Genomic DNA, 72,089 nt, shown 5'->3' on the forward strand with positions numbered 1-72,089 from the left:
TCGGATCATACATGCCAGGAACAGTCATATTACAATATTGGGAATTATTGCCAGACTGAGTGAACTGATAAAATCTTTGAAAGTTTGGAGAAGCAGTTTGAACGTGTCTTTATCTTAAGTTGTGGGGGTAAGTCTCACTTGCTGTTTTATGTTTTCACATGACATGATAGGGGGTTGCTTTTCCTGTGGTTGAAAAAGAATGTGTATTAAAATGCTGAAAATTAAAATATAGAAAATGAAGAACACTATCAAGCAGTCTGAAAGACTCGAGTTTAATATAGGCAGAAGTTTTTCAGATGCCATGGCAGTGCTGCTTGTTTTGGGATTCTCCATGACGAAGGAGCGCACCCTGAACCTGATCACCACGAAGAGCAGCTCTGAGTTTTCATTATGCTGGAGGAGCACTATTAACCCTTTAAAAACGAACTATTTTAGTTAGCACTGTAACCACGTAAACTAGCGCAATTATTGTTTTTGCATACGAAACCGGAGGAGTTGTACTTACATCTTATGCCATCAGCTTGTCCTCGGTCACGGTTTCCTTCCACATATAGCTTTGCAAAAACTGCATAAAAAGCACTTGCAGCAACAAAAAAAATAATATTCCAGAAACACGCTTTGCCGATCCGATCAGCTGTTCGTAACACTTCCTATGTTGGAATAGACATCAGCGCGAACTATCGCATGTCCGCCATGACCTGCCCGAAACCGGAAGTGACATAATTTTCGCGGAAATGTAGTTTTTTTTTTTTTTTGTTTTTTTTTTTACCATCAAGGCCTTATAAGCCTATACTGATGTTTTTAAAAATTATGTTTTACTTTATGACTTTCTGTGTCATTTCTGGGATGCTTAGAAGTCATATTGCACTGCTGGAAATAGTTTATTTTGATGCAAATGCTGTTTTCTTTGCAGATTTGCATTATACGATTGTTTTTCATTTTTTCTGCAGTATATAAAAATTACTGTATTTCAAAAATAAAACTATGAAGACACTCAAAATAAATTTCCTGTGGTGGGAAACTATTTTGTGCAACTTTTTGTACTTACAGTTTTGAGGGATAAGCCTTTTAAATTTCTCTAACTAGAAATATATGTTAAAAAAACAAAAACGATTTTCTATTTTTTTGTAGGTTATTGCACTTTTTTGCAATTTATGTAATTACTATGCACTTAATGCATACATATTATTAAAATTTGGGCTATAATGGTTGTATTGATGTATAGCAACTTGAAATGCTCCCAAAAATGGCACTACAGCATGTAAAAATATAATATAAGCTCTGACGGACTTGGTTCTAGGTCTTAAAGGGTTAAAAAGCTTTGCAAGTCATTCATTTAATACTTGAGCACTTTTAAACACAGCAGAGAAAAGTTGAACTTAAAGAATGAACTAAAGACATGCAAATGCCTTTTATGGTGTTAACAACTGTTTGTGAATCCCTGTGAAATAATAGCTATTGTTTTGTGATAATCTTATTGATGTTATTTTAATTGATTTCGATATTTCAGCGAAATATCAGAATATTAAAATTGCGTTATCACTGAGTCTCTTTCTCTCATCAATGCCTCGAGACTCGAGACTCTGGTCCTACTTACATTCCTGTATTCTGTAAACCTCACATAGGTTGTGTTTGCGTCTTGCAATAAATATTTGTATGTTTGTGTCACGTTGTTCTTTGTGTGTTTCCCTTTTCTGCTGTAAGGATAGAGGAGACTTTAATTTTTGAGTCTTGAGGTGCTTCCAGTTTCAATTATAATTGCTTCATACGCCACAACTTGGCCACATTTTAGATGTGGTCACAATAATTAACAACAAGTCCTGAGTTCCCTCCTGGTACTCCAGCTTCCTCCCACAGTCCAAAGACATGCAGTTAGTGGGGTTAGTTTAACTGGTGATTCTAAATCACCCATAGATGTGGATGTGATTGTGAGTTTTCTGCCATCCCATGCCCTGCAACCCTGAACTGGATTCTCAGAAAAAAATGGATGGATGGAGCAAGTATTTATAAAACCAACAGTAATCACTACAAAAATACACAACTGATAATTAGTGCATACCTAATGTGCATAAGTCATTATACTACATATAAATGTGCATCTATATATTTTAGAGAGAATTTACCTAGTTGAACCATTAGCAGCTCCTAAATAATGATGTAATACTTTATTCAGAAATGGTTAAAGTCTCATTTATTAAGTATGAAAACTTATTAATTGAGAACAAAGCATTTACAACTCTGTTTATAAGTCAAATACTAATGTATACTAATGTAGGCGCAGTGCTTTATAAATGATGTATGACGTATTCCCTAATACCTCAGTAATGCCTGAAAGCATATAGTTATTATAAAATATAACCAAAATGAATATCTAAAATATTACTGGGTAAAATAAAATGACATAAAATGTAACTTAGAGATTCGATTTTACAAATTCTCGACATTAACATTACTTACACATGCCTCTTCATACTACTCTCTTTATTACGTGCAGCACATATTGTTAGCCAATATTATATGGTGACTGATACTTGTTTTAATCTGAAACCACTTGAATTCAGTTGTGTGCCATTCCCACTTTTCACAACTAAAGAGGGAACGGGAGATAAAAATTTTTTTTAAAAAGTGATTGTGCCAGAGTAGCAGAGAGTGGAAAAGAGAGAAAAACAGAGTGAATGTCTTCATTTAATTCCTTTGAGTTAAATGAAGTGAAAGAATGATAAAGGCAAAGTGAGAGAGGGGGAGTCAGAATCGGACGGAGGGAGCAGAAGATGGATGATAAGCAGCGTGCGGCGCATGTGAAAGATAATGAATAGAAAGAAAATTTCCAGAAATAGAAGAAGAGGAAGAAGTAGAGAAAATGGAACGAAGAGTGAGAAAGAGAGAGAGGGGTGCTGCAGAGAGGCAGCCACAGGCCTGCTGTGTGGTGCATGGCGGAGACTCATCATTCAGCTAATTATGATCAGGCTTTTCCCTGCAGGCACAGCAGTGCTGGAAATGGAAAGTCTTTGTTCTCGCACACCCCAATGGAAGCGATGGGGCATGGCGCCATGCAGATGAGATGTGTGTACACACACGTATACACGTATACAGACACACACATACAAACACAAGTAAGCATGCAGCCTCATTAACACTACATGCACGCACTGTGCTTACTCCCACACACACATTCTTGTGTACATACACACACACACACACAATCACTATTCACACCACGCTTCTCTCTTAATGCATGTTGCCAGCCATTTATACATTCCCCCCTCACACAAACACACACCTCATGATCATGCAGTGCCCCACAAAAAAGCACACACACAAACACACACAGCGTACACGTAAACAAACAGTATCCGAATCACAGAGAACGCATTGGAACATTATGATGATACCATCAATTAAGTTTGCACCTACTGAGCCAAGTTATCCATCTCTATTATAGAATACGAGCCTCCTTTAGAAAGACCAGTGGGGTATTCAATTAGAAAAGTGAAGAAAACAATGGAGTTACATCCAACAAGGATTAAAGAGACTCTAAAAAAGTAAATTTGAGCTTTTCATTAATTACTGGGGCTTTTGTGCCAAGTAAGAGCAATTAGGACAAACGCAAGCACACAATATTGCCGAGCAGATTTGTGGGGTCAGATATCAAACCAAATTATCCATAATGACAACAACTACCTGTCAGAACCACGCTGTGACGTTCATGGCTACTGAGCAGCACTTTTTAATTAAAATTCATGGGTATTTCAAACACTTCATTACAAGAAGGGAAATGATTGCTTTATTAATAAAGAAAGCAAAATTGAAACCCTGCCAAGAAATTGGCATTGGACCTAATGCATAAGCACCCTGCTTAATCTAAATATTTTATGAGGATTTCAAAGGCCTAATCAAATCTGCAGCAACTTCCATTCATAGAATTTTCTTCAGAGCATGGATATTATTTTAAATATGATGCAAATCTAAACACAGGTATGAAATGTGATCAAATATTTGTCATTTGAGGAAGGCATATATTTCACATTGGCAGTTAAACGCATGCTCAGGTGTTCATAGTGAACACGACTGCACACCCTCGTAGAACAAGCAGATGAAAACCGTGCTGACTGTTGCACAAAACAATTATCTGACTTGACACATGTAGAAAATATAAAGACTGTGCACAGAAGATTTAAGTTTCAGTCTAGACAGAGAAACAGGTGTGTGTGTGTGTGTGTGTGTGTGTGTGTGTGTGTGTGTGTGTGTGTGTGTGTGTGTGTGTGTATAAATACACACATATACATATACACATACATATACAGTATATTCTAAAAAGGTTTTGGCACTCCTGTATTTCAAAATAAATCCCTGGGTTATGTCATGACAACAAGCAGATAATTTACAATAGATAGACTTGAGCTTCTTTGATTGTTTTAGCTTCATGATTGGTATTTAAAAGTACTATTTGAGGTTCACTTTTAATCTGACAATTACAGTAAAACTACAACATCTGATTCCTTCCTTCCTACTTTGCTAAATTGACTTCCAAACTTAAGTTCACTTGGAAATTCTTTGGTTCTGGTATATTTTGTCTAAGAATGAGCCAGAAGATCTCATGAAGCACAGCTGCTTTCTTGCTCCTGAATAATTGGTCCATTGAGTCCTCTCCTTATCTGAAATATTTCGGAGACTGACTTTTCTCTCTATGAGTGTGTGAAACAAAGAGCAGGCAATAATTATGGTTCATGTTCCTTGTGGAGTTACTCTCAGGTGATTCGCCCACTTTGTAAGCAGCACTTTGTCTCCTCTTTGCAGCCATCAGGTGCTTCAGCGCTGTCCAGCAAAAACACTACAGAGCCTACGCTTATACTGAAATCCTTTCAAGTAGCAACTACAGAAGTAACTGCGGGAATATTCTGCATTAAAGAAAATTATTGGGTAGTGTAGCTGATACTCATTTCTAAAGAAAAAGATGTCAGGGGGAAAAAAAGGATAGACTCACTCACCAGATGCATGCTGAAGAAGCAAAGTGCTTAACAAATTATCCAAAAGGAAAATGATGGATCTGGAAATACTTGGAATAATATAGGCCAAGCCAGAGGGAAATAGCTACAGAAGCGTAGTGATTAACTACATTTTGAAGTGTGGAAAGCAATAACTAGGTCTACACTATTTAGAGAGTCTGATAAACAGCATATCACCAAAATAACCATACAATGAGGAAGAGGACAAAGGTCATGTGTCAGACAGAAATATCTCTGCAGTGATCTCACAGGAACATGGATCCTTTAAAATGATTTATGATTGAAATGATTTGTTTTGTGCGCAATGGTGTGAATACTTTGCGTGGATGTTGAGTTCCTTCAGAAAACTGAATGACATTTATCCAACATTAAATAAATAAAAAATAAATAAAAACATCTGTTTGCCTCTTTCAAATCATTTGCGACTAGACAAAGTGTGGAACATACTCAGATAATGATTTCATGCTTTTTCCAAGAGGAAACGTGCCGATATCTTACAGTTTCAGTGTCTCTAAACCCCCCCAAAATGGATGTATTGTTGTGATTTCATGCCGGGTATTGTTACTGGACATATTTTTTCATGAAGTCTAGCATTACAGCCCCCTGGCAGCCAGGGAAGATCTCTTGGCATGGCTCTTCAGCACTCTCCGACTCCCCTCTCTTGTTTACTGCACAAACACATCTGCCTTTCACGCATAAGTGGCTCCTCAGAGCTGTGCAGCGGTAAATGATATCCCCCTGCTCCCAGATAGAGGTGTGTATCTCAGAATAATGTCCCCAAAGCTGAGAAGACTTGGGAAAAAAAAAACAATAAAACGAAATAAAAAACCCAGGTTGTTTTAATGAGCTGCTTATTATTGTTTGGGTGCCTTGTGTGTGCGTGTTTGTGCCTAGTTAATACAGGCACATGCATGTACAGTATATAGCTCTTTTTTTAAGTATATTTGAGGAATTAGTACTTTTCATTAATTGGTTGTTTTTGGTGTTTTTGTTGTGTTGGTGAGTGTCCGCAGTGAATAGAAAAGGATAAATGGATTGAGTTTATTCCAAACAAGCCCTGTACTTTCTTTTTGTGTAGATTTTAGATTGGGAAAAATGGTGTCACCTTCTGTTGTATGGAATGTAAATAAAAAAAAATAACTCCAAACTAACAAATCAAAACAAAACAACACAAAGCAAAACAAACAAGAACTAAAATAATGTCAAGATGAATATTATCGAGAATGGTTAATAGGACTGTAAGCAACCAGGTTTATCTTCTCTTTGACAAACTAGGAGAGCTTCACATTTTCACTTTAGTAATTGTGCTAATGTGTTTTATTTTCTGTGAATGAGATTTCATGAGCGCTTTTTGATGTTTGATGTGGGCTGATGTTGTAGGGTTTATGTTTTTGTTTTACTGCTATTATTTCTTGCCTAAGTGTAGATGTCTCTGCATCTTTGGTTTTCCATTATTGTCTATAAATGCCATCAACCTGCGAGGGACCACAGATGAAAAGTGCTCATGTTGATTAATGTGCTTTGGCCCTTTTAAAGGAAATAAACATTCAGTTTGGTCTCCATCTAGCTTTTGCTGTACACATCAGCCGGACTCTGTAAATCTGTCACTGGATAAGGTTGCCTTTACAAAATCATTATTAAATCAAAATATGGAAATATGCCAATTCTTATGTCTTCACACTCAAAGCCTTATTTTTAAAATACGTTTTTGCAAAATACAGTAAATGGAGCAGTATGTACTTAGCCAAAATGGCCATTAAAATAGAGTCAGAGACAAGAACTTGAATTAAATTATGTAATTTCTTCTTCTTCTTTTTTATTTTTATTTTTAAATCTTATGGAAAATAATTGATCCGTCTGGCAGCTATCCATTTCCTTTGACTGAGTATCTCATTTAGCTCTCCTTTCATATTTGTAATCACCATATATGCCCATGGTAAAGTCTTAGTGCCAAGCTTTTGCACACTTTGCACTTCCTATTTGACAGACTTGCTTCCACTCAGATGAGTCTCCTTGATTGTTGACTTACTTGCTTACAGTATGCATTAACATATCTTCCATGTCTAAATGTCAAATACAGTTTCATACCTACTTCTTTAGCTCATTGTTTCTTTAACAATGTCTTACACTCATCAACAAACAAGAACAACTGCTTAAGGACTAATCACAAGAGTAAACTTGTGTATACTGAATAAACTATTCAAACAAATGCTGCAAACATGTTGTGCAGCAACCTTATAAGTCTGAAAAGAACAAAAACAACTAGAAATGAGCCTCGCTCTGAGATTATCAGTCACTTCAGTATGTCAGAGAACTGGCATGCTGGGAAAAGCTGTCACTGCGGTGAACTAGTGGGTTTGAGGTTACGATGGCCTGATCAGACCGCACTCTTATTCCTGGTGGAGACAGCCAGAAACAAGCAGAGAGTTGTGGCGTGCCAAAATGTAAGTCAACAACCTTACTAACCAGATAGTCAGTTAAGTAACCGACCTCAGCCAGTCAGCCAGCCAGTGCAGCCGAGCGTTTCCTTCATGCTGCCAGCTGTCTGTTTTTTTCCCAGTAGCTACAATGTGGGATTGTTTACAGCTCTTTTTATAGTCCAGTGAATAAGCCCTTATTTTCTCCCAATCTACCCCTGCTGGGAGAGCCAGCCCAGACAGTGGGAAGTAGCCCTGGGAAGTCATAATTATATTTGGCAATGTGTGCAGAACCACACGCACTCACACGCGCTCACAAATACACACACACTAAGAAGACAGAAAAGTGTTTAAACGTCATCGCTCACGCTTATATAAAAATCCCTGTAAAAAAAACAAAAAAAAACAAGGCGGTGTGTGCTTGTCTACAGATACACATCAACACATATGGGACACAGCAAACGCAGCGCCATTCCTGCCCTCACAGAAAAGCCAGCATGCGCATCCATAAAAGACCTGAGACACCTCCGCAGAGTTAGAGCGGCGCTTGAACTCACCTCCCTCTCTGCCTGAAACATATGTTTAACAAGTACTCTGGCTCATTTGGCTGACTCTCTCAGACATGAGGGGACAGTGAACGATCATTTAGTGTATGATGACTGCATATGTATTGCCTGATTTGGCTTGTTTCCTTTGTATAAACCAATATGCTTCACATAGCACAAGAAAAGCAATTACAGAGAGTTAGTTTGTCAATGTTAAATTTAAGTGAAATACATATTTGATTACATTTGTTGTATGTGAAACAGTGATTATGAATTACATACCAAAGTACAATGAATTTGGCTTTCATTCAGTTAAAGTCATCTTACCCGCAGAACAACCCTAAGTTTTTTGTCCCAGCTGCTATTGAAACCCACACTCACCAGCCACTTTTAGTCATTTGCTGAAGTTCAACCTGAGCATCAGAATGGATGAAGATTGGTGATTTAAGTGATTCTGAACATGCAGTATAGGTTTCTGAGTATTTCAGAAAATGCTGACCCAATCATCCCTGGAGTTGACAGAGAATGGTCCAAAAACGGAGAAAATATCCAGCGAGAGACAGTTTGCTGGGTGAAAATGCCTTGCTGATGCCAAGGGTCAAAGGTGGCCCTACCACAAGCTGATAGGATGGCAACAGAAACCATTTATTGCAATCAAGGTATGCAGAAGGGCATTTCTGTGCATGCAACATATCAATCTTTAAAGCAAATGGACTACAGCAGCAGAAGACCACACGCACTGTCACTTCTATCAGCTACGAATAAGAAACTGTGGCTACAGTTCTCATTAGTCTTAATTTCTGCTGAGACATTTGGATGTCAGGGTCAGAATTTGGTGCAAACAACATGAAAGAATGGACTCATCCTGCCTTGTATCAATGGTTCAAGCTCCTGGTGGTCTAATGATGTGAGGGATATTTTCTTCAGACACTTTGGGTCACTTAGTACCAGCAAGGCATTGTTTTAACATCAGTCTGTCAGAATATTGTTGCTCACCACGTCCATCCCTTTTTGACCACAGTGTAACAATTTCTAATGGCTCCTTCAAGCAGGATAGCAAGCCATGCCACAAAGTTAAAATCACAAACTGGTTTCTTGAACTTAACAATGAGTTCTCTGCACACTATAAACTTCACAGTCACCAGATAGATCTTCTTTGGGCAGTGGAACATGATTGGAGGAATATGTCCGTGACCTTGTTGAATCTGTGGCACGAAGAATTAAAAAAGCTCTGAAAGTAAAATGGGTCCAACCCACCATCAGCAAGGTGTACCTAATAAAGCTGCTGATTGCATTTTAAAATAGGCAATATTTAGTGTCTGCATGAAAAACTATAGATTGGATTTGTTCCTTTTTCATGGAAGGGAAATTGGTAACTGGCATCCAGGAAAACAGAGCGTCATGTTTTAATTTATAAAAAATGATTATTCCAGCCCACACTATGATTTTGCCTTAGTTAACCCAAACAAGTGCAACTCTAAATAAATAGCATGTTAAGACTTGCACCCGTGCCTCCCGGTCCACAGTCAGCTGTAAATTCCTGTCCACTTCTATCGTATCTCTAGCCCACATGTTGCAGCTGTTGTGCAGTGTAACACTACTTCAGCACAGGGAAGAAAGTTTTACTCGGAGTAATTTCAAGATGCTCTTTCCATACTACGCCTAAAAGTTGATCATTTTTGGGTGGTAACAATGTATAAGTAAGTACAGTTATTACAACCAATAATGTGGCTATTGACGGCTGGGCCTGTGTGTTCCCACTGAATCCATGTTACTGCGGCTGCAGATTAAACTGATTTGTAAGAAGAAGTACTTTGGGTGTCAGATTCTTAAATGAGGGTCACGGCAAAATGGGAACAGTGGGTGAAATCATTTTGACTGTTCCTCCAGCAGCAGTTCCAGGGGTCCTTTTAAGTGCTTTTTGTGTCTGTGCAACATGTGTGAATACGCCATAATCCATTACTCTCACAACTGCAATTCAGCCTTTCAGAGTAGCAACGTTAAATGAGATGAATAGGCCATCACTTGCGCCTCAGAACATTTGTAACAGAGTGCCGTACACAGCCCCTGCTGAAAATTGTACTCAACTGCACATGGGAAGAACTACTTTATATTCTCTCTTTATATCTTTCTTTCCTTCATTTGCACTTGTATTTTTTAACAAAGGCGCTATGGTTAATGTTAAACCATGGTAGGTAAAATAGTAGAGGCAACAAATGCAGAGAATCCTTTCATATTCAGCTGATGTTTTCACGACACAATACCTATGGGTGGAGGATGAATTGGATCATAGCTCTGCCAAGAAACTATTGGAGCACCGCAGGAAACCCTTTTATCTGTGAGTGATTCTCAGATTTTGTTATCATAGCAACATCTTCCTCTAAAGTCTGAGTTAACATGAACAAGCCAGCTTAATTTATTTGTTTCTTGCACTTTCTACATTTCTGTAGCAGGTCATGGCAAAGGGAAAAAAAGCAAGTATAAGTGGCCATCATTACCACAGTGTGCTTTATGGATTAAAATGGAAACTGTTATGAATTGTATAACCAGCACTGTCTTATATAGAGAGTATTAGACTGAGATATAAATAACAATGAAAATGTTCAGATTTCAGTAATGATTGGTTGAATTCCCTGAGCCAGCCAGCCAACTATTTGCCTGATTCTCCTTCATCACTTGCCATGTTTGTCAGTTTGCATTATTCAGCCAAAAAAGGGTAAAGCTAATTGATATCCAGTGTTGATCAGATTTGTATTGCCTGGGTACATGAAAAAGTATTTTCCTGATTTATTTATTTTTGCACATTTGTCTCATTTTCATGTTTGAGATCATCAAATGAATTTTAATATTAGAGAATACAGAATGCATTTTTTCAATTGATTATTTCATATTAAAATCAATCTGACTCAGTGGAAAAAGTAATTTTCCTCCTTAATATCATGAAACTCAGAATTTTTGGAAAGTTGGCTTTAGTTTCACGAGCCACACCCAGGCCTGATTACTATCGGATCTGTTGAATCAAGAAATCACCTAAATAGAACCCCTCTGACAAAGTAAAGTGAAGACACCAACAGCTGTGAAACAAAGTCACTGACATTTGTCAGTCTGGAAAGGGTTACAAAGCCATTTCTAAGACTTTTAGACTCCAGTGAACCACATTATGAGCCATTATCCACAAATGGAGAATACTTGGAGCAGTGGTGAATCTTCCCATGAGTGTCCAGCCTACCAAAATTACTAGAAGAGTGACGACTGATCCAGGGCCAAGATTCCTTCACAGCCATGTGAAAGACTAATTACCAGTCATCACATACACTAGATTGCAGTTCTTGCTACCAAGGGTGGCACAACCAGTTATTAGGTTCAGGGATATACTTTTTCACTCAGTACGTTTAGATAACTTTTTCCTTTAATAAATGTGTTTAGTCGGGTTATCTTTTTCTAATACTAGAATTTGTTTGATGATCTGAAAAATGATCTGAAATATGCAAAGACATAAGAAATTGTTTTAACAGCATTGTGTCTGTAAGGGAAAAACAAAAATTGCTTTTTTATGTGCAGCTTGTCTTTTTTTTTTAAATTATTTTAAATGCACTAGTGCCTTTAATTATTTAAAAATCACAGTTCAGAATAACTGTAAATATCTTACATTGTGTTTAAGTAAGCCTGCAAAACCTGCAAATCAGCAGTGCATGCTCAGTACACAATTCCTCAGTTTTTTCAGGTATTTGTAGGTGTTTGGAGCTTCCTGTGTCATTATCATGACACTGCAACAACAAAATATCTTTAATAGAGATTTTATTGCCACTAAAACAAATAAAAGTTGTATCAAATCTGCTTATTAAAACTGTTAAACAAAGAGATTGTAGTTATAAACTGACAAACTGACAAAAAGAGTCAAAATGAAAGCCAAATAAAATATGAGGTGTATGAGTGAGTGAGGAGGGACATGGTGCGTGGGAGATGGGAGAGCTGTATGCACTCACCCCAGGCTTGTGGGTGAGTCAGGGGGCAAGTATGCCGAGGATGCTCCCTGATTCACCCTGGTACTGTCTTGTGTCGAGGTCTGGGATCCGTCTGGCTCACCCCCCATGTTACACTATCTGCTGTTGAAGGAGGAGAGGTTGGGTCAGGGTTAGCTGTGTGTGGTTGGAGGTATGGCATATCTTTGTGTATGTTAGGGCAGTTTTAGTATCAGACATAAAAAGGGTGGGGGTAGGTTAAAGTGAATTTTTTTTTAAAGGCAGTAAACTCTAGTTTATGCTTTCTGTGCACATTAAGGTTAAAGGGACAGGAAAGGGATAGCAACAGACATCCAGAAAGAAAAGCACCACGAGTGTCTTGATTATTAAGTCACATTAGGCAGAAACATATAAGTGCACACACAGAGGAGTAGCTACATGTACTACAACTATTTGAAAACTGTAAATGATTTGCAGCGACCTCTTCCCTCATTTTTCTTCTTGGGTCAAGGTGGTAAAATGATGAAGTGAAGGTAAGAAAGATGAGTCACAGAATATAGCGAGTACAAGTTTAGTTTGGGCTGCATTTCACATTAAAGATTAAGAAAACACTGATCGGTGTTACCTTGAGCACAGTTATTTATCAAAGTCCAAGCAGCTTGGTTTATTTTTAAAAGGAAAGTGGAAAGTTGAAAATGAAACTAACCTTTGGGTGGTTGAAGGGAAACATGAATTCTCAGCTCCAGCCTGCAAACCCACAATGAAAACTTTTATCACATTAATTTGAAAAAGAATGCCAATCCACGGTTATTTCGCTGCAGTCTGTGGATAAGTAATTTACTTTGTACTTTTAAGTGAAAACAAGAGATTAGTGGAGAAAATGCATATATATTCATGACTGCAAAATGTTCTTTGATTTAAAGAAGCATGTCATGAGAGGGTTAAGCACTATCAGGTTCTCTTTTGAAATAAACGGCCTGCACACAAGAGACAAGAAACTGTGTACATCTTTTCATTTCTTTAAAATTTGAAGAGTTATTCCCTTTTGTGATTGCCCTTCTTCTTGATCTTATTCAGTATCACCTAATGCAATAATAAGAATAACCAACAATTATAGTCAAACAGAAATCTCTTTTTCTATTAGGGAGCTGTCAAAACCACATTTTTCTCTTATTGAAATTCGGTGTTTATCGTTTGCCATCTGGAATTGATTTTCTTGTTTAGGGATTTAGCATGAACAAAAAAAAAGACTTTTTATATTTATTATTTTGTTCAAGGTAGTTTAGTGTCTTCTCCCAGAGGATTTTCATATATACGAGAAATCACTGGCTGTCACAAAACTATGGGTTATGTCTGCCAAATATAATTTGCAGTGAACTGTATAGACTTTCCCTGAGGCTTTAAGGAACAAGTAATTATTGGAAAGAACTAATATTTACAGCACATTATGTTTTTTGGCTTCTTACTGCACAGCAAAATCTCCAGTGTTAAATTAACACTAGAGAGTGTCTATATGGGTCCACACCTCTGAGTGTTAAATACAACACTGGTGAGTGTTAAATTAACACTTTTGACAGTGTTATATGTTTAAAAGTAACCTAGTCAGTTTTGAAGATTAACAATGGCTAACACTGAGCAGTGCTGATTTTCTAACACTGGAAAATAACTCAAAATGTTAGAAATATTCCAGTGTTAGAAAATCAGCACTGCTCAGTGTTAGCCATTGTTAATCTTCTAAATTGACTAGGTTACTTTTAAACATATAACACTGTCAAAAGTGTTAATTTAACACTCAACAGTGTTGTATTTAACACTCAGAGGAGTGGACCCATATAGACACTCTCTAGTGTTAATTTAACACTGGAGATTTTGCTGTGTGGCAACATTCTTCTTTTGTCAGCTTGTTACGGAATCCAGTTGCCTTATTCTTGATACAAATATGACACAAAGTTTCGGGGAGCAGATTGAACTGAGTAAGAAGGTAGTTTGTGAAATTGTACTTGATGAAAGGGAAACACCTAAACATAGAGAAAAACTGAAGCGATACACTACTGTGCAAAAGACTCAACTCACCCTTCACTCAGTCCAGTCCTTCTACCTGACCATTTTCAGATTCATTATTTGGTTCATTAAATAATTTAAACAAAAAGGGGCCTAATTAAAGGGATGAACCTGCGTTGTGTCGACACATAACAGAGGACTTATAGAAGAACCAGTTTTGAATTGGATCTTGAGGTGCCTTATTAATAACAACCTGCTACAAAACATATAATTTTCCCCTTTTATTTAGTTTAATGTGCTAAAAATGCTGAAGATAACACAGTTTGACAGGAACAAGATTGGTGATTCCCAAGCAACTATTAGCTGAAATTCTGGCATATCTCAGCATGATGCACAGTGTTTCCCTAAAAACTCAGAGGAAACTGGAAAAGTGGTGGACAAGTGTGAGGCCTGAAATACCAAATCAACAGCAGATGAACCTAATCTGAAAGGTGCGTCCTTAAGGGGTCGGGGAAAAATCCAGCAAGGACCTGAGAGATCCTGTAGGATCAACTAAAGGGCCAGAGATGCACTGCAGCCAGTGGTGTTGGGGATCTTGTCAAAATTCATGAAATTATTAACACAGAAAAGTGTCATCAGATTTCACACAATGCAATACCTTCTAGAAAGCATTAGAATGGCAACAGTGTCACTTTTCATCATGGCATACACACTGCCGATGCAATGAGAGGATACAAGGATAGAAAAACAAACAAAGTTACACTCTCAGTCCTGGATTGGCTTCCTCAGAGCCAGTGAAGCAATGACGGATGATCTTGAGAGAGATGGGCAGCCAACAACATCCGAAAAACAATCCTTGAATTTCCTTCAACAAGTCTCGTGAACTATTGCTGAAGACTACTGAAAGAAATGATAATAAAGGTGGCCTAAGAGAGTTCAGCCATTGTTGAAGAATAAACGTGGTGAATTTCAAGCTCATTTGTATTTTTGCATCATGTACTCTACTTTCATGTTTGCACATATTGCAATAAAATGCTGTACCTATTTCCCATTTTGCCAGTAAAATATGAAGAAATGAGGGGTTGCTCAAGGCTTTGGCCAGTACTCTACAGGGTGCAATCTTGAAACAAGAAGACTGACAGAGTGGAGACAAACACACAATCAACTCAACAGCCTGCCATAGTGTTGTGTTAAAAATGAGAGGGCCACAGGTGTGCACTCTCTAATCTCATCATTAAAAACAGGTCTGGTACAGATAGGTGTCATCCACATAGACCCTCACAGGTCCCTCTGATGTGTATTAAACTTATGACAGAATGCCTCTGTCGTGTAAAAATTGTCCTTCAGCAAAGTATTGATATTAGTAGTGTCTGTGTAAATGCCACTTTAGCCCCAAGGCCTGTTAGTTCGCAGCCTCTCATTCCCTCTCATTCACCCACAGTGTGTGTGTTTTACAAGAGGATATTTAGAAGTCAAATGCAAATATCAGATAAAGTTTTTCCCACTTTGTAGCATAGACTCCTGTGTACACTGCCATGTCACTCAACCTGCCACTAAGTGTGCAGACAGCCCAGACAGCTACCTGTCAGGTGATGCTGATTCTGTGATAACTTTAAGCTTTTTATACACACGGACTTCAAGACAAATCTTCATGATAAAAGCAGTTTTGTATGATGTAACCAAACTATGGGCCTGAGTTTATCATCAATAGGCCTTTCCTCTGCAGGGCATGCCATTTTTAAAAAAAGTCAATTTAAAACGTGTCCATGGAACCTTTTTTGTTTTCATTGTAGATTGAATCCTTTTGCATGTTTTGTCTGATCCCATGTAAGTTTTGGGAATCTTTAAAGAGGGTGAAGATGATCAGCAAACACTCGCTGGTTAGCAAGCTGTATCTTGGGGAACATATTTTGCAATCTGAACATCATACTTTATTGTAACATCCACTGTCATTTCTATCATGTCTATACCTGCTTAGTGTGATGGTGTGCTAACATGATCTAATCAGCATTACACATGAAATACATGACGATAAAGCACAAAGTTTTACCTGATGACGGCTTAAAGAGGTAAAGTAAAGAAAATCATTTCTAATGTTTCTATTAAATTGCCAGGGAAGCCATTAATTTTAGTAGGTGTTGAGTCATTTTAGTTAAATCCACAAATGTTCAGGTCAGTGGGAGAAGGTGAAGACCACTAAAGTCATTAGAAGATATTCCAAAAGGAAAGGAAAATTCTTTGGAAATCTTGTGATCCTCCAGTTGTGCACATGTTTTAATTAGGATTAACTAACTGCTTTAATCCCCAAAGCCACGATCTACTATGATAAAAACATGATGTAACTCCAACATCTACAGTATATAATCAGTCTAACTTATTTAAAAGAAAATAGAAGTGAATAAATATTCAGCTCATGGAGAGAACAAAGACCCCAGTTCTTTTTTATACACTGTTTTATACACAGCATTTGGTTTTCATGACATATTTAACCCTGGCCTTTGCGCAGCTACTCTTAGTGAAAGAATTTTCTAGTATAAAACATCTAGCTGAGCTGAGATGCAGCGATAAAAAAAAAAAAATGAAACAACATAAAAGTTTTTGCTGAATGGTGGTCTTTGTTCCTCTAAGTTTTCTATGACTGAATGATATCTCCCCTAACCTCCTATGACCCCCTGGCTCAAGGGGACAAGAAATAGAGAGACTGGTCACTGGTGGGCAAATAGAGAAAGCAGTGTATGTATTTGTGGGACAAAGTGAGAAAAGAGGGGAAAAGCGGGAAAGAAGGAATACGAGTGTGAGTGCCGTCTTGCCTTTTGCCCCAGGGTTAGGAGACCTGTGACTCTGTGTCTTCTAAATCAAAGACAAGGCACAGCCATAACCTTCTTAAGAGAATGAGGATCCTTTCACTACCTTGCAATCGCTCTATCTTCTCAGTGCTCAATGCTTACAAGTGTAAATATTCCCTAAGTAACTCACAAAACTACAGATGTAACATGAAAAGGATGTATTGAGCAGGTGGACTTTCCAAAGCACTGAGAAAACAGAAAAGACCATTACATAAAGGCAGCAAGACAATTGGTACACACAGCTAATGGGCATATGGTCCCTGATCCTGTGATTTGACCTTTTACCCTTGTGTAATATGATATCTGTTTAGATTTGCTTGGGAGGCTAACAGAAAGATTGATAGCCACTTTTTTATTGGCGCATCGATCATGTTCACTTGTTTCACCTGCCAAAACATAGTGATGATGCTTCTGCCTATTAAAATACTAATCGTGCTGGTTATGCTGCTAAAGTGTGGTCGTCTTAGTTCTGTGAATTTTTCTAGTGCATTTAGGTGATCTAGACTTCATCTTTGTCTATCAGTCTATCAGTAAAACAAATAAATTGCTGAATGTTTTGTAAACTAGGAAGTGACTGGAGAGCCTTGTAGTGCAGAAACAATCACGTTAGCCACTTTACTCCTTAAACGCGCCCATCGCTGCTGTCTACTTTCTGGAACAGTGATTCGCAGAGAGCGGAGGAGGGAGCTGAGATCGCCTTACTTATTCCAGTAAACAACACAGCGATCTAAAAGACAACATGTAGATATTATTCCCTCGGGTAATTCAACGCTCACTAGTGCATAGCCAACAGCACAAATGTGAGAAACATAGTAACTTTGCTCTGGCTAAAAGATAAAAAAAAAAATAAAAATGAAAACAACAGATTTTAAGAAACAGGTTGCTCATGTTCTTTGCTCATTTAAAATATATATATGCATGTGGTCTGAACAGACAAATCACAGCAAAAAGTGGCACTTGGCTGTGAATTTTTATTCACTGAAAGCTCAGGCAGCTGTGATGCATACTGCAGCTTTTGTTGGAAAGATAAACGACACTTGAAATGCAAAACAAATAGATGCCCAAAGCAATCAGCTGTAGAGAATTCAGTAGAAGTACCCACTAGTTATTAGCTTAATGTGCTAACAGAGTCCTCAGTGTGCTCCTTTCCCATTTTAACTGGTGTGTACAAGAGGCCTGATTCTCCGGTAAATCAGTCTCAAGTGGGTCCGAGTTGGATGGTTTACTCAGGGTGTTGAGTCTCTTAGGAACTGAAGGATAGGATGTCAGCTGCTGCTTCCTGCTTAAGCCAGTAACAGGAACTGGCTGTGTTCCAGTGTGTGTGTGTGTGTGTGTGTGTGTGCTGTCAGACAGAGGACTGGGCAACAAGCCCAGGTGCAGCAGAGCCCAGGTGTTCCTCTACGAACAACACAATGAGTGCGTGCAAACATGGAGGGACCGACAAGCAAATGGAGAGGGATTGGTATCAGAGAGCACACCTGTTGAGCACCTGTCCTATCCGCTTATGACACACTGATTATAGATGGAGCAGTTGTAAACACATGCGCGTCAAAAGCCAAAACTTGTACACACACATATCAGTCAGTAAGAATCAACCACAGCGCTCTGTGCACAGCCTCACTCAGACATCAAACTACTTTTGAGTCTTTGCAACTTTTCACTTTCTCCCTGCCCTCCCTGCCTTTCTCTGATCTCCCGCTGAGTTCTTCAGTCTCTGTGTCATTAGGCAGCGAATCAGGGATTAAGAAAAGATGGGAGGATGTGATTTGCAGCAGAATCCACTAAGTCTGGCATTACCACACACCTCACAAAGCGCGGGGGAGGTTCTAATCCACCGCACAGCACAATCCTGCTAATGCATTCATATCAGACACGCAGACAATTGAGGTCGACTGAGAATTAAACACCAAAAGTATTACTGTCAAGTTCAGCATGGGCATGTTTGTTTTTACATTAAAGTCTGAACTGAGGAAGACACCTACATTTTAGCTGGGTGTTAGCGATGTAGGATGATGATTTATGGGACAAATACTTGCATGAAGAACAATATATATCTCTGAATAACAAACTTACATATAATATGTATTGCATCATACCATTTCTCAAGGACTAATGCAGAAAAGCTACTAAATGAGTCAAAAATGAAAAAATACACTGCATACACTTTTATATATTCTGTCACACTGACCTTGGATGCACACAGTAAAGTTTCTGTCATTGCATGACCTACAAATATTTGTCTTTTTAGCAGAAGTGCAGAAGCAGAGGGACATGTGAAGTATTAAAGCAAAACAATGACAGGGGGAGGGAAGGGGGAAAAGTGGGAAGAGAGAAAGAAGGGAAAGATTAGCAGTAGTACTTTGTGACATGCATCATCAGTCCTGTCTTCTCACTACATCTCCCTAATGGGAGCGCAGCAGTGTGTGTGTGTGTTTGCACGCAAACGCATGTGTGAGAGAGAGAGTGAGAGTGATGAGCCTCTCTGGCAGAGTGACTTGTAGAGACCGTGTGTCTGTGTGTGAAAGAGATAGGGACTAAATGAGCTTCTGGTGGGACTGACCCTTCTCACTTCTCACTGGTCCGTCAGAGAAACTGAGCGCTCCACTGGAGCATGGCCACAGGCAGGGTGCTGAATACTGAAAATGTTACACACACATACACAAACTCTGGGGAAAGGCAGCTGCAGAAGCTCTCTGTATGACCATATTCACATACACACAAAACGCATTAAAACAGAGGTATTTTAGAGACTAAACAGAAAATACATGGAGGTCAAGGTGCATTTATGTTCACACGACGTCAGAAAATGTGACAAAATGCACGTGTTTGTTTATGTCAAAAGCAAATACCGTGCACGCCAAATCTAGCGTGTTGCGAATGCGGGGTGTCTGGTTCACCAGTAGTCATAATTATGATTCATGTCTCAGTAAACAGCCATGCATGTATGATAAGGTTTGTATTGCCTCAAGTGTGGGAAAGCACAGCAAATTACATGTGCAAGTACGCATGTGTGTGTTGGTGCAAATGTGAGTTTCAGGCTAAGTATAATTACTCTTGGTGACATACCGTACATGACTAATGAGCAGAGTTTGGGCACGAAGCGTCGAGCTCATTTGTCACAGGATGGTAGGTAAAAATTTCAGTGCTTTCAACTCCCGTGGAAAGCTGGAAAGGTCATGTTAAATGCTCATAAAGCCCTAATGCCTGATTAATTTCCTGTGCAAGCACAACTCAGTGAACACCCTCGATTAGGAGTGACACGTCACATGACACGGATGTCACAGTCATGTCCTTTTGCCGCTGTTCTCTCGCCATTATACTGTAGCATCTCTGACTGCCTCCGCGGTTCAATCCAGTGGCATGCAAATAGCCTTGACATGACCAGAAGAGCACTCCACACATAGTCAATACAATTTAATAACCCATTACGGAGAGAACACTGTTGTTTATAGCTGGGAATTAAACCAATCTAAAAAGAAATAATGGCAGCTTTTACTCTATAAAAGTAAATCGACGCTAGGATTTTTTTATTCATTAACTTTTAAGACTCAAAGTAATGACTACACATACATTTAACAGCTGAATATAAACCTCTGGAGATAAGAAATATAAAACATCACTGGTTCTAATGCATATGATTCATCTAAAGTACACACTGTCTGATCAGCTGTTATTTTGATTGTGTTTAAATGGAAACATTTCTCTTATTTAAATTAATAAATGCAATTACAATCACCTTCTTACAGCAATAAAAGCCTCTGGGGTGGTCTGTACTTAACCTTATATGCCACCGCTTTTTGTTGTGTAAGTAGGAGGTGACATTGATGGTAGGTAGAAATGTGAAATTTTATTTATCAAATAGTCTGTAACCGTAAATGTAAAAATGCATACAATAAGATAACAAAGGATAGTGATCATTCATGCTATGGTAATATCTCTTGTATTTCCACATGATATTTGTTTTTTAAAGATTGTGGTTAATATATCACGGATATCGTCGATAAACATATATTACACCCTAAAATTACATACGAAAAACTCCAACAAAAGCAGAAAGATAATTCATGTCACAAAGAATCACACGATTGATTCATTTAAAAAAAGCACACTTTAAGATGTTTATTTAACAGATGTACTCGACAACAGAACAAACCACCGTACTGTTATGAAAAAAGATCTTTCCAAACACAGGTCTGAATACACGGGTTGGGCAGCGAGATCCTTTCTATTGTGCTGATGTCAAGGCTCTTGTAGTTGGTAATGGTGACCTTTCAGATAACAGGTGTCATGTATGAAGGTCTATTAGACCCGGCTATCTATTGTTACACATGTGGGAGGCTCATGGTGTTGGGGGAGGGAACTCGGACGTATCAAGGCGAGATAAAAGCCTCCGAGTGAGGGCGCGGGTGCATGCTCATCATAATGGTTTCTTTGACATGTGGTCTTTTACTAGAGGTCAGAAGGTCATGGGAGAAAAGGGGAGAAAAGGCAAAAACTGAAAGCTCAAAATCTATCTCACATTTCAGGAATCATATCAGCAGCAGACATGACTCGTCCCTCCCCAGAGCGTTTCTGAAATACAAACATGCTGGAATAAACTTAAAGCACTGATATGTATTTGGTATTGGTCTTGTATGCACTATGCAAAACTTCATTTTCTATAAAAACCTTATAGATGACAGTATTGCCCTTTCTGCGCAAAAAAATCTGAAAAATACAATTTTAAACCAAAAGAATTCCATTAAATTTATATGAAGATAATAAAAAGCTACTGACTCTGTGCTTCTGCTAACAAATGATCTCTCAAACAGTGGAAGCACTTGAACTGAAATGATTGCAGCGTGCAGGCCTCAGGCACAGAGGGAAGCAGTAGAAAAAAGAAGCACTGACAGTCCTTCATATCCCTTTCTATACAGACATATCACATTTTACAGAATACAATGCACACAAGATGGAATGAAAATAGTGTTGTTGTTTTTTATAAGGAAAAAAGACGCAGGCTTGTGTCACGTCAGCCATCAATTATCTCCACAATTTACATTCAATCTGATGAACCCAATCATATTTGTGTGCTTACCCTGAGGATGTCTGCCTCCACAACGTAAGTCGGGCAACGTGTTATTCTGTATTCTGCACACATGTTCAATCAGGACAAGGGCTTTGTGGATTCTAATCTCACACTTTGTGATCTCCAGATATCCAGGAGGAGAGGTTTGTGCACTGGAATGTGAGGCGAGTGTTTGTCTCGATGTGACGAGAGCTTCGGCGGGAGATTTACATTTTTCTATTAGCGGTGAAAACAGTGGGACGTGACTCTGCTGAATATGACTAACGAAGCTTAGTCTCCACTGTGGCTCGGATCAGTTGTGTAAAAGGATGCTAACTTTCTTTACAGAAGGTAGATGTCAAGCAGGAGGTCACCGTCGTTTAAATGCTTTACTCTAGTTGGCTTAAATTCACATTAAAAAAAAGAAAGAAAGAAGGTTTTACATTGGAGAGTCATTAGATTGAAAAAATTCATTGCAGAAAGAAATATCAAAATATTTCTGTTTGATCAATTCCAAAACCTTTGTCTTTAAAAAAACCCTGAAACTTGACTGTGTGATATGCAGTAATGTGTCTTTTCATAGTGTGTTCACAGTCTGCACGTCACCAACGAAATGTGGGGAAAAAACCCGAACAAAAGCCCCAAAAAACTACGAAACTAAACGGCAGTTTGCGTTAACCAATTCGCCCATGTGCATAAAACAGAGAAGCCAAGTATTTGGTCCACTGTCCACCTCCTATTAATCCACGTCCACGTCCAGGTTAATCTCGGTGCTCAGGTTAAGGTAGAAGAAGGCGTACACGCAGAGCACGAAGAACAGGATTGCCGCGATGACCAGGAACGCATCCTGAGGAGAAAGCAAAGGTTTAAAAATATATTCAAAATGTTCTTGTGAGCATTTTTTTATTTTTCTGCCCAAATCCCGAGTCTGTCTTTACACTCATGAATGTCTGCTTTGTTTGAATGTCATTGCAGTGTTTCATAATTGTTGTGCTTATTTATTTGTGTTACGTCTGTATTTGCCAAGTCTCTAATGCCTTTCTTTTCATCTGAATTCACCATATGTGAATAAAGATTTGTTGTTTTCTTTGCTTGTTTTGAAAACCACAAATATTTAAACTCTCGCTCACAGTTCTACTGATGTGCATAAAAGGGCAAATCTAACTACAGCAATTACATTTTAGTTTCAGATATTAAACTGGGAGGGAAAAAAATTACTACAGAGGAGCAAACAAAGCTATTATCATCATCATCTGTGGATGTCATAATAATATGTGAATTTGTATCTGTTTTCATATTTAAACCAGAAACGTAAACTGGAAGCAGTTGAAAATCCTCCACAGCTTCACATTGACAGTGTCAAACAGCTTCTTCTTTTATTTTTTAATTTGAATTTTGTGTTGTTATATACACGACGCGTACACGCTAGCCCTGCAGAAAATATGCTAACAAAATATTTCTATAAAAACATTTGAAATCGTAAAAGAACTGTACCAATAGAAATCACTTCTCATAATTAGGTAATACCACTAATGTGAAACACTACTTACTTTATAAAAAAAAAAAAAAATCCAATCCACTATGTATTTTTATTACAATGTACATTTTACTCCAGTATTTAAGCAATCGAGCTAGAAAAACTTAAGAATACATAATAACTCGAAAATAATAAGTAACTATTTTATATATGATCACAACTTAAAACAAAATTTGGTTTAGGGGACTGATGATTAGGGCTGGACAATATGGAAAAAAAACAAATTTTTTTAGGACAAACTCTGGCTGCCGTTCATCTGTAGTGAGCGCAGACTGTCAGGCCACCGTTTACCTCAACTAATCAAACTATTAGCTTGAAATCAGTTGTTGTCGTCGTTGACAGCTCGTCAGCTGTCCTGTGACGGGAGGGTCTCATGTCTAATCTGCTGACAGTAACTGTCACTGTCAATATCAGGACTAAATACGCATGTTTATTCACTTTTGCATGGGTTAAAGACCTGACTTCAATTCAGGAGAGGAGTTAGAAATGAGGGAGGAGAGAAAGGACTGATGGAGGAGGAGAAAGAGATAATGAGAAAGAGTTGAATGGTCATATACAGTTTAAAAAAAAAAAAAAAAAAGCTTATATGTGATTTTAAAGTACCATATAAAGTGTACTATGCTTGTGGCCAGTTTCTAGCCACATACATAAAACACGATTAGGCAGAACTGCGGTGTCCATCCATCTCAGCCACTGTATTCAAGATAACTGGGCAACACTGTGCCACTCACTCCTATGAATTTTCAATGGATTAACTGTAAGTTTATGAGACTGCATCAATTGATGAAAGACCCAATAACATACCAATGGGATATATACTCATAAGTACAACATTTTTTTCTGTTAAACAAACTCAAACTAAATTACTTATCGCCCTACTGGGGCGACCGTGGTTCAAGAGTTGGCAGTTCGTTTTGTAATCAGAAGGTTGCCGGTTCGAGCCCCGGCTCCGACAGTCTCGGTCGTTGTGTCCTTGGGCAAGACATTTCACCCGTTGCCTACTGGTGGTGGTCAGAGGGCCCGGTGGCGCCAGTGTCCGGCAGCCTCGCCTCTGTCAGTGCGCCCCAGGGCAGCTGTGGCTACAATGTAGCTTGCCATCACCTGTGTGTGAATGGGTGGATGACTGAATGCGTAAAGCTCTCTCTCTCTCTCTCTCTCTCTCTCTCTCTCACATGGAGGTGCAAAGAGTACCAGGCACAATATGTAATAATTAGGTGCTGGTAGGTAAAATTGAAGCAACATCTATGAAAAAAAAAAAAAAAAAAAAAAACCACATTGCAGCATCACATTTCAGAAGCCGGGTACCAAGTGGCTGCAGCATTTAAAAAAAATAAAATAAAAATCTATTTGCAGTCAGGCTCCACTTTCACTTTTTTCGTCTCTCCATTTTTACTGAAAAGTTAAACTTTCTTCTACAAAATGGCCTATTTTTTTATTTTTTTAGATTTTCTATTGGTTAATTGTCAAACAAATTGAGGCTTTCCAAAGGAGTGGTATTCAACTTGAAAATGGGAATTAGGAGCGCTTGTTCATTATGTGGTGCTCACACGATTACAATCTTCATCAGCTGGAGTTTCATTAGGGGCACTCAGAGTATTGAACAATGCCAGTTATTCTTTATCAAGAGAACTCATTAGCAGCAAACTTTCTAATCAACACTGGAGAGCTTGGAGAGCTTTAAAAGAGCACAGAGTACAGTCTGATTGGAGGTTATTCAAAAAGAAATATTTGAGTGTGGAAATGAGTTTTAAATTGCAAACTGGGCCAAAACAACAAAAGGTGACGTGGCAAGTGTTACAAAAAAAATCTCAAATCTTTGCAAATGTTAATAAATTCAGTTTTCCATTTATAGATTTATAAAAAGACTTCAGGGAAAAACTAAATTTAACAAAATCCACCTGTTTATGAAAGAGGCTGATGCAAGGTTAAAGACGGGCATAAAGCACTAAAAAAGAAAATAAGATAAGCTTAGTCATCCTAAAAGACACTTTTAAAAAATTGAAACAACAAAACTATAGGACAATCTGATAAAACATCAGTTCAACGATTCCCTTATACTGCACATACACACATGGCAGACTACAAAAACAATCAGTCAATGAGCCAAACTGCAGAGAGAAAATGATAGAAAAATAAATAAATAATAAAAAAAGGGAGTGAGAATGAAATAGAAAACAAGTGAGAGATAAAGCTCGGCACAAATGAGGGGTGGTGGGGGGCTAATAATAATTCCTCTCTGACGAAGGCGATGGGGGTGACAATTAAAAGGCGTCACAGCATCCACAGCTATCTGTGTACATGTTGTAGTGCCTAGTCATCAGCAGCATTGGTCTTCATTAGCCTCAGCCCACATTTATCTGAATCCCAGCAGCCTCCAAACAGCTTAAAGTCCTAGCTTAATTGGAAAACTTTTAAATTTCATGCACTTTAGTTTCATATATTAACCGCCAGGCTTCCACCGCTTGATTTACTTTTTTATTTTGCTTAGGCCTCGGAGAAAAGAGAACTGTTATCAAATCACCGAGGCTTGATTGTTTTCTGCTTTTTCGTGTGTTCTGTGGCAGCTTTGAAAAAAAAAAAAAGAAAAGAAAAAGAAGCACAACAAAGAGAAGCGTTTGTAATTCTGTCGAGAATATCACAAAGAAAACATTGTGTTTCTGACATAGGTAAGCATTTTATTGAATTGCTGGAGACACACAAAAAACAATTACAATTCAGGTTTCTCCCCCTTCTTTGCATCAGGTCTCAGAGATAAAGAGAACAGCTGGTTACAGTGACTTGTCTATAAAAACAAGCTGGAGGGGTTTCAGTGAAAACACTCGAATTGGAGAAAGCACCTGCATTTGATTGAGATCATTGTTTTCGAGAAGAGTAGCCCACTGCGTTGACTCTTGCCTTGTCTCACAAATACATTTATGTGCTTCCACACACACACACACACACACACACACACACACACACACACACACACACACACCCTCTCTGCCCACATTTTGATGGAGACCTCTGGATGGGGCCCAAACACATCATCATCTTCATCGTGTGGTTCTCTCAGCACTGGCGGCAGCTGCAGCACACTCGGCATGCTGGGAGCCTAGTCCCCATCACCCTGGCGACAAGCCATAGCTCAGCAGACATCCCCTCATCTGGTCCGACTTTTATTCTCCTCCTGGGTTTGTTTGTGCACGCACACGTGTGTGTACGTCTGTGTGTATGTTCCCATGTGCTAAGCAGGTTAGAGTCGGTGTGTCTGGGGCTGTATGTGGGTGGCAGCTTGTGAGAGCCACACAACCGTCGGTGCATTTGGAGCACAGTTAATAAGCAGGTCTCATCCATACCAGCCACAGCAACAAACAATCAACCATTAAAGTGTTACGTTTTCTGACCGATTACATTGAAATTTCTAGTTAATTTTTGTAGATATATTAGTTTCCTTTGTTGAGCAATCGATTCTCCATCACCACCAGAATAGATTCTCCTGCCTTCAGACCACATTCACTCTGTTGCAAAGCTGCAAATCTATTGATAATTTTGCTGAATTTAATCACGTCATCTATTAGAGTAAAAACAAAACAAAACAAACAAAAAAAAAACCCAAAAATGCTTACCACAGCGTCCAAGGGTCCAGAGGGGTGGAAAGCTACAGAGTTAAGGTTAGTGAAGGATGCTGAGCCTAAAGCCAGTTTTAAAGGTCACAAAGGTAGCTCTCTCTTCCAGATTGCCATGGTAACTCATGGTGTTGCACACATAAGCTGCTCTGGATGTAGTTCAGAGCTGTGGTTTAAAAAAAGGGCTGCAAGCGTCACACTTTCACCCATCCTTTTTCTGACAATGTGCTCTGAGTGTGATGCAGATGTTCAGCAGAGGGAATATGTTTTATTTATGTAAAATGGTGAGCCACAAGTTGCTAACATGACTGAACGAAGCCGTGCAGTGACGTTGCAGCAGACTACATCACATGCATTCAATTCAGCGATGCAGGAAAATAATGACGTTTTATACTTGGTGCTTATTTGCTTTAAAAAAAAAAAAAAAAAAAAAAAAAAAAAAAAAAAGGCAGATATGGTAACTATGAATAAATTTCACTTTAATTTGGCCAAAGAGTAAATTGATTACAACATCTCTGCTGTTACATCCCCATGCTGAAATGGAAACAAGTTTAAAGTTTAAAAGCTCGAATGTGCCACTGTCATGTTAGAAATAAACAGCAGCACCATTAAATAGAACAAAAGGCCACAAAGCTCCCAACACAACCTTGAGCTTTTCTCTAACAGCACTGATTCGGGCATTTCACCAATTACTGCTTCAGTTACTCGAATCTGCCCCGTTAAAACAAAAGTTGGAGCTTCTTGACGTGAGTTATAGTTGTACAAACATAAGAAATGCCAAATACTGTATAGAAAAATAGGATGTAATTTCAAAAACACTAAAACAACTCAAGATATGAAGCTGTATCCATGGTTCAAATCCTCACCTGCGTCCTGACCCACCTGCTCCTGTCACAAAGAGGCAAAAATGTCCAAAAAACTAATACTTGTGGATCTATAGGATCTCGCTCGCCACACAGCACACATTCACAAATGACAGATGGAAGATACCCATCATTATCTGTTGTCTCCATCCTCTGCCAATTCCATAAGAAACCCCACCCCACCCACTCTACCACAACTTCCTAGGCTCAGCGGCTAAATAAGACTGAGGGAAAACAGTGCAGAACTGAACAGAAGGCTAGTGTGCCAATTAGACAAGGCAGCAGGCTCGTTTCCTCTGCTGCAAGATAATGTGCTGGAGCTACTTTGAAGGCGCTGCTTCTTCTCTAGGCAACCTGAGGAGAGGCTGCAGACTGCACTTCCTGCCAGTTTCTCCCTCTCTGCTGTCATTACCACATACCATTCACTCTTTGGAAGAGGCAAAGACTTGTGTTCTGGCAACAAGTTGTTACTTCCGTAAACACACTGTGACTCAACCTGTGTATAAGGACCTGCATGGATACAGCAGGTGGCTGGTTTTTGGGTTGTTTTTCCTTTCTTTCTTTCTTTCTTTTTTTTTTAAAGCAACCCAGACAACTCAGCACTATGGTGGGAACAGAAGTTCTCCTTCTCTCACTTTCTCCACCACAGTGTCTCCATCCTTTCTCTCTGCCAACTCATCCAGACTGCCCCGTTACCAGGACAGCCCCGAGACAGCCTGCCCTGGCAGCTGTCAGATTCTCTGTGCCCGCATGTCTGTTGGCCCTTCTGAGGTGCCAGCTGCATCTGAGAGCAGCATCTCAACCAGGAATATGGAGAAGAGAAGCAGACAACATGCCCCAACATCCAAACCAGCCCTAAAAATTCCAGCCAAATCTTTGCTGTCAACCAAAGGTTCAGAGAGAGAGAGAGAGAGAGAGAGAGAGAGAGAGAGAGAGAGAGAGAGAGAGAGAGAGAGAGAGAGAGAGAGAGAGAGAGAGAGAGAGAGAGAGAGAGAGAGAGAGAGAGAGAGAATCACTTCTTCAACTTCATATCACGCTAAAAGGACTTGATGGGAAAGCAAGCTGAATTTCAATCGAACTCGGGGCCAAGAGGTCTAAGACAGTTTAATATCCTCGTCCCAGAGGTATTTTTAATCCAACCTCTGAAAATTCCACTCATCTTGGGCATGAAAAACATGAATTATTCATGACCAATATCAATATTTCAAGATATGGACTAATCTAATTGGATTAAAGACGTGTTTAATGAGGCCCTGCATGTCTAAGAGATGCATATTTTAAAACCTGACCATTTCACCCAGTGTTTAATCCTCATTGTGATTTGTTCATCTCTGCCCACTTCGTAGCAACTGAGGCTTAATCAGGAAGTGAAACATTTTGGCTTTTAATGTCCTGTAAGCAGAACTTGTCAGTGTAACAAAGGACAATAAGTGTTCAAGGACTAATACTGAATGTTACTGTAATGACGTCTTTCAATTGAGTTTCACTAAAAAAATAAAGTTATAAAAGTTCCTCTCATGGAATCTGTGATTTCAATCGTCTTCTTCTCTTGGCTGCTCCCTTTAGGAGGCGCCACAGCAGATCATCTGCCTCCATCTCGCCCTGATGCTAGCATCCTCTTCTGTCACACCAACCCTCTGCAGGGCCACTCATATCCCAAAATGTTCTTTTTGGTCTTCCTCTTTTCTTCTTGTTCCATCTTCAGCATCCTTTGGCCAATAGATCCATGTTCCCTCCTCTCTACACGTCTCAGCCTTGCCCGTCATTGGCTCCAAATCTCTTGACCTCCTTTTACTTTAGCATTACCTGCTCTATCCATTTCATCTTCTTTCATCTGCATACTGTATTTTCCTCTTTTCACCCACCTTCCTGTTGCCCCTCCTTTGCCATTGAAAGGATAAGACCACCTTTGTGTTTTATATTTTACACACAATCTATGAAGGACACTAGCATACCTTCTTTAGCAAAGCAGCAGGGATCTTAAAAGAATAGAACAGCACATAATTATGTGAAGATCTACTATGGATTATTATATTCCCTGAAGACCTAGAGTAACTTCTTTCAATAAGACAGTGTGAAGAGTCTGGAATAAATAATATAAATATAAAAACTTAATACAAAAAGGAGCATGGGAAAAGTTGGCTAGCAAATCTTACATAGATAAGCAGAACCACAATTGTACCAGGACAGACATTTAAGTGTGGATATACATATATACAAACTGTAGAATACATATAGATAAAGGCTTCAGTAGTCCTAAACAGAAACCAAGTCTCACCCTGAATCCAGAGGAATTCTTCTTCGCTTCAGCTTTCAGCCGTGTTGCTTTCAAAACCGACTTTGTCTTTTTGTAGTCTTGCTTACCTAAAACACATGAAATAGATAAAAAGAAATTAAATGAAGTACACAAATAAATGACCAAGATTGACTGATATTGAGTGACAGGTTTCATTTACTGTTGCCAAACAACCAAAGAGACCAGAAAGTTTTTGTGTAGAAGTGTAGCACTCTGGGAACAAATGGTTTTTATATAATTCATAAATGCTGGTTGTACTCTGGTCTTTATTCTACAGAATAGGGAGGTTGCTGAATGGAAATATAACAGTTAAATGTGAGTTTCTCTCTATATATTCATGTGCTCAAAAATGGGTGGTGAGAAAGTGAGAAATAAATTGTGCACTACTGAAATTTCTCAAATAAACATATACACGCCTCACGCAGTCTACAAAACACACGGTTCACCTGTGCTTACTTGACTTCCCGTAGGCTAAATTCTCAAGGGTGAGTCCTGTGGGCAAACTGGCCACCCGGCAAAAAGTGTGTGTGTGTGTGTGTGTGTGTGTGTGTGTGTGTGTGTGTGTGTGTGTGTGTGTGTGTGTGTGTGTGTGTGTGTGTGTGTGTGTGTGTGTGTGTGTGTGTGTGTGAGACAGCTGGTTGTCTTGGTCTAATTAGAAACAACACACAGCAGGAAAAGGAACTTTGCTAACAATAGGGTGGAAAGGCAACAGCTTGCTGAACAGTGTGTGTGTGTGTGTGTGTGTGTGTGTGTGTGTGTGTGTGTGTTCAAGTTGTGCAATTTCCTATTTTTTTTTTAAACTATTCTTTCTTCAAACTTATGGTTAAATCTAGATTTGATTAAAGGTAAGATGAGTGTGGTGCTTGAAGTTAACTATGAAGTTTTCATGATTTAAACTTGATTGTACTTCATTAGAAAAACAGGGATGTTACATAGTACAGACTGAGACCTGGTGGTTTTTCCTCTTCCAATTAATCCTTGTTTACAATGGCGAATAGGAAGAGAGACTGGAAGATGTATTTTGGAGAGGGTTTGAGAGGGAAAAGCTGAAATAAGCTAGTGGGAAAACAGGTGTAGGTGTGTGCGTGTGTAGAGCTGATTTCCACTCAATAAGGTGTCACTCTTACGGCCCAGTCACAGAGGAAATGACCATTAGCCTTATGTTAAGCATTTCACCTGCTTTTCAATAATCTTGCTCCCCCTGCATCTTTTTTCCAAGATCTGATATTCACTTCCCATCTCTCCGCGCTCTCTTTTATCCCCCCCCATTCCTCCTGGTCCTGAACCCTTCGTTCACCTCCCACTGACTCTGTGGAGGGCTAATAGAAATGGGGAGCGTGTTGCCAGGAGCAAACAGCGAGCTAGTGGGAATTCATTACGGGGGGCACTGAATGTCTCCTCCACTTGTCAGAAAGTGGAGAGGGGAAAATTTGATTGGAGGGCACCTCAGGTTGCTCACTATTCACATAACCGTTGCAAAGATTTTCACACTGTAAATGGCGTGATGTGAGCAAGGACGGGGTTTAAATTTCAATGCTAGATGTATATATTGGTTGAAGACATAACCATCTGGTAACAATTAGTACTTAACTGAGGCCAAATCAGAATACTTACACCAAGCAAGGTAATGTGTAGAGTAGTGTATATGCTAGAGAATTACCTCAGTGTGTGTATATGGTATTCTAATGCTGCTGTGTTACACTGGTGTACCTCCTGTAGCTACACAGCAGCTTTCTCTTGTGGTTTATTTGCGTGGGTTTGGAGCCTGCACAATCTACACGCGCGTGCCTGATGATATTGCACTAGGCTTATGAGTACTCCTATTTGTCATCACCGTTTCCACTGAGACATTTTCTGTCACCAATTATCTACCTGCATTGAGCTACAAGCAATCCTCCCATCCCTCCCTGCCTCAGCCTGCCACCCTGAAAAGCCATCACTGTTCTCCTGTACAGCAACAACAATGACACGTCTCAGAGGAACATTAACCCCTGTAAAACGGCCTAGGGCACCTGCTGGGATGGCTTCCCTGATCGTGCCTTTCACTGAAGTCATCGCCGAAGAGACAGAGAGGAAAAGTGAAAGTGGCCTTCTCCCCCCCACTGCTTAAAGCAAAGTTCAGATTCTTCTTGCTTGTTTGTCATCAGGTTACCTATAAATGGAGTCTGATGAAGACGGCTGTGAAATTAGTTTTTATCTTGAGCCATTATTCTGTTTAGCATAATGAGACAGGTAGGGGGTATTAGCTAAAATTAGTCACATGTGATTGTGCACTCAAGGGAAAGAGAGGGGAGGTATGTGATTTGTGTCATACAAATTGGCCATTAAAATGAAGATAGAAGAGTGGTGAGTGATGATAAGAAACTTTACCATTTATTTTAAGTTTCTAATGCATACAATGGAATCCAACAGCCTGAGCCTCCTAAATGCTTCTATTTTAGAAAACAAATACAGATCCAATTCGAACAACCTGTATTACAGCTGGCAAAATAAGCTTAACAATTTTGGTGAAATTTTTAGTTGTGATAAAAAAAAATTAATTTCATGAATATCTTATTCAGTAATCGCCGTTTGCATTAATGACAGCGCTCAAGCTGGACTCCACAAGTCTGCATAAAGATGAGACATGTTATCAAAAATGGAGACAATGCCCCAAATAGTTTACTGCGATATTCAGCACTCCTTGGTCTTCGAGCATCATCGCAAGGATGTAGCTCAAAGGATGTTACGTGCCTCTGAACAGTGGGTTGCTACTTGTTTTGGTGCAGGTGTTTAGTTCAAGCTATCTGCCATTACACTGTGTTGACAAGCTACACTGACATTCTCTAGGCTGATTATCGTCTCACACCTTTCTGTTACTGCTGTGAATCTTAAAGTCTAAGTCATCGTTAAATTCTTCAGTTGTCCACACAAACATTTTGATGTCTTAAGCCATGCCAAGTGTTTGCTCTCATTTCCTCCTTTCTGTGAAGCGGTTTGGAGACACTACCCATTCTCTGATGAGATCGTCTTCCTGCTACAGACTGAAATAACATGTTCTTTATTTAGAAAATGCAGCTGTTTCTAACAAAGCTCGATGCCCTGAACCTCATGATCATATGGTTTTTCTTTCAGTCTCCCTGGTAATGTTCGGAATAGGGCTGACTGAGTTTTCGCAAAGCATTTGAGAGCCATTTGAAACCTTTACTCCAGTCATGATGTGATGCTAATAATACCCCTCTTTGCTTAGAATAGCAATTTGATTGCTGACACTTTCTCTTTTGCAAGGAGATCATTTTTCCCCACTATCACAATGAAGGTAGTAACCAAATCGAAACTGCACAGCCACATTTGTAACAGGTGTGCAACGGCAGGATGTTCATTTACGTCAAGCCTCTAGTGAGTAGATTCAATTCATCCCTTTTTATATGCAACAAACCCTTAGACAACCATGTCTACTTTTAGATTTCTGGTTGCAAGTTCAAGAGTGAATTGTTCACAACTGGTGAGACCACCTTAAGCCTTTCATATAATTAACTAAGTACAGCTCTGTTCAACTTCCCCTTTCCTCCTTCTTTGTTATTTAAAAATGGAATAGAATGAGAAACATGGGGATCATTTTGTGAATAAATTATTTCCTACTTTTGAGGAACTGAGAAATGAAAGCCTATCATGAACTAGTATAGTTCGGCTTCTTTTATTCGAGTCATGCATCCTCCTATATATAAAAACAAAAAACAAAAACAAATTATATACTATTCTCAGTCACATCTTGGTAAATTTATTCCAGTGTCAGAAAGTATTAAAAATCAAGTAACTATACCATTGCAACGAGCTCCATTATGAACCCAGTATACCCCACAGTTCATCTAATGCCATGTCTTCATATAAACCATGAGCGAGAAGCACATTAGCAAAGCGGCAGCAGCTCCAAACTTCTGCCTGTGTCAGACAGAACACAGCAAAAAAGCCAACGCAAAGGAAAAAATAGACTTAAAGTATAAGAACATGGTTCAGAGCACACATATGGACTTACAGTACCACTGTACTCATTTAGTAGACAGGCATGAGGATGACTACTGAAAAACTTGCAGCAATATTCAGTTTAATTGCAAGCACGACTAGGTACACCTGTTCACCTGCTTGTTAACACGAATTACTCATCAGTCAGTAGCATGGCAACAAGTTTAGACATGTAGACATGGTCAAAACAACCTGCTGAAGTTCAAACTGAGCATCAGAATGGGGAAGAAAGCTGATGTACGGTAAGTGACTTTGGCATGGTCATTAGTGCCAGATGGGCGGGTCAGAGTGTTTCAGAAACTGCTGATCTACTGGGGTTTTCCTAGTCAACCATCCCTAAGGATTACAAAGAATGGTCCAAAAAAAGAGAAAATATGCACTAAGCAGCAGCTCTCTGGGTAAAAATGCCCTGTAGATGCCAGAGGTGAGAGGAGAATGGAAAGAGTGCTTTAAGCTGATAGGAGGGCAATATTAATTTAAATTACCACTCACTAAAACAATGATTTGCAGAAGAGAATCTCTGACCGGACAACATGCCAAACCTTGAAGCAGATGGGCTATAGCAGCAGACTGCAATAGTCACTCTTGTCAGCTGAGAACAGGAAACTGAGCACAGTGGTACAGTGGTTAATGTTGCTGCTTCACAATAAGAAGGTCCTGGGTTTGAATGCACTGGCTGGGTGTTTTTCTGAGGATTTTGCATGTTCTCCCTGTGTTGTGTGGGTGTTCAGGTCTCAGCATATCCCAGCTTCATCTCACAGTCCAACTTTCAATCCTGAAACTGGCCACTGGTGTGAATGTGAGCATGAATTTAATGGATGTAGCTATATGACCCAAAACAAGGGCAGCTCTGAAGTAACCACCAATTCATTATTAAACTGATAGATGATATAACACCAGGTTGCTTTAAAGCCAATATATGTAAAACCATTTACTGCCTACAGCACACAGCTATCGCTAAGCCAAAATGACCACAAACAGGGACATGTGTATGTTCAGAGGAAAAATAAATAAACTAAAATGCCTGAAGATTTCTGTGGGTGACTGTTTGTGTTTATGGGGACTAACCGTCCCACATACTGCATCCAACACAGGCAGAGTAATTTGGACAGACAGCCCTGTCTAGTGGTTTCTGAGTGCCCTGGGACAATTCGGGAAACACACCGACAGCGTGTTTGACAGTTTTCATGCTTTGCTTCCGCGTCTATCTGGCATTGCAGCCATATAGTCAGTGACCACATGGTGCGGATCGCTGACATCTGCCAGGATGAGTGGTAGAACCTGAGAACTGATGCCAGACTCTTGGGGTATACTGAGCCCTTTTTCGCTTACTGGAAGAGAAAGGAAGCGAAATAATAAATAATAAAGGGAGATTATCCATGATATAACGCCGAGAGATAACTGGTACACCTTGTCGATCTACTGCGCTGTCTTATCTACAGATAGGAGTGAAGTATTTCACCTGTAAGAAGCAGTATATCATGGGTGTTATCTTTTATTTGCATGTAAAATGGTAACTTGTAAAGCTATTGGCTTCCAGCTTGACATTTTGTATTTAAAATTGTGGGTGTCTTTATCTATGTGGACAATTTTCCCTAGTTTTCAACAAGCATTAAGGATCATTGTGACTGAACACTTGTACTTACATGTAAGAATGCTACAGCTTTATCTATCCTAAGGGCATTCAATTACAACAGGTTTAATAATGTTATTAAAAAAAGAGAGTGTCAACAGTAGCTATTTGATGGCCATCTGCCATGACAAAAGCACTCCAGCAGAGATGATGGTACAGCTCAACAACCAGCCTGGACTACCGCCGATGTGCCATGAATAAGCTACCTATTACGATTTCAAATTACCATGTGTGGCCCATTCCAGCTCTGAGGAGAACAAGCCCCATGCTCCATTTGAAGACTTCATTTTTCTCCATCTTTTCCCCCCACGCTCTGTTTTTCACCTTTGCTGTTAAACAGTGGTTCAGTGAAATTGCCTGATGGCCGTCCTTTTCAAACAGAAGGAAAATGGTAGAAATTGAGGGGTTGGAGGAAGGCGGCGGGAGAGATGGGACCAAAGTGTGTTACACATTTCTGAAGTGATAAGATGTGCTCAGAAAGAAAACACTAAATGGGGGAAAGGAAAAGAAAAAATGGACTCGTGGGAGAGGATGTGATGGCGGGAGATGAGCTTGTTATGTTATGTCTGTCTCTCATTTGTTGAACCTATCAGGTTTTGCATAATGGCAGACAGTTAAGGGATATCTTCAGGCTAAATAATTCTATTCTTCTGTCCCAGTATGAAAACATATACAACAGCAATCCCTCTCCTTTATAAGCTGGTGGTGTAAAAAGCTTTCACATGCCTGAGGAAAATAAAATAAAATAAAAAACACAATTGGACTTACAGTGCCATCTTTTTTTCTTTAACAATAATAACAAAAAGAAAGAAGGATAAACGTGACATAACTTTAGAAATGGAAATATGAACCGACCAAACATTTTGCTTTAAAACTCATGAGAGCACCACGAGTCCTGTTAACACAAAATTAACACCAGAAAATACAAAACCTGGAAAAAATGTGAGGATGTGAATCACCACAGGCAAAAGAAATAACATGTACTTAAAGCTGGAATGAAGGTGTTTAGAACAATGCCATTACTGTCACAGTAACGTCACCGTAGTTTACAGCTTTTTAAATAAATATATAGCATCTCCATGTACTCTGACTTCCTCCCACAGTCCAAAGACATGCAGTTAGTGGGGATAGGTCCACTGGAAACTCGAAATTGCCCATAAGTGTGAATGCGGGTATGAATGTGAGTGCGAATGGTTGTCTATGTCTATGCGTTAGCCTTGCGACAGACTGACGATCTGTCCAGGGTGTAACCTGTGTCTCGCCTTAAGACAGCTGGCATGGGATCCAGCATCCTCCCAGCTTAGAACAGGAAAGTGAGGGTATTATTCACACAGGCTCACAAACATTGGACAACAACAAAAACTGTAAAAACATTGCCTGGTCTGATGAGTCTGCTGCCACTTTGGTAGGATCAAAATTTGGTATAAACAACATAAAAGAGATTTATCCTGGCTTCTAGTAATGGTCCAGGCCATAGGTGTCAAACTCTGGCCAGCCTAAATACATTTGGCCCGCGAAGCCATACCGCGACTTTGTTCCAAATTTGAATTTTGGCCCACTGTGTATTTGAGTTTGACACCACTGGTCTAGGCTGAGGGTGGTGGTTTAATGGTGTGGGAATACTTCTGGCTCATTCTGGTTACTTTAGCACCAATTTGGCAGAATTTAAACACCACAGCCTGCCTACTGTTGGTTACCACATTTATCCCTTTGTGACCACAGTGCCCCCATCTTCTGGTGGCTACATCCAGCAGTATAACACTCAATGTGACAAAGCTCAGAACATAACAAAATGGTACTCAAACAGCCTCCATAGTCACCAGATCTCAAGCCAACAGAGCATCTTTGAGTTTGGGGGGGAAACCCAGAATACCATCTTGGATGTGCAGCTCTACAGCAACTGTGTAACAGATCCGCAGTAATTGTGTAATACAATTATGCCAAAATCTGAAGACAAAAGGGGGTCCAACCTGGTAGTATCAATGTGTATCTATTGAAGTAATCATATTTAACTACTAACTAAGCAAAAGAACGCAAGAAAAGGACATGCACATTTGTGTAGCCAGATGTTGTTGCCACATCTCTTGGACTGGGATTCAAGTCACCAAGTTAAATATTCTTTCCTTGAATGTACTGTAGCATCAGATTTTTAGATTCCCACAGTCATGGAGATCCAAATAAATCTCAGACATCATGTTAGTTTAGTAACTGCACTGTGCCATCACTCTACTACCTTGTAAAAGGACAAATCATCAGTCATTAGTTGTCAATTAATCAAGGCCAAAACCAGATCTTTCATGAAAAGTTCATTTGCATGACTTTTGTGTCTTATAAGACTACTGTGTCACATTTCATGTTAACAAAATGGGAGTCCCGGGATTTAAAGTAAAACCTTTAAGCCTGCAAAGCCAACAGAGCTTCCCTTTGTATCCAAGTCTGTCAGCTGCCCACAATTATCCAGCTTTGCCACTGGCGACCTTTTGGCTTTGCTCTACACGAGAAAAACAAAAACAAAAAGATATGATAGGTGCACTGATCTTTAAGAAACCACAGCTGGCACGCTAAAGTTGGCTGAGCCTTTGATTGATTCCAATCATATTGCCTTAGTTGGCCCTTTGTGAAGAAAGGGGAATGAAGGGGGAAGTAAATACTACATGATTAGAAAGCCAATAAACCTGACAAAACAGCTTCTGACAAGATGGTCTTTAAGCAACGTATTCACTGTCACCTGAGACGCTGCTTTTTCATGACCAAGTGGAATTATTTGCACAGTTTGCATAATGGCTGTGAATTTGGTTGAATTTTCTTTTTACTCTAGTGCAAACCAGAAACACTTCCAACGCTATGCAAAGAGATGATGCATAATCCTACACTGACAAATGTGAGAACGGCCACCAAATACTTCCCAGTAACAACAACATCATCATCATCATCATTATTATTATTATTATTATTATTATTATTATTATTATTATTATTATTATTATTATTATTATTATTATATGTGATTTCTTAAATGTGGAATGTCAGCTTGATTTTTTATAATGCGGCATTAATTACGTGTGCATTCCTACACTGGCACAATCAACCAATCAGTGAGGATTATGTGTCAAATGGAATTCGACCACAAGTAGATAAATACAAACTACCAAAAAAGCATCACAAAATAATTACCAGTAGCCTTGTTTTAATTATTAGTTAATTTATTGGTAGAATTTTGCTGAAACTATCAGCCATATGTTATATACGCTGCTATAGAGAATTTATGACAATGGAGAAAAACAGTTTGTTGGATGAGTTTTCACCATAGACAGTATGAAGATAGATACAGCGATCATAACATCACCCATCGGTTAATGAAGTCTTATTATGAAGTTTTTTAGCTGCTATAGTCTTGGCATTTTAAAAACAAATGTGATAACCAAGGGGTGGATTGGGCTACAAAGCACTCTTGTCAATCACAACTGCATAAAATCACCTGTAAAATGTTTATGAGATCAGTTCTGAGAGCAGTTTTCCAATAGATTTCTATTGGATTAGAAGTCTTTTTGGCCCCCATTAGAAGTAGCGCATGTATAAAGCACTGTTGCATTTGCTTCTCTTTTTAAACCTAGATGCTAGATCTATGTTTTGCACTGTGTATGATTTCCACACAGTTCAAACATGTCAGGTCAACTAGCAATAACTAAAAGGTTTTCAGAACAGGTCCACAAAATTCAAAAACCACTCAAGTTCCTCTTATTGTACAACTATGGATAGTTTTCAGTGATCAGTGGAATGCATTTCTCAAAGGGGCTAGATTTTAATTTTCAGGAAGCAGAAAAAGTTGCAGGTTGTGTTGATGCCAGTGGGTTCATGCCTAAAACTTATGGGCTTTAAAAGCTGTTTAAGATTGGTTCCTCTAAAATTTCTTTGTTATTATACAAGTCTGCTTTGACTATCTCACTAGGGGACCATTTCACAGCACGCAATCAGATGAATGTTGAAAAAACAAAAAATGACTGCCTGAGAACACTACCTTAAAATAAGAGATGAGACGAACTTCGAACATAAAGCTTTTTATGGACCAGTTTTTATTTTTTATTTTTTCCAAATACACCTTGTGCGTTATTTCATTTAATTACATTTGATTGATTTGCTGTTGCCGAGCAGCAGTACAGATGACTCACCAATCTGCTTTCTGTATTGATCAACCGGTAATTTGGTTGCACTGGCATCTTTCTTCCCCATCCTCCGTCCTCAACCTGACAGAAAATGAGAATAAAAAACATTGAGACAATTTCACAGTTAAGTCTCCACATTACTCACGATTGTTTGCAACTATACTGCAGCTCCACTCCTTCTGTAGCTCGGGATAATTTATGAAATCTGCAGGAAGGATTCAAGTTAATACACAATCACATATAGCGCACAAAGTAGTCAATTTTGATCAGGCAGATGGTTTATCTTTCACATACATCTGCTACACGTAATTAAATTAATTCTCACCACCTACCATGTGTGTTACGCTCTCGGCATGTGCACTTCCTACCCATCTCATTTAGCCTAGCACCATTTTCCTTCACACCATGAGTTCTCTTTGATTACATTGACAGCTCAGAGGTAAGATATAAAGACAGAGAGCTATGAATAATATAAATAATATCTTTAGGATGTAATTGTACAAGTGAGTGACTACACTTGGGGTATAGAATAAATATGAACATAAAAGCACTGCACAGCAGGAGTAACAAAGACGTGGTCAAAGGAAGAAGACTTATGAATAAGAAAACAAACGTGCTGCAGGGTTTGATTTGATATGGTTCTCTCTTCTATTTGGCTTGTGTTTCAATAAATGAACCTTCTTCAAGTTTAAATATAATAGAACAAGGGGCACTGGTAACAATAACATGCCAGATAATGATTAGACAATTGGCTGTTGTAGTCAGTAAATTGCACTTGCAGATTACACAGTAAAAGACATCCCTATAAACATATCAAGTCATAATAAGCAAGTCATTTTCCGTTTCACCTGTTTAAAGAGGCGTCCATACAGGAAGTGGCGTGGTGAACAAAAGGCTAAATATCACTCCCATCACTAGAGAATTCCTGAACTATCGTGCGACTCTTTTGGTTCTGTACATCACCTCAATGGACTAAAATAAAGCAAACAAGATGTGAGTGAAGAATAGCTGCCAATCAAGAAGTTTAATGAAGAAAAATCCTCATTAACCATTTAGGTATAATCAGCAATTTTAACAGTCCTTTTATTTCGCAGTGAAATGAAAAAAATCTAATCAATAAGCAGTTTCATGGTCAGGTGTGTTATGTTATTTCATGACAAATGAAAGTGTTGAATTGGCATTCTGTAGCTGTAGGTCTCAATATGACGTCCAAAAATATTGATCAGAAAACCAGATGTGTCAGCGGAACTAGAAACTTTAGGACAAGGCAAATCAACACAACAACAAAGCAACACTAAAGGGCCAGACATGATGATGTGATGATATGAGATTCCTTTCTTTGGTGGAAAAAGAACCACTTCACAACATCTAACCAAGTCAAGAGCACTCTCATAGAGGTAAGTGTATCATTGTCAGCATCTGCAATCAAGGGACTCATTCATGAATGTAAATGAACTCAAGACCACTGGTGCAACTCAGGAGGAAGAAAGTTCAGATAAACGTGAAAACAGAAAGAAAAATGGCTGTGGATGAGGAAACGTTGGCAGAAGTGATGATATCTGAGATCCACAGGCCAGACATGCAAAGGAAAACACTCAAAGTCGATCATATGAGATTTCTTGCCTTTCGCAATGCTCCAAACCTGGTGGGATAGCATTTTACAGTCCAGCTGGAGAATGTTTCTTTTGTGATGCGTTTGAAGTCAGAGCTTTAAACGGCAGAGTAAGTTACCTGACTTGAATTTTGTCGGCTTAGTCTGTGAAGCAGATTAAGGTACTTAATAAAGACAAAACTAAAAGGCAGAAAGACCCACAAAGAAGCAGAAACTAATGGTGGCTAGGGTAAAGGCTTGCCTCGCAAAGCTTCTCAAGACAGGTGACCCTCATGGGTACCACACAAAGGATTCTCTTTATAATTATGTTTGCTTGTCCCATAATGTTTAGGCCTGAAAAAAACTGAGTCTTGATTTTGATTAATTAATTTTAAACCCAATTTAGTTGATTATAGAAGCTAGTTTAAGTATATCGAGTATTTTAACCATAACCATTCACTGGTTATGGTATTTGGAGATGGCGAGGTTGTTTTTCTGTGTACCTATAATAAAAACAATACTTGAAAGATTTTATGATGTTTAACACAAATAACAAATAAATAAATAAATAAATAAATAAATAAATAAATAAATAATCAAATGAATACAAATGTGTGTCAATTACTAAAAGTACACCACTGGCATATAACTTTAAATGGTATACATTCAAGTGACAAGAACTACACTACAATCAAATTTAATTAATTTAATTGGCTATATAAAGTTGGAATATTACAGATGCCATTAGATGTGTTACTGGGGTTTTATCCTATATAAAAATACCATTATAATGTCTTTGATCTACTATAACTGTTGATTTTTTAAAAATGCCTTATGGCCAAAAGATAATCTAAATAAGAGAAATGAATATGAAGCATCTAAGCCCACGTAATGCTTTTCTTTACAAAACTTAGGACTGCCTGTTTGTTGCATCAATCCAAAACGCTTGTTTCTCCTGCTCTAAATTCCAGACAGACTCTCTCACAACACACTGCATCAATCAATATTGTAGCCCTTTGTTTAAAATAGTGGGAAAAGTAAGAGTGAATCTAGGGACGCGTACGTGTGGTTGCTGATGATACAGAAATGTCCGTCCTGTTCTCTGGGCAAAAGATTTGAGGTGAAAAGATTTACAATTACCCACATTAGACACATAATACCAGCTACTAAATCCTGCTACTCTAACAATAAATGATTATAATTTAAAAAAAAAAAAAAAAAAAAGGAGGAGAGAGAGAGAGAGAGAGAGAGAGAGAGAGAGAGAGAGAGAGAGAGAGAGAGAGAGAGAGAGAGAGAGAGAGAGAGAGAGAGAGAGAGAGAGAGAGAAAGAAAGAAAGAAAGAAAGAAAGAAAGAAAGAAAGAAAGAAAATGTTCAAGTGTGGTAAAAAGAAACATTTGTATGCAGGTGTGCACATAAGAGGAAGAGTTAGGTGAATAGGAAAAAGTATCTATGTGTATCCAAGAGGAACAAGAGTGGTGGAGAATCTAGAGCTGCAGCTGGGGAATAGAGGAGAGAGACTGAATTAGCATGTTCAAGGAGCGTGGCTGGCTGCCTGTGCTGACTGATACCTTCTCAGGGGAGACTGCAGCTGCCTTGGGTAACCAGAATTTTACCTTACATTAAAAACACTGTTTTCAGCTACATTTCAAACACTCTTAGTGGCAGCATAGAACAAGGATGTATGCACAGCTATTGTTCTCCAGCAGCTGGAAACCAGAGTCAGCAAATAAAAGCAAGTCAGAGAAAGACAAAAGGAGGAGAGGAACCTGTCCAAATGAAAATAAAATGTTAACAGTTGGAGGCTCTCAGAGCTGCTGCTATGCAGTATTATTCATTAGCATCACAATAATATACCTAAATTGGAGTCACTAACGTTTGAACAGATAGATTTGAGTATATTTTGCATCTGCATCAGTGGAACATAGCAAAGCAGCATGCTGCTGCTAGTGACAGGTGCATTGTTGGAATTGATACTATAATACATCCCTGTCCATTTTTTCACCGTATAGTCATAGATGACAAGGCGAATAATACATTCCTGTCATTAACAGTGTTAACTGTAATCTCACTTTACTAGAAACCTGAAGTAAATCTGGATTTTAAAAAATTGCTTTATTTTTTAAAACTAAAGCATTTTACAACAGCCATTTCCCTGAAAGACACAGTCTTCAACCCCAGTAGAGTAAAAACTACAAGTCAAGGTTTTACTTGCCGTGCACAGGTTAGACGAGTGTCATTCAAGAAAATGCTTACAAATGAGTACATATGAACTGAACCAAAAGAAACAAACGGTTGTATTAAGTATCTGTACAAAAGATTTGTCTTTATCTTGCTCACATTGCCCTCATAATGTTTAAATAAGTATACCAGCCTGTCTGTAAATTTAGCATTTAAGACGATTCACAACCATCAGCTTTAGCAGGTGAAGGAATTTGTGAAAGAGCCAGAAAATCATTAATGTCAATGTGCTGTAGGATTCATTGAGTAATTATATGGTGATGTCAATCTGGAGAAATTGTTTCCAAGTGCAAACGTACAGCAAATGTGAAGAAAAAGGATTTCTTTAGGGTTTACAGATAAAGGTCTGAAAAAGGAAATATCCAGCTCTCTGGTGACAGGAGAATGGCTAGACTCCAGTGAGCTGATAGGAAGGCAACGTAATTCAAATAGCTACTTATTGCAAGCAATAGATGCAGAAGAGCGTCTCCAGAAGGGCAACAGCAGCAGAAGACAGATGATCTGATATCCTCGTGTTGGTGTTGTTCCCACATCATCATAATAAATGTTGTTCCAGGTTCAACATTGCAACAACGCCAACACGAGGATATCAGATCGTCCGCAGAGGACCACACCAGGTGCCCCTAGGTGTCAACTAAGAAAGTGAGGCTACAATTTGCTCAGGCTTTGATAGTGGTGGTGAAATGATGTGGAGGATATTTTCTTAGCACACTTTGGGTGCCTTAATACCAACTGAGCCTCAATTAAACACCACAAACTTTCCTAAGTTGTTGCTGCTGTCCGTTCCTTTATGACTACAGTGCACCAGTCTTCTGATGGCTGCTTCCAGCAGAATAACACACCATGTCACAAAGCTCACATCATCACAAACTGGTTCCTTAAATATGATAATGACTTCACTGTGCTCCAATTATCTCAATTCCAAAAAGTGCCTTTGCAATGTGGTGGAACAGGAAGATGACAAAACCTCTGAGGAATGTTTTCAGCAACTTGTTGAATCTATGCTTCAGATGATTTAGGCAACTCTGAAGGCAAAAGAAAAACCTCATACTAGCAAGGCATACCTGAGTATAGCATTGCATATTAAGCTCTAGTTGCTCCAGGTGACCCAGATTAGTCTGAAAAATTATGTATTCTCGGTAAACTTCAAAATAACATCTTTTCTTTGTACCATTCATGCTGGTGCCACAGTCTGACTCCCAAGCACATGAACGAAGCAAAGTCAGAAGAACAACTTCCCAATCTGGAAAATGTGACAATTATAAATGCACGTGAATGCACAAGTAGTGTTAGCAAAGGGTCATGCTAAATAGGGCCCCAGTGCCTCACAAAAACAAATAAATAAATGTTGATAAAATTCAGCACTTCAAAGTTCACAGATCAGCAGCTATTTTCTAAGCTGTATGTGTTTGGAAAGAAATCGTTGAAAGTCTTTACCACCAGTATCCATTCAGACAAAGCAAAACCATGATTATTTAGTCTGAATGTTTTTATGTTTGCTGGAACTGATAGGTCAGCTTTGTTTCGTCAGTTTATTCTCCCCTCACTGACATCAACAACGTAAACAAAAGTAAGGTCAAATGTAAAAAGGCAGATTTATGATATGCTTGCGCAACAATGCTTGATGCTTGTCCTTCGATTTCTCAACAACGTCAAAATCACCAGTAAGTCTTGACTATTAACAGAACACCCATTTAATGTTTCTGAAAGCCCTTTAATGTGTGTGCAAAGACTCCAAAACACCGCAGTAAGTAGAGACGTGCAAGAAGCAATGTTGATTCATTGCACTGACGGCGATACTTACACTGTGAACGCGTCGACGAGAAGAAGTTTACGATATGCACGGCTGCTTTACGTGAACCCGCAGGACGACCGATTTCACCAATTTTATTTATTGGACTTTGATCTAAATTTCTCCGAAATGCCAACACATCACTTCTTCCGCGGACAGTTCCTGTTTTGCTCGGCAACGTCGATGGCAGGCAGCCTTTTCATCCAATGAAACAAGAGTATCTTTCGTTTTGACCAATAGCGGGGCGCCGGGTGGGACGCTAAGACAAAAACACTGGAGCAGCATGTGACGGGTTGATAGTCGGACACTCCCAAGCGGATCCTTTTCTCCTCAAAACTTTTTAACCAGGGTCACCAAAATGGTATTTATTTCTTCAGTGTTTCAGAAAAAAAACAGTTTTAGATGTTGCTGCTATGCACAAAACACAAAAATAGCCCATCAGGCATATGACTTTATAACAGTGCTACATCATTACATCATACTAAACTGTCAATAATATCAGGTAGCAAAAACTAGCAAGAACTATTTGCTAATTAAAACATGAGTAATAATGTACAAATATAACGATTTTTTTTAATGTTTTACATTAAATGAAGAAGGAGCAGATTTTTATGATACTCCCAAAGAGATTTATCTCTCCTTCTGGGACAGAACTGGGGAGCTTTTGCCTGTTAGACAAGTGTGTAAGCCACTACACTATGGAGCCACTGAGTGTAAAATACTCAGATTATTACATACAAGAAATGCGGACAACTTCACAATATTGTTTCTTTGACTTTAAAACCAAAAAGGTCACTGATAATGCTCTAATCAGTTTTGATAGGACGTACACTGAGAAATGGGAGCCAGGGTTCAGAATCTTCCATCACTGCAAAATAAGATGATCACACAGACCTGTCTGCACATCACATGCAAGGATGTGTTCACCCTTGGTTCTCCCAAACAGTTAAATGTTATTTAAAGTAACAAAGACATGTGCTGTGTTAATTAAATAGTCATGTTCATTTAATTTGTTGTCCTTAAGTTATTCTTGCAGAATATTACCAATGCCATTGTGATCATTGTGGAAAACAATAGCTCTGTTCTGTCACAATTAAAGGAAGCAACAGCCAACCTCATCAAAGATGAGGCAATCTTACTCCACCATGTTCATTTCTCTTTTATCAGTCTTTGTTTTTAACAGTTTTTCCTTGTTTACTGTGTAGAGTTTTATTCCCCCCTAATTGCATTCAGCCTCATTGCTGCCTGGGGCTTAGTGCAGATTATGGGTAGACTTGCCACCGCTTGTAACTTATTGAAGTTTAAAATGATTTTCTGCTCTCCCATGGGCATGCCATTTGCATGCAGCACAGCAGTAACTAATAGATGTAATCTGTCTATAATGTGTCTGTATTATGCTTTACTTCACATGAAGCTGCCATTCATAGGGAGCACTTAAACACTGCCCCTTGATTGAGAAACAATCGTTTGAGTGGCATTTGTCAGTGATGGTATTTTCTTTTTATGAGGAGAAATATTGCTGAGGAAACAGGATATTTTCCATGTATGTTCATGGAAAATGCTTTTCTAAAAATAAAACTGAAGTTATGTGAACTATCTAAGGCAAGTACTTTGATTTCAGACCATATGCTGTAAATACATAACGTCACGCATATTTGCCAAAAATGTTAGACCTGTTAACAAATAGCCTCAATAAGAAGCCTGAAACTATTGTCTTAATATGGCCATCAAAAGCAGCATGAGTGCAGTTAATGCAGAGCTCAAATGTTCTCTTGTTATTCTAAATGTGTGTGATTAATTTCTCCCGTTGAGTGAAACAAACCAACGTGCTGTGCCTGTCACTCTGATAGATATGGAAAGCATTAGCATCTACTGCTGCTGAGAATGAAAACTAGGTAGGATGGATTTGCCTGATGAACAGCTTCAGCGTGTGGCCTGTACATGGAAATGTATGGATAACTCTTGAAAGGAGATGAGAGGATTTCCCTCAGGATCTGTTACAGAGAGGTGAAATATTTCACCAGTGATTGAAGACTTGTTAAATGAAATTGAGTTTCAGCTGTACAAATGTCTGCAAAGTGACCGCGCTGCAGAGGCGGCATGAAATAGAGTTAAGCCTCGGCCGTTTTCCTAATATGATCATCTGTTTTGTAGTTTGTTTGTTTGCACTTAGATCTATTTATGTGCGCCTGCCTCTGTTTCTCGTTTCTCTTTTTTGCCTCTCGCTGCCTGTCTCTCTTTGAACCTCACTCTTTTACACCCCACCCTCGATTCCTCCCTCTTCATCTCTCCTCCTCTCCGGCAGTTATACGGCCTTTAATTGCCAGACATTAAAAAGAATGCAAGAGAAGAAGAATCCCCTGGGGCTACTGGCAGGCTAAATGGCAGATCTGCTGCCATCGCCTCTTTTACATGCAGCAATGAAGACGTGTCAACATAATCTTAGGCAATTTGCAGTCATCATCGGGGGGACTGATTAATTTCTGACTGTCAGTCGTAAACAGTAGAGTGGTCTGTCTATATTTTAAGGTCTTACTTTAAATGTTTTAAAGCAAATTTAATGGTTAGCAGTCAACAAAAAGGCATTCGTATTGACATGGAAAATAATCCACCTGTAAAATGCTGTTAATTGGAGATATTAGACCTCTTATCAAAAAGGGCTTAGGGCCCCTACATACTGTATAATAATAAAAATGTCACACCGTGTGAAGCAGATTCTTTGAATATTAGCCACAATCTCTTTCAGAATGTACACTATCAATTCTGAGGCATGTGAGATTAAGAAATTAATTCCTTGTGAATCTGCAGACACACCAACAATTCCTGTTATTTATCAGTGTCTCTCAGATGTTTAAAAAATGCATTTGGCAACATTTAATGCTGTAATGAGCTTTCTTAGTTTATAGATGTGGGTGGTGGCAGCAGCTACAGTCGTGCTGTCAGAATTTGGTCATATTTTCACTGCAACATGAAACCGATGTAATGCTCAGGGTTTTGTTTTATCAGATTAACTCAAGAGGATGCAAAATTGAACTGAAAGAGATTTCCACAAAACAGTGTTTTAATAATTCAATCCAGAAATATTCAGAAACACACGGTGCCCTCTAAAATATGTCACATGAATTCTTATAGATTGAAGTTTAGTGTTCGCCTTTCATTTCCATCTTCAGTCACGTTATTGGTTTGGAGAAGACAAAATTCTTTCCCCTGTTTAATATTCTTATCTCAGTTTTCCCGCAATGTCTGCAGTGTGCGGTGAATTCTCTCCCCTCTCTATCTCTCAGCCACAGAGTTCCCTCTCATTGACGGGAAAACTGTATCAGCACCGATACAGAGCAAAATGAATTTTGGGTTTATGAAATGCAAGGTCTGGTATAAGAAAAAAAAACGAACAGACCTAGAAAGATAAGTTATCGTGAGGTGGATTTAGCTCCGTTTTGCTCCAGTCATTATCCGGTATCGGAGTCTGATGACTGGGAGTTATCCACTTGTGTGAGGAGGGTCTGGGTATGTCGCGACTGGGCACACATGCATGCAAATGAATTCTCATTGTAAACTGTGTCAGTAACAATCAATATAAAATTAACATTTATGACACGTAGCTCATAGCTATGCTAACTAGATAACCCAGCCACATTGCTCTACGAGCCCTTGTTGTCCTTTTGCAACCAGGAAGGGCATTCAGCAAAATATCTTTGCCAAATTAACCTCATGGATCATCAGTAAGATTTCCATAAGGAACTGGATGAGGTACAGAACAGGTTACGCTAACTATATATGCTAAGAACGCTCTCCTTCCAGTTATCAGATGTTTTAGTACAAGCTAGAGTCAATGTTAATCCAATTACCAGTTCATTTTCTTCCTGAACCTGACCCTATCCTGTCACTGGGCCAGAGGCTGAATGAAACATGGAGGGGCTGCAAGTTCATCATAGGCCATTGTTTAAAAATTTCTTAACAAATAAATGAATCAAACAGCAGGCTAAATCCACTATGTACCATGCAAAGCGAGATAGTTGGGAAATTTAGATTGCTCATTAGTAGAAGGGATATGAGCTTTTCATTATACAAAGCAAAAATGGGACCTCCTTTTTCATGAAAGGAGTTTCTTCTTCAGCTTAGAAAGAGGGAAGGTGGTTCTGCATGGATCTGATGGTTGGTCTGGCAGGTGCTCTTTGGTGGTTTCTCCATGGTCTCTATGTATCAGTGTAATATCTGGATTTCAGTAAATCACTTTAACATTGATGTTAACAATTAGCTTTATTCATGAATTCAACAATTTTTTTGTTTTCAATTCAAGTGGTTGCCAAGGGCGACACATGTGACGTAGTGAATGTTATGGTAAACAAATGCTCTTTAGGGTATAGATGAGGCATCAAATATTCACAACAAATGCAGATTGGAGAGCGTTGTGTAATATACAATGCTTGTGTGTGTGTGGTAACTGCCTGCACTGAGTTTTAGCTCTGGTGTTTGTACAGGTGCTGCAGTTGGATCTCTGCGAGGTCTCCCAGTGGTCACACTGCAGACTGGCTGACTCGGCTTGTTTCTTTTCACTGTTTACTCTGGCAAGTCAAGTCAAGGTCCTACTGAGAGCTATTCTTGAGGTACATAATTTTTGTCACTTTGGGTTCACCACCAGCAAAGATGCATAAATACTCTGGTTTTTTCTTTCGTCTTTTTTTTTTTTTTTAACAATTCGGTCCAAAAACACACACATCTGGAAACATGGAGTAAATGATTCGCTTAAGAAAATAACTGCAAAAAAAGGAAAAGAAAAACACTTACTCATCCATCCTCACAATCCTACACTGCCCTCTCAATAAAATGTGATAGACTCTAATACTACCTTGCCTAGTTGTCGTAAGACAGCTGCAGAGTTCTGACATGTTAATTTCAGCCGTGAGTTGACCTCCAGCTAATTATCCTTCAACTCTATAAACACTAGTAGCACCAGTTAACACCAATTAATGGTCACTAATCATTGCCAGATGCTGCACCTTGAGTAATTTGCCTACACTTGCACTTACAATTTCACACATTCATATGATTCTAACTGTCCCACGCACTGACAATTAACCACATTTTGTGCACCACTATTTCTTGCATGTTTAATATTATATATAGACAAATCTACACAGGGATAAAATCCCATTATGATAAAGCTTAAATGTCTTCAGTAACATCACAATAGTCATATTATATATATTCTGGAAGCTCATAAACATAAACCAGGTCCAACTTGCAATGTGCAACATCTATCCAAATACACCTAATGTTGAAATGCATGCATTGTTAAAATCCTACATGCAGAGAGGGACAAGGTTGATCTCAGAGCATGTGAACTGGGCGGACACTTTTAGCAAAATAGTGGATTGTGCTATTTCATGAAAAAGAAGACAGGGTACATTCCTGTTGGCACAGATGCGCTTGTACTCGCACTGCTTTGAGTCCTCAAAATGGAGAAGAAAGGCTCTTTATAGGAACCAGTCAATCTACCATTTACAACGAAGGCATATGTACAATGACACGCATAGACAGATGCTCAACAATTACATAAGTATACAAACAAAGCAGGAGAGAACAGTTATAGGACAGGTGGAGTCTTGGAGCTCAAAATAGCTTTTCACTTCTTTTTGTTTTTGCAATTTTTTTTTGCAAAGTTAGATTGGGCTAAAGAATTGCGGGGGTGGAGCCTGTGTGCTTCAAAAATTAGTGCCCTACACCCTCACTGACATCATAGTTGCCAGGATTGCAGCTTGACCTGCAGTAACTTACCGGTGTGTTGGTGTTGAGCTTGTATTATCAACAAACTGTATGACTTAATTTTAGTAGTAGTTGTGTATCAGTAGGATTCAGCTGAGAACAGCACAGTGAACTTTTTGAACTGGCCCCCAGGGCCTATCTTTAATGGCAATAATAACATGAAGGCATTACGCATTAGGAAAATAAATCTTAACAGATCCCAACACAAAATAATCTCTGAGCCTCAAATAATTAAAAGCTATATTCGCTCCCTCAGATCTGTCTGCTCCAACATCATTCTTGATTTGCTGCTTCATTGTTTGTATTGATTAGTCGAGTGCGCACTGTTTGCTCTCTTGCCTGCCAACTGTACTGTTGCCAAGGGAAAGCGTGAACAAACCTCTGCCAGCATCAGCCTCCTCCAGCAACAGCTGTGCCACATATGCTGCCGATCAATATAAACAAACATGGCCTCCCTGCACCAGGGATAAGGATTGACAGGTATGATTCATCTTCTGTGCCACTGGTGGGGGGTGCGAGTAATAATAAGGAGAGATAGATCTTTTCCCATTGCAGTACGGCCACTGGGGTTAGTAGGGGTAGGTCAGAGACATCATTTGCCCCCCAAGGTAACTGGCAGGGTTCCCCTCATAACCCCTCGCAGTTTTGCTGAGGATTAGAGCAGCGTGAATCCACCAGGGCTGTAATTTGCGGCGTTCTGTACACAGAGTGAGCAGCAAAGATGAATGTGGAACAGGCATGGATCATTGGTGCCGTGCCAGTCGCACTGCAACTGAGCATATTTAACAAAGACAGTGGGGAAGATCACAGTATCCGAGTGATTCATAACACTCTGCTATTTAATAAATACTTTGTAAGCTGCACCATTTCAGCATATGATCGCCTCATCAAGCGATTTGTGTTTGATGCATCTCACTCTCAAAAATAATGATGAAATTTCTATGCAAGCACCATTTAAGGATTTTGATCATTGCACTGTGGTCCTTTGTGACTACATGACAGGAGTTCAGTGGCTTGTACATCACGTATGCCATTGTCTCAGGGGCACAGCTGAAAACACAGGCCATGGAGGACAATAGCGCCATAGAGTGGCTATGACGTCGCCTTGATGAAGAGTAATGGCTTGAAACAATATTTCCCCAAGGAGTAGAATTGAAATCTGAACAGTGTGATATGGTTTCATCGCCATGCAATTTGGAGATGTCAGATCAGTTTTGCTGGGGCCAGTGTTGTATGATGGAGCAAAGCACAACCACAGGAGGAATGGGTGATTATACAGACAGCAATGCTTTTATATGGGCTGCACAAAGCCTGCAATATCTCACGGTGAAGGGTAAATAAATATTGTATCTGAGAAAGGCATCCAGTGGTAAGTCAGTCATTTTAATGTAAGTGTTCTCTAGTTGATGTCGTTTGAAAGAATTCATTGACATGTGGTGTGTTTGGTCAAAATAGTGATAGCGTCCTGGAGAACAACAGGTTGGGGTTAAGTTTAACGTCATAAATTTTTCAATATATACATTTCTGTTCATAAGTCTTGAGCTGCCCTTTACATCTTTATAGTTTTCTAGGAAAATGGGAAATAGGTGCTGCAACGTAGTAAAATATGCAACCATAAATTGAAATACAACATATAATTTAAATTTCATAATTCAAATAAGCTTGAAAGTCAATATTTGGTATGACCACCTTTATTCTTCAACACACCCTGAACTCTCCTAGGAAAGAGTAATCTTCAGGAGTTCTCCAGACAACTTCTTTAGATGTTGTCTTTTGTTCTGTTTTCTGTCAATATGATCCCACACTTCTTCAATAATGTTGAGGTCCAGGCTCTGGGGAGGCAAATCCATGACTGATGACTGATACTTGCCTGATACTTTTACTGCACTGACAGTGTGTCCAGACTTCATGGTCAAGCTGAAAAATTACGCTGTTGCTAATCAAACAATTTGCAGATGGTTTTGCATGATGGATCAAAACACATATTTTTTATTTTTGTGTCATAACCCACGGACAAAGTTATATGTGTTATCTTTGACGTTTTCTTAGGTTCAGCTAAAATAAGGCGAGCAAATAACATGTTTTGTGACAGGCTGCTAGCCACAAAGTGCCTAAAGATCTAATTTAAATATGTTTTTTCGCTTAGTTTCACTGGTCCTTTAAACCTTTTTATATACTCAAGTAACTCATAGGTCACAGTATAGGTCAAAATATATACACTTAAGAGGTGGCTTAAAAACTTTGCACAATACTGGAGAAGCATAAAATATTCTAGCTGATAAAGTGACCATATTCCAGCTTTTTGGTAACTTTTTTCAGTACATCTAAATTGTTTATTTTTATTCAAGTTCTCACAGTTCTCCTAATTTGTCAAAGTAAATATTTTAACAATTATAAAAGAGCCGTCTCCGCTGGAGCTCATTCACAACCACAAAAATAAACCATTTACATTTAATATCCAACAATGGCAATGAACCAAACTTCCAACCAAGAAGGCAATGAAAAAAGTTGACATTTTGAAACACAGTGTCTCCTTAAGCCAAAGCTACTGGAAAAAAATAATAATAAAATGTCTTCAATCAGTGTTACTGATACGGAGCTACTTAATAATCAGGTTTGATATTTAGATAAGGGTTGATTGGTGCATTTAAATCAGGCCCATTGTGTGGTGTACTCATTAACAAGACCACGGCTCTGTTGGACGCCTCCATCACGCAGGCTGTCAAAAGTCACTGCTGACAGTTTCCTCTGGCAGCCTCTATACTTCACACATCGACGTCACCGCGAGTTACAGCGGCAGGGGATGAAGCCAGGTCGAGGCGATGCGCAGGGTTAAATTAACCGATGGGCTCAAACACTCATCTTACTGGCAGACTGAAAATATTTAAGTCAGGCGAAGTACCAATCATTGCTTTAATAACTAGAAATCTCAGAAGAAACATGCTTAAATGGTAAACCACCGACTTCAAAACAAGCATCAAAACTGAATGCTGCAGAGTCTGGAGTCAAGACCATGGCAACAGCCTTTTTCTTGCTTTTTCTATGACTAAAGCTGCACAGCTGTGCAGATAGTTTATTTGTTTACTTTATTTACCAGTCAATTACATTTTAATGCGACTTGCCTAATGTCCACATTCTGTCTTCAGATGTGTTATATGTAATGACTGTGATAGATAAAAGATAGTTTAATTATACTAGACCCTAATTGTGTGCATGCAAAGCCTCTATTACAGCAGCCTTGAATCTATACCATCATTGAGTGGGAATGAGCATAATTGGAAGTCTTTGTCTGGTTGCAGATATCAGAGCTTCTTAGAAATGTGATGGCAAATGTTGCCTGTGAGGCCGCTAACAGTGACAACATTGGTAGAAATTTAAAATAGCAAAAGTGCCAAAGCTTGACGACTGGTGTTGGGCAGAAGGATGGGGCAAAACATTGATGAAGACGATACAACATAAATTTTTACTACAGCAACAGCTGCTCTCCTTTATTTATCTAATGGCATACACAGCATCCGGCCACACAGTTATCTTTCTGTCCTGTGCACAATCAATATAGTAAAAAGTTGTTAAGGGGCACCACAATATTCTAGTCGCTCCTTTCAGTTGCTGTGGTGTTGTTTTAGTCCCAGTGTGATGCCATTCATTACTGCCCTGTCAGAGCTCTCACGACTCAAGGCTCAACAACTAATTGCGATGACATTTTCAAATACGCTCAGTGCTATGAGCCACGAGCAGTAACAGCCACACACGGAGCCCTATATACTCCAACGGTGATATAAAACCTTTATTAGAGGTTATGTCAACAAAAGTCACCTCCTGGTGCAGAGGCAACATTATTTTCCACTATTTTCTCTTCATTATTTTTGGAATTTGGGTGGTGTAGTGGAGGTTGAGGGCTCTTTATTTTAGGTGCCCTTTTGATCCTGCGCTGAGAAAAAATCAGACCTTATTTGAAATGAAGGTTAAAAAGTAGAAAATGAGGAAATAGGAGTGAAACACGGAGAAGATTAATTTGTTTTTCACCAATAATTGCACCATTATTACGAGTTTTCATGAGAAATCCCTGGACTGAGCCAGAACTGTGTTTTCTTTAGTGATGCAACAGCTCGAGCTATACCTTCAAAGTTTAAAACAAGGAATTTGTATCATTTATTTTAGTTTTATTATTTTTTCTGTGAGACTGTGAATTATACGCCACAAATGAAAATGTAACAATGTATTTTGTACTCCTAGAAATCTGGATCTATTCGGACTATTGCACCTTATTAGTTGTCTGCCTGCTCATAACTTTTACATATGTCTTTAATTTCTCGTTTGAATTCTAATATCTGTTGATAGTTAGCATATATTCCTGTTGTGTATATTTATTTGGTGCTTTCTTAGATGTCTAATTTTATCCTAATTCTATCAATAGCAAATTAAATGCTCATTTATACTGGAAAAAATTACTGACCCAAAAAGTAAAGCTTTAGTGTTTTTCTTATAAATCAATATTTTTTTTAACATAATTATTTTGAACAGAATTTTGTTGGTAAAACGTTTGATGTTCCCTGCACTGCTGCTAACATTTACAATTCACACAGTGTATCTACTGAGTAGTGTATCCATACGCCTGCTCCACAATGTAACAGTTGCAAGGTGACGCAATACAATCTGTGTTCTTAGCTTGTGTGATTAGAAAGAGAAAAGACAACGGGGCGCGAAACATGCCTGGTTTTTATTGTAATATTTTTAAATTAAAAGTAAAAAAGAAAAACCCAAAACATATTACCTCAGTCCTGAAGAATGACTAAAATTACATCAGTATAACGTGGCTTTACATTTTGGATAATCATTTTTCTTTCCTTTCTTAGACATTGATTTGTTGATGCAGAATGTCATTAACAACAGCGCAAACTCTGCTTTCTATTGTCGGTGGAATTTGGATTCACTTATTTTGTGAAGAAAATACATGATTAGAAAATGGATCTGTCTGTTTATGCTTTTTATGACTAAGAATATCCAGCCATCCAATTCAGCTTCACTGGACTAAGACTACCAATCAATACAATTATTTTAACTCAATGAAATTAGCTGAAGCTCGTATATTCATTTTACCATTCTGTGCACTTGTGATGGTGACGTTTTTCTGCAGCATTATTTTCAGAACCCGTGTTGCATTTCACTGTTGTGACTTTTTAAATTATCTTCAGAGAATTTTATGACCTTTCCCCTTGTTAGCATGTCTGACTGGACTAGAGACTGCTCAGTCGGTCCACTTTTCACAGAAGCATCAAATGACACGTCAAAATACAATTTCTAATATGAACATGCTCAGAGCTTGAAGCAGAAATTCTGGGTTATCTGTTATCTGACTGGGATTTTAGGTTTTGTAAAGCCAGCTAACATGAAGAAAGCAAGGCTGTGTTAAACCTGCTTTGTAGCGCAACCCTCAGATGTCAGAGTCAACATTTCTTAGTATTTAGTTCATTTTTCGCATTTTATGCAGGTTCAACAGTTTGGAAAAAAGTGCGATTAGCCACTAGAGAAAGAGTTTCACTGTGAACACACTGCTCGAATTAGCAGCACAACAATCTCAAGTTTAAATCAATTTTAAACAAATGTTAGCAACAGAATCACCAGCAGTACCAAACATCTTGGGTGAAATATTGTGCGCATACCTGAACACTCAAACACACACACACACACACACACACACACACACACACACACACACACACACACACACACACACACACACACACACACACACACACACACACACAGATGGTGAATTATTAATATATACACCCTGAATCGCATACGTTGTTGGATTCATCAGTGATGTGAAGACCCAGTAGACTTCCATCTGTGCTGCAGCCTGATGCTTTTACATGTTGCAGGAAAGTCTAAACTCTGGATCTGGAAAAGTCCTCACTCCTTCTTCACTGGGACGCTGATGATCACAGTGCTATGGCAGTCCATGCCCTGGAACACTCACCGAGATATAATTTTGTCCTCATGAGAAAATGTTATCACACATTATCATATACTGTCAATTAACTTTAAATTAGGCTTATCATCAATTAATTTAGCTGCTAACTAACACAAACAATTCACAACCACAGTCATTTACTTTGTAAAATAAGGTTTCCAGAGCTGCACCAGACTGACTTGTAGCATCCTCCTTCAAGCTTTTGTCCTCTTGATCGTTCTTAATAGGAGTGTCGTTGTCCTTTGCTTTCAAGTTTTCCCCTAGCATAAAGCCCGCAATTACGTGTATGACTGCTGTGTCGATAAGATTACTGTCTTTATCTAGGAGGAACAAAAATATACCAGCAGTTAGTTTTGCGGGGAAATTATTTTATTTATTAGTGGATTGTGCACGGCTCACCGTAAAACTAGAACAAACCAGTTTTCAGATTATTTAATAAGAGAAACCTAGAGTCACATCTTTTACTTTGTTGTTTGTATTTTCTCTCAGCCAGAAACAATGGGAAAACATTAATGACTGAGGGTGCTGAATAATGATTTGATTAAAACAGAGACATGTGCGCGCACACACATAAATGCACCGCCACTGTGTCCTCAAAACCTGAGAGACATCGCACATGAAAGGTGCTCGACATCAGAGGGAGTCAAATTGGCCTTGGCTGGGAGGATTGGTCCAATCAACCTCCAACCGTATAATTAGTAATTAGATTGGGATTAGAGTCAACTCTGAGTGGTGGAGCGTGGCCAATTCAAATCAGCATATGAAATGTGATTAAATTAATAAGAGAAAAATTGAAATATTAATGTCCTCTTTTTCCTCTGGGTCTCAGTTTGATTGGTTTGAACTTTGGTTAATTATGGACTCACGTAGAGTAAAAACATTGTGGACTATTTCTTATTAAAGTTTGTTTTAGTGCTGCAAATGAACATACCCTCAAAATTCAACATCCAAATAGGCCCATGCGCTAATCGTCTTTTAATTAAAAATGACACCAGAAAACACAAAACAGTCGATGACAATGCAAAAATATTATTTTGACTTTTATGGATTGTCATTTAGCTGTGTGTATCATTTGTTTGTTTGTGTGATAAAGGGGCACACACATCCTGAATGTGACTCTTCTGTTTTTCTTTTCTGGTCCTTTCTGTGTCTCTTTCTGCTCGTGTGTGTTACATGCAGGGCCAGATTTGTCAGCACGCTTTGAATATCAAGGGGAAATCTTTTGTTAAGAAAGGTTAATAACATAAAAAATTGCAATACACAAATAAATAAATACCAAGCTCACTTATCTGAAAAGAATATGAAGTTGCCCAACCACTTCAAAAACCCATCTCAAGCACAAGAAAATCTCTCACCAGCTGATTATTTGGAGGAAGCAGCACAGTGAAACTGGAGCCCCTGAGGGTCTGTCCTTCCTTGAGACTGTCTAACTGGCCTTACTTTGAATGTTCGCACTTCAGTTTCCTGAAGTTTTTTTTCTTCCTGAGTGGAGGAGGTCAGGGTAGATTTCATGGTCTAACAGCCGTGGAAATAGGAGTCGGTGGCGCTGCGCAAATAGACGTGGCGATTTGGATTTAAGTAGCTGCAGATAATTTACAATCAGCTCCTTTTCACTCCTCCGGTAACAATTGTGTCAAGAGAGTGACCATTTGTGTCAAAAGTTTCCTGCATGATTAGTGCTTAGGCATTAAAAGGATTAATTCTTAACAATAAGCCTGTCATTATGATCTGGATTTTTTAAAAAGATTTAATAAGCATGGTGATCAAAAGGGTTCTTAGGGAAGGGTGACAACCATTCATTTAGTACGGACCTCCTTACCTATTAAGATCTCATTTAAAATTTGTCCAAATTCCATTATTTAAACTTACACTGTTCACTTTAGTGTGCCAAGGACAAATGCATTTGAGACTGTTTCTTTGGGAACCTCGAAGATGTATCCTCAGTTTTCCAGAGTAAAGAGGTTTACTAATTCATCCCATGACTCGCAGATTCATTATATATGGATGTAAACCTGTGTGAAGCGTTGTGGCATGAGTTTTTGAGCATGTACAAAAGATTTCACTCCAACATGCCATGTAAGAAGGCAAGATGTTAAATATTGAAGAGGCAGCAAAGCTCTGGTGCAGGTGTTTTGTGTTGTTTTATCTTGTGTTGCATTGTAGTAATAGGGAAACGCCAGGTGTGTTTTACAGAAATCTATTATCTTTAATACTTTGATGTTAGGATAGGCAAATAGGAAAAGAAGGAGAGAGAGAGCAATGGTGGCAAACAGAGAGAGACTGAGACGATTCCATGTTGTGAAAATGTGCGAGTAATTGTTTTCCCTGTTTGTCTCCTCTGGTTGGCATCTGGACAAGCTTCCTCACCCAGGGTACCTACATCACCTGGCTATCCTCCAACCACAAACAACTCAAATCAAATTTAGAAAACAAAGAGGAGCTTTTATCATATTTTAAATTACTGGATTTTAAAATTCATTACTTTAGTGTCTTTTTTCAGCAATCTCATCAGTGTCATTTGCAAAAAAAAAAAAACCCATTTGTACAGAGAAAATGTTGTAATGTGTACTTTTTTTAGGTACATGTGTTTCACTGCTTGCAAATATATCAGTCACATGGCAGGAACTTAAAGTAGACGCGGTCAAGACGAGCATCACAGTGGAGATGAAACATCACTTAAGTGCCTTTGAATGTGTTTTGGTTGTTGGAGCCAGACAGCAGTTTCACAAACTAATCATTTACTTTCAAACACAACCATCTCTAGGGTTTAAAGAGAATGGACCCAAAAAGAGAAAATATCCCATAAGCGACAGTCTGGCCAGAGGAGAATGGCCTGACTGCTTCTAGCTGATGGGAAGTGAAAAGTAACAGGTATAATCACTGGTTACAACTAAAGGATGCAGAAGAAGATCTTTGAATACAAAACACACTGAACATTAAATAGTCTCACCAATACTGGATAATAGAAGATTGGAAAAGCATTACTTGGTCTGATGAGTATCGAGTCTTCTGGTGCAACATTCGGATGGTGAGGTCAGAATTTAGTGCGAACAGCATGAAAGCAGGGATCCATCCTCTCTTGTTTCAACAGTTCAAGCTGCTGGTGGTGTAATCATGAGGGGGGGAAAGGCTCTTGCCACATTTTATTTAAACATGAGGGCATACCTGAGAATTATTGCTGACCGTGTCCATAGCCGTGATCCATAGCCGATTGCATGCTTTAGGCAGGATAGCACACAAAAGCCAAATCTCAAGCTGGTTTCTTTAACATGACAGTCAGTTCACCGTACTCAAATGGCCTCTAAGGCCACCAGTTCTCAGTCCAATAAAGCACCCAACCTTTGGGTGTGGTGAAATGGGAGCTTCAACTCCTGGATGTGCTGCCAACAAATCTGCAGCAACTGTGTGATGCTATGTCGCTGTGGACCAAAATCTGTGAAGAACATTTCCAACTGTTTCTCAGTTTGCAACGTAGAAGTTAATAATATGCAATATGTAATAAACCTATAACGACTAGAGGGACCTTTTCTTAATTCATCATGTCTAATTTTGATGCTTTAGATATGTCTTGCCAAAAACACTTCTTGATGCACATTTTTTATTCATGTTTAAAGATGGCCATTATGTAAAATCATTATCATTTTTTTTCCACAAAATTGTGACTTTCAAATTCAAATGCAATGGGCTTTCCCCCCAAAACACTTATTTCCACCAGGCACTCATCAGTTATTCAAAACAACAACAGAAAAAAGAACTTTATGATTTTTCTTTTTAAACATATGAAATTTCAGTGCTTTCGGTGGCTTGATCACAATATCAGAAGATGCATGTCATTTTCATTTAAAAAGATAAGAGCATTTTTGCCAGCCCGTTTTACACTACATTTATTGAAAGAGAATGATTCTTGGCAGAGGCATCTATTATGTTTTATTAATAGATGCATGTACTAAAGAAGGAGGGGTAGAAAAACTCGTGCGCACCGCTTGTGGGACGTGATCACTCAGTGCATTAAAATGTATGATACAAGGGAGCTAGTGAGACGGTTATCTGTGTGGAGAAAAAGATGAATAAATATTGAAACATCTTTATAAAATATTAATGACAACACAAACAATGTAAGTAACTAAGGGATTTAGGAGTGGCCAAAGAGTCCAGTGGGGATAAATTTTCACGTGCAGCAAAGAGTACGCAGTCTTTTAGACTTTTTTACTGAGCGGGAATAGAAGCAATTTTCTGAAGCATCTCAGACGAACTGCTGCGCAGCATGAGAAAATAAATATTTCTTTGAGATCACAGGTTTCCCCTCAGAGAGGCCCGTGTCTTTAATGCATCACTGGGAGACAAGGGGGGGGGGGGGGGGGGGGGGGGGGGGGGGGTTGGGGGGGGAAAGCAGTTGTGTATAAAATATGATGACTCCTGGGATGTTTGATTTATGATGGGTGCAGCTTTTTGATGCAATATTTACCTAAAAGAGCGCTTGTAAGAAGAGGGACTTTTTTCCTGATGGACAGCTAGCGTGGTTATCAATGGTCTCATTGTTGAATCGATAAAGTTTCCATCTGTGTCCTGGATTTGCTTTGTTATCCTGTCACTTGCCATTGCAGTTAATATGCAGTGTGTGTGTGTGTGTGTGTGTGTGTGTGTGTATGTGTGTGTGTGTGTGTGTGTGTGTGTGTGTGTGTGTGTGTGTGTGTGTGTGTGTGTGTGTGTGTGTCTTATGATGGTGCAGCTCCTGTCAATGCTCCCTGAAAAATAAATACCAAAGATTTTTAAATGTAGCATCTGTCCAAGTTTCTGTTATCAAGTTTGCACTGTTTGTGGCATCAGTTTGGGCAAATTTCTTCACAGCCATTTGGTTAAACTTTAAATTTCCAGTAATGCATTTTTTCTCCCCTCATGCTGATTTGCAACTAGCTCATGAAAATACACATAATATGTAAAAGAAACAAAAGACAGTGGTGTAAAAAATAAACAACTCACTGCTGAGCAAATACCTTATCAATAAACAGGCTGTGTTGCTGAAGATTGCCTCAAAAATGTTAAAGTGAAATAAAAAAATCTTAGCCATACACTCTGCGGCTGACTGCCATGTACTTTCGATGTTTTATTCAACCTGTTATTAGTGGTGCGTCAGTACTTTCTCCACTCAGAACATCTGTTTCCATATTTTTTTACTTCTGCAATTTGATGGCAGAGTAGTGCTTTGTGAACACGAGAGAGAGAGTCTGTCAAAAAAAAACAAAAACAGACTTTTACTTATATGTATACATTATATATGTATATAGTTGTACAATGGTGGACCCTCATTACACACGGCCAAAGTTTCTGGTAATGAAGTTAGTGAATGTACAAGTAAAAGGAACAAAACTGATGCTTCAGACTTCTCTAAAAGTTCCCCTTCAATCATTTTTTGCTACTCTTGGTTCTGCCGAGCGTCTGGTTATCCTTATTATGGTTATTTCAGTCACATAGTTCTGGCACAGCATCCCACCCATGATGGACAAACAATCATAAGAAAGGCTTACAGAGACATACCCATAAACGGAGAGACAAAAATATTGCCTATTTTTACACAGTGTATTAAATCCGTGATTAGGGTTAGGCTGAGTTTATGGTAAACTTTGATAGAGTAAATTGTGACTCATGCAAAGCTACTCTAGCAGAATAAGCAGTGGAGCTTAGGATAAGAGCAATAGTTAACCTTTGAGTTTAGTTTAAATCCATATGTGGATGTGCAGACAAACCCCTGCAGCTCTTTCTGTGCTAATGGAATTTATTTTCATCAACATATATTGACATGGATATACGCTCTGGTTGAAAATGTTGAAAAATATGCTGTTTTTAACTTGGCTTAATGAATTTAAAAAGTATCTGAAAGAAGTGGAGTTCCTAATAAGATCTCCAATTAGTCTGAATGTATGCTGAAGAGACTTTGATCGTAGCATTCCTCAGGCCTCTGGAATGAAAAGTTGAATATTTCACATAAGCTCGGTGACAAAAAATCTATTCCACTCTTAAAGCAATTTGCTCATCACCCATTTCTTTGTAGCTGGCAGCTGGTCAGTACAGGACATCCAGGGCGCTCACTGAGTAGGTAAATCTCCTGTATGATAAACCACAGCATACGTTTTTCCCATCACTTGTCATTTCAAAGGCCTCATAGTACCTTTTCTCCACAATAGAGCACTCTGCTCTCAGGTGGTTTACATGTGGTTCCTATGGATATTTAAAAGTAGAATGGGACAGCCTTCAGCTATCAGGCCCCCTCTTCAGTGGAACCAGCTCCCAGTTTGTATTCAGGAGACAGACACTATCTCTACTTTTAAGATTAGGCTTAAAACTTCCCTTTTTGATAAAGCGTGTAGTTAGTGCCATAACCCTAAGCCATCCTTTTGTTATGCTCCAATAGGCCTAGGCTGCTGGGGGCTTCCAATGATGCAGTGGGTGTTTCTAAGTGGTTTAGACACCACTATGGACTTAATCATTTGTAAATAATAGCAAAGAAATGTAGCTTTCCTCCTCTCAGTGGAGGTGTGCATTTAATTGGCATTCTTTCGGCATCTATCATTGTAATTAGATAAAGTGGAAGGTAAATAAGATCACACTGTCCTATTAAGCAATATTGGTTTCTTCAAAATTCTTTAACATGGGCATATGTTAAAAAATGATGCAGGAAGGCATTATGGAAACACAAAATTCACTCGCATAAAAGACGCACGCAAGACAACACACAACCCCCGCTCTCCCAGGTCACGTGTCCTTGTCCTGTCTCATTCCTTTCTGCCACCACAGTAAGAATTTTTTTATTCTCTACCAATCAAGCCTCCCTACAACCACCCCTGTGCCATTTAAGTACCAGGCCCTCAGGTGGGAGCCTGAGGGATGGAAAAGAAATGTGTCTGCGCGTCTCACGCGTAGGAGTCCACAGCTGCATGCCACGTCTGCTTCCCCTGCCTGTAGACATGCTGCCATTCATCGCCTCATTACCGTGGAGGAGAGGAAGAGAGGATGGGTGAAGGTAGGCTGCACAGACTGTAATCAGCTCCCTGTTGCTGTTTTTCACGCACTGCATATCACATTTGAGATTCTGCATGCTCCATAGCCTCCAATAATAAAAGTTACCATAAGCTGACAAGTAAAACCAAAAAAACACTTAGCTTGACATGAGTGTTGTGAATCACAAAGTTTGAATAGGCAGTTAATGGAGATTCTGCCAATCTTTTATTAATGTGTTATTACAGTCAGCACTGAATATCTGTTACAGTATAACAAAATCATTGAGATTCGCTGTGATATGTTATGTAAGCTGTTCATGAAGAGAAAACAATTTTTCTACAGTCTGTACTGGTTATGATTATATTTAACCAGGCAGGCCACTCGGGATAACATTAGTTAACAGGAGGTAGCATAAGAATAATGCAGGCGTCAAAAAAACATCCCTATTTTAATTATGAGTTATCAAAGCAAGACACACACAACATTCGAAGCCATTTTGTTTATCAGTGACAGGATTTTGTTTAAATACAGTGTCTTAGATGGGTGTCAAAGCATACCAGCTTAGCAAATAATGTAACAAGATGGATTTTCATATTGTGGCGCCTCCTGTGTTTCAGCTCTATTTAAAGTTTGGCCATAAATTAAGCAGTAATGCATTATTCATGGCACCACTTCTACACTCTCCTGAGGGAGGAGGCTGGGGTGTTGTGCAAAGTGGGGATCTCTCTTCTCTCTCTCTCACTCTCTCTTCCTCTCGTTCGTTTTCCGTGCCGCTCTCTCTCCTTGACAGCTGTCTACATTATCTCACTAATGGTCTGAATCAATGAGTTGCTCTTACACTCGCGCATGTCAAAGCCACAGAGCCGTACAGGTCTTTGACACAAAGTTAGCAGCAAATTAATGGTCTCTATGTAATGTGAAATTCAAACAAGCCGAACATTATTGTGGTCAAAACACATTTGATTTGATTTAAATGCTAGGCATCTCTCAACATTTGTTTTCCTTTTATTGTACTCGCGTTGGTTACGGATGGCAGAGGTAACGTAGCACCCTCCATTCAGGCAGAGTAACAAAGAAGTCATATTTCAAATTCATAGGACACTTCTCCCTAATTTACTTGCAAACTGAAGCAGGCTGCAAAACCAATTTGCTCTCAGACTCCTGGTTTTGCACAGCCACGTCCAACCAAGTGTGAGTGATAAACACAGAAATGAAAGGAGGCACGGTATAGAAAGAAAGATACAATATAAAGCGAAAATCGCAACGGTTTTCTCAGTGAGCACTGGAGAGCCGAATGTTGTAAATGCGGAGTTGTGAATGTAGCATGGTGTTCCTCTCAGTGGGTGAGAGGTGGATAGTGGACAGCACCAGGCTGCTTACTTGGGTCTACTATTGCTGAAAGGAGGGGGGGGGGCAAAAGTGTTGACAGCAATTTCACCACAGGGTAGGCACGCACACAGGGTGCCCCAGGTGCCCTGGCCTATACACAGTGTCTGATTGCAGTAAATTGTGGTGCTGTTTTTAGTACACAAACAAAACTTGCTCTGTGTGTGCGTTTGTAGAGAACGAAGGAGGGGCAGAGAAGCCTAATGGTGCACGTTAAAGCTTAATGTGCAAAATGCAACACATATTAAGTTTCTAGTACATTTCTGAGTAAATACCACCTCAGATGTGTGTTATTGTTGCTAAAATACTTTCAGATTTGAATGAGGTTGTCGGTACTGTGGGTGTGGTTTGAAATCTAAACTAAGAGAACATAATTGGTCCGTACTGCAATATTCAGATATGTGGAAAATTTGAGGAGAAAGACAGAGCCGCGTGCAGCTTCAGTTTCTTCATAAAAAACGAATCAAAATTCACTCCTTTGCTACAATCAAACTCTCTGCCTTTTAATCAGACCACAGCCTTTCACCAAAAACTATGACAACTTTAAAAAGTGATTACAGGAATGCATTGTGGGGGGGGGGGGGGGGGGAGAAATGATGAAGCATGGCCGGTCTAATAAGCTGCGACATCTCATCTGAGATTCCCACTCCGTCTAACAGTGCACTTACTTTCCAGAGAGAGAGTATTCTCGTCCTATCTCATCCATCTCGCTTATGCAAATGACTGTCTTAATTTGGTTAGGGCGTAGAGTCATGTGGGAGATAGAAGAAAGTACAATCTTGTTTACATTAATGGGTGATGTTTTCAGCCCGGTTAACCAATTCAGAGGCTCATTTAGCCATGCTGAAAGCAGGAGTGAGAAGACTAATAGAGCACGTTTGACCACAATCAAGAAAGCAACTTGTTTTTCAAAATTAAAGAGTCAAGCTCTAAACAGACATCAAAACAGCCCTACAATGTTTGAATTTTCATTTACCTATGTTGTATATGTTTTCCAACTGTGAAGAAGTAAAGTAGAAATCGTCCATTCTAAGCAATGAGCAAAAAAGATCAATAACAGTCTGTCTTCGCAGCTCGTTAAATCTCTTCTGTCACGTCTCACGTGCAGTATATGTGGCACAATGTGACCCTACTGCACAGATAACCATTGAGGTGTGAACAATTTCTCCACAGAAAGTAACAATAAATGTCTTTTGAGAACAAAGAGCTGAGGCATAACAATTACAGCTGTCACTGACCCTCCTGTGATAACCACACAGAGTAAGAGAGCACAGGAGAATAATTACAGCCAGCTGTATCCCAGCCAGTTTGCAGAGAATGTCCACTCCCTGTGATACATCAGTCTAATTTCTCTCGCTTTTTCTCATACTTTTATAGAAAAAAAAAAAAGGGGGGGGGGGTAGATGATTGATTTTGCCTTTTTTCACCGACTCTAGCACCACCTCTGGTCAAGGATAGGTGCCAGTCGTTTTTCCATGTGATGCTATAATAACATGGTTTATAAAAAAGCAACATACAGAGATAATTATGTTTGCCAGTCTTTTATAGATGAACATCATTCACACAGATCAAATTTGTGAGTTTATGTATCAAATCATCTATCAAATTATGCTTCAACCAGTGAAATCCCAGAAAGCTGATTCTGTTCATCTAGACGTTGCTTTTTTAATGGGAGAAAACGATGCTGATTAAATGATTTTTAAAATCCTTTGAAAAGCTAAAAATATAAATAAATACATTTAATATTCATGTTTCTATATTAAAGTAAACAGTGGAACATTGTGCAGATATTCCCACCTGCCAGATTTTCTTGGATTTCTTGGATTTCCTGTCACGTAAAAATACTTTTTGTGATCACATGAAAAATTAAACATAACTTTATGCTTTAATAGCTAATAAGTGCAATTTAGCTAATAAATCAAATAATGACAACATTTTAAATCCTTTGTTTTAACATAGTTTGGTGCTTGTCTTTAGAACAGGTAAAATCCAGGCTTTCCAGGAAGTCCACTTCCTATTCCTCAATGCAGAAACTGCACAAGTTAAAACTGAAGTTCAAAATGAAAGTAAGCAAACTGAACATAAATGCCAATGGGCAATTATTATCCTTCCAGTGCCTGTGCAAGTCCTAACCTTTAACGCCACCACGACGCACCAACTCTCTTGTCCTCTCTCTGCAGCAATTTCCTTCGCCACTAGAGCCTGAGAGTAGAGTCACACCAGCACGCTCCACTGGGTCCTGTGAAAAGATGCCCAGTTAGTGTGAAAGGCTGCCTGAGGGTCCCAGTGCACATGTGTGTGGGTATGTGAGTGTGTGGGCAGGTAAGTGGACAGCCACTTTATTGGCTTGTAGTAATGCCAGCTTACTTGTGCACGCTGATGGGTGTGACATTCACCTCGCACGCCGCTGTAGCCATTCACTCATTCGCTCTCAAACAGCCACATGTTCAATCAACCGTACAGAGGAAAACTCTTGGTTTGTGCTTCTCTCACAAATATTTAGATACTTTTGCAGACAAATACACATGCATGCGGGGGTTTTTTTAATTTTATTTACTTAGACTTGAGGACTGAATTTGCAGAATTAGGGTTAGGGTTATGTATTATGTATTTTAAACTGGTGGCAGCAGAGGGGGGACACTGATGCCAGGACTTCCACCTTCAATCCAAACAGTCTGTGAAAAAGAAAAGATATCTGGACATGAATATGCAGAACCGGCTGGCCATAAACCTGATTTTTAGTACTGGAAGCGTTCTGCTTTCTGTGCTCCTAGTTGCAATGCCCATCAGATTGGAGCAGGCTTTTACTGCATGCAGGTAAGAGCAAAAGAAGCACCACATTTTCTTAAATCCTTTTCTAAAGATTAAAAAACTAGAAACACTGGCTATTAGCAAATACAAGTTTAAGTTGTTATTCAGCTTTTAACTTACCTGATTGATCAAAGGACACGACTGGAAGTCTGGGCTTAAATGTCAGCTGTCTCCACAGAGAGCTCGTAAATACTGACTGAGAGGATCAGTCAGTATTTAGGGATAAATTTCCAAACTAGTGAACTATAAATGCAAGTTTGTAGTGTTAACAAGAGCAATGATAAGCAACATGATGTGATAAATACAGAAAATGTAGTTTATGTACAATGTGTGTTAATGTAGTAAAGCTCCAGTACATTCATACTTAGACACTGGTAGCTAACCATTACAGAGACATCATAATGTCATCAAACTCCCAAAATGTTAAACTTTGTTGTCTGCCAAAAAATGGGAAATTTTAGGGAAGTGGGTTGAATGTGATGTGTGCCTTATGTACAATTTTCAAAAACTAACTCGGGGTACACACTTACACTCACACTGTACAGCACATGACGTGTGCCCACACACACACACACACACACACACACACACACACACACACACACACACACACACACACACACACACACACACACACACACACACAGAATCCCACCTTGCTGAACTTCTCAGTAAGTCATATTCTGATGCTGTGCTGTGTGTCATTTTAGCAGCCTAGAGGCAACGGCTGAACTCTTCTGATTCGATATGCAAAGAAAATACTTTTTCCAGAAAGAGCTGCAGTTTGGGACCAAGGTGTTGTTCAGTCTTATTCCTCACACAGAGATATTCTTGTTATGCCTTCAGATTTCCTTCAAGCGTGCTGCTTTGGGCCATCAATGTAGATATGAGTTGAAATTCATTCCTTGAAATTCCTCTTGGTTTCACCTCCTGCGGATGCTAAAATGCAAATGAGCAAAAGTTAAAGGAAATAAAGTGATAACGTGAAAAGCCAGAGATGATGGATAGTTGCTTTCATTAAAAAGTAAGTGTGATGGAGCCCTTTGACCAAGCTATTTCAACACATCAGTCATTATTGAGGGCTCATTTGTCAATTTTACATCAACACACGCTAACTGTTTTCTCGCTTCTCTATGTGTTGTATCAGCCCACGCAGGTCCTCGTAGCCTCGCAGTGTCTCTGTGTGAGCATTGGAGCCATCTGTTGGGGTAAACGTGTTGTCAGAAACAGCGAAAGTGAGATGACAGGGAAAAGACGCTCACCCCGAGGCACTTCCTCTGTCATCACTCCAAGAATCCCACTGTGCAGACCATGAACATTAACTTCCCAAAGCACTCTGGGTAATCACTTTCTGCCTCGCACTAGCCAAAACAAAGATTGCAGGGGATTTTCTGATGCACACAGTTGGCACATGGAGCAGGAACTGACAGTGAATGAACACTTCATTCAAGAATGTTTTATATAAACAGCAAGTGTTGAAAATCGGGGAGATGTGAAATAGACAAAGTGACTTAATTTGGGGAGAGATCAGCATGGCAGATCTTTTGTTGATGCTCATGCTAATGAATGCTTACAATGAAACCATACCAAGCTCTAGTAAGTATTTACGTCCCTGCGGGGCGATATTTGACATCAAAAGGCAATCTGTAGCTCAATGCTAAGTGAGTGTATCAATGCTCTAATCCACTCAAAGTTTATTTTTCTTTTCTGATATAAAAAAACAGCAGTATTGAATCATCTGCCACGGTACACAACTGATGTATGAGTAAACTGACAGGCGGCTGCTGAGGGGATAAACAGGTAGAGAGACAGGAAGAAAGACACCCTAACAAAGAGATTCACACGCACACACACACACACACACACACACACACACACACACACACACACACACACACACACACACACACACACACACACACACACCCAGCTCATTCAGCAGCACTGGCCAATTTATTTTCTTCAAACTCCACCTGGACGGGAGACAAATAGAGTCATCTGCTGGCGAGTGAGGTGACTATAATTTGTTTGCCTGCACGACTGTAATATTCGGTTTCTCTCCAGGTTAAAACGCAATTACTTCCTAGCAAACACGACTCGGCTAAATCGGCCACAAGGCCCGGTCCAGCCATCTGTTGCTTTCTTGTATCAGGATGTAAGCATGGCTGGAAAAAAGTCTCCCAATTAGACGTTCCACAGACGAGATTATCGGCCCTCGTCTAATGCATGTATATGCGTTTGTATGTCAGCAAACAACCACAAAGCATACAAAGCTCATAAACATGCCTGCCAAAACGTATGCACATACCAAATGCACGCACAAGCGGACAAGCATACACATGCAGAGCAAAGCCTCGTGATTTAAAGTCTGCAATCTGGTAGAAAAAGGGAGCAGCTTAGATTTGCTTTCTGTGATAAGACTCGATACATATGGAATGTGTTTTTTTCCGAACTCAGCTGGGTGCCCAATCACCTGAAAGTGTCTTCTCTTCAGTTTTTGCTTGTGCAAAACTGTGAACTTCAGCTGGAGAAATAACTTTCGAGCACCGATCTTCCACATCCACAAGAGCCTCTTGCGTCTGCCGATTGCCCTGCTTTCAGTTATTTTGTGTTCACACACCTCCAAAAAAGGCTCCAACATTTTTTTCTATCATATCATTGAGGGGAAATTGAATTTTAAAGATGAGCACTGCGGTGTTGCTGAAATTAACCTTAAATGCTACGACCGAGAAGCTAAAAACATAATTTGTTCATTAGATTTGCAGTGTTGTTTTTAACGCCAAGAATCGGGAGAGAAACACCAGTGGGATGTTGTTAGGTTTTGTTATACATTTGGCACAGACATAAAGAGTCCTCACACTAACAGCAATCAGCCCCAGCACTTCCAGCCCTTTGTGTGTGCAAACCAAGGCAAGAAATGGCCCCTTTCTCATCCCAAATTACACCTTCTTTGGGTGCAGCCCATAAAGAAACTAAATAAATACAATATGCAAAACCATGCCTAAGCTAATTAGCAGCAGACTCCCTCACAATGAATGAAGAATACAATTAATCAGTGTGTGTGTGTGTGTGTGTGTGTGTGTGTGTGTGTGTGTGTGTGTGTGTGTGTGTGTGTGTGTGTGTGTGTGTGTGTGTGTGTGTGTGTGTGTGTGTTTAGGGGGTTGCCGATGAACATATTACTGATGCTCCCTTTGGTTTGGCCCTGCTAATCTTCAGCCCCGTGTTTTTATTTGACAACATTGCTCTGTAAAATGTACATGCTCACAGTTTTGCATACACATAAAAAGAGGCAGTGTGGGTTTATTTTAAATGCCATTCTTACAATAGATAATGCATTAGGGAAAGTCTGTTATTTTTAATTGCATTTCCACCCCCCTCCCGACCCTGGTGGAGTAACATACCACTACTGTATGAGATAAGTCTGTTTGTTTTCACATCAAATTTTCAGCTCAGTTCAGTCGCAGCGTGTCCGCAGTTGGACCCTCACCAGATGCAAATCACAATGTAATGATGTGGGCCTATTAATAGATTAGATACAGTCTTGTCTGCTGCAATTTATTAAACATGATTACACATCTTGGCAGCAGTTCCAGCTCTGCTAACCA

At 39.2% G+C, this 72,089-nt stretch overlaps 1 protein-coding gene across 1 annotated transcript; it reads right to left on the reverse strand.

Annotated features, from left to right (window-relative positions):
• Positions 1–20,287: 20,287 nt before the first annotated feature.
• Positions 20,288–45,740, reverse strand: triqk (triple QxxK/R motif containing). The gene is made up of 4 exons (XM_080862635.1): positions 45,561–45,740; positions 39,933–40,007; positions 30,111–30,196; positions 20,288–22,671 (listed from the first exon to the last, which is right to left on the reverse strand). The coding sequence occupies exons 2-4, from the start codon at positions 39,991–39,993 to the stop codon at positions 22,564–22,566; spliced, it is 255 nt and encodes an 84-aa protein (XP_080718761.1). The 5' UTR covers positions 39,994–40,007; positions 45,561–45,740; the 3' UTR covers positions 20,288–22,563.
• Between the last annotated feature and the right edge of the window lie 26,349 nt (positions 45,741–72,089).

Source organism: Rhamphochromis sp. 'chilingali' (assembly GCF_963969265.1).
Source record: "Rhamphochromis sp. 'chilingali' genome assembly, chromosome: 17".
Lineage (NCBI taxonomy): Eukaryota > Metazoa > Chordata > Actinopteri > Cichliformes > Cichlidae > Rhamphochromis > Rhamphochromis sp. 'chilingali'.

Coding starts and splice junctions, on each gene's coding strand:
- triqk (XM_080862635.1), bottom strand. CDS start 39,993: ATGGGGAAGAAAGATGCCAGTGCAACCAAATTACCGGTTGATCAATAC. Junction 30,197..39,932: donor TCAATACAGAAAGCAGATTG/GTGAGTCATCTG, acceptor CATGTGTTTTAG/GTAAGCAAGACTACAAAAAG. Junction 22,672..30,110: donor AGAATTCCTCTGGATTCAGG/GTGAGACTTGGT, acceptor CTTTCTCCTCAG/GATGCGTTCCTGGTCATCGC.